A 72,089-nucleotide genomic window follows, 5' to 3' on the forward strand; every position below is an offset into this window, starting at 1 on the left:
GGCCTCCCAAAGTGCTGGGATTACAGGCTTGAGCCACCGCGCCCGGCCTGTTTGTCTTTTTTTGAGAAATATTTGTTCACATCTTTTGCTCATTTTTGATCAGCTTTTTTTTTTTTTTTTTCTCTGAGATGGAGTCTCACTCTGTCACACAGGCTGGAGTGCAATGGCAAGATCTCCACTCACTGCAACTTCCGCCTCCTGGTTTCAAGCAATTCTCCTGCCTCAGCTTCCTGAGTAGCTGGGATTACAGGTGCATGTCACCACACCCAGCTAATTTTTGTGTTTTTAGTAGAGATGGGGTTTCACCATGGTGGTCAGGCTGGTCTCGAACTCCTGACCTTGTGATCCACCTGCCCTGGCCTCCCAAAGTGCTGGGATTACAGGCATGAGCCACCATGCCCAGCCTATTATATTCTTTTCTACAGAGGTCTTTGAGCTTCTTATATATTCTGGTTATTAATCCCTTGTCAGATGGGTAGTTTGTAATATTCTCTGCCAATGTGTGGGTTGTCTCTTCACTTTGCTGATTGTTTCCTTTGCTGTGCAGAAGCTTTTTAACTTGATGTGATCCCATTTTTCTGTTTTTGCTTTGGTTGCCTGTGCTTGTGGGGTATTGCTCAAGAAATTTTTGCCCAGACCAATGTCTTGGAGATTTTCTCCAATGTTTTCTTGTAGTAGTTTCATAGTTTCAGGTCTTAGGTTTAAGTCTGTAATTCATTTTGATTTGATTTTGTATGTGGCAGGAGATATGGGTCTAGTTTCATTCTTCTGCCTATGGATATCCAGCTTTCCCAGCACCATTTACTGAAAAGAGTGTCTTTTCCCCATGTATGTTCTCGGCACCTTTGTCAAAAATGAGTTCATCATATGTGTGTGTGGATTTGTTTCGGGGTTCTCTATTCTATTTTATTGGTCTATGTGTCTGTTTTTATGTCATTACCATGTTGTTTTGGTTACTATAGCTCTGCAGTATAATATGAAGTCAGGTAATGTGATTCCTAACCCACTCACTCAGCCACCCACCCACCCACTCATTACACACCGACTCACCCACTCACCCACGTGTTCACTCACACACACCCACTCATCCACTTACACACTCATCTCCTCACTCACCCACTCACCTCGTCACTCACTCACCCACTCACCCACCCACCCACTCATTACACACCGACTCACCCACTCACCCATGTGTTCACTCACACACACCCACTCATCCACTTACACACTCATCTCCTCACTCACCCACTCACCTCCTCACTCACTCACCCACTCACCCACCCACCTCCTCACTCACTCACCCACTCACTCACCCACTCACTCACACACTCACTCAGCCACTTACCCATTCACCCACTTACCTCCTCATTCACTCACACACTCATGTACTTGCCCCCTCACTAGCCCACCCATTCACACATTCACTCACTCTCTCACTCACCCACCCACTCACCCTCTCAGTCACCCACTCATTCACTCATTTACCCACTCACCCACTCACTCACCCACTCATCTTACACCTACTCACCCACTCACTCACACACTCACTCACCTCCTCACTCACCCACCCACTCACTCACCTCCTCACCCACTCACTCACTTACCTACCCACTCACTCGTTCAGTCACTCACTCACTTACCCATTCACCCACTTACCTACTCATTCACTCACTCACACACTCACCTACTCATCCCCTCACTCGCCCACCCATTCACACATTCACTCATTCACCCACCCACCCACTTACTCTCTCAGTCGCCCACTCATTCACTCATTCACCCACTCACCCACTTATTCACTGACTCACCCACTCATTGGCTCATGTGCTCCACTCTAGCCACATTGTTCTCCTTGTTGTTCCTACAACTTTCCAGCAAACTCCTGCCTTAGGGCCTTTGCTCTGGCTGTGCTTTCTGCCTGGAATATTCTCTTTTACTTACTAAGTCTTTGCTCCAATGTCATCATCTCAATTAAGTCTTCCTTGCTTGTACTACTTAATTCTGCAAACCACCTCCACTTCCAGGCCCACATGCACTAACTTTGACTTACTTCTTCTTCCCTTCATAACAATTACCTCTTCTAATATTAAGTGGTTTATGATATTTTTAGTTTGTTGTTTCTGCCCACTGGAATTTAAATACAAAAAAGACAGGAATGTTCTTCTTTTAATTCCCTGATATTTTTCTGGTAGCTGTGCTCTTGGCACACAATAGACACTATAAATATTAGTTAAATAAATGAATGAATGAGTGATTGAATGTGTTCCTATTTTTTCCCTTGACTGATTTATGACCCTGAGCAAGAAATCTCTCTTCTTTGGGCCTATTTCTCCCCTATTAAAGGACGAGGCTGGTTCTTTCTAGTCTGTTCAGGGTTGCACAGCATCCTGCAACATCTTCCAGGATTATGGACAAAGCAAACCCAATCCAAGCTTTCAGCCATTCAAATTGCATTTAGGGGACAAAAATCATGGAAAATGAATTTCTTGCTATAGGAAATCATTGACCCGGTCATTTACTACACTTTTCCCTAATGTCCATCTTTGCACAGCTTTGGAACTAGATATCTAAGTAAAGGAGCCTGGAGCCTCATTAAGAAGCCCCTCTGAAATGGATATGTAGAGTATGATGCTCTGTGAAAAAAAATGTTGAGACAGTCTCACTCTGTTGCCCAGGCTGGAGTACAGTGGTGCAATCATGGTTCACTGCAGCCACAACCTCCTGGGCTCAAGCAATCCTCCTTCCTCAGCCTCTCAAGTAGCTGGGACTACAGGCATGTGTCACTACACCCAGCCCATTTTTGTATTTTTTGTAGAAACGGCGTTTAACCATACTGCCCATACTCCTTTGTGAAAACTAAAACACAGAAAGCCATACTATATACTTCTGTTGGCTTCTCATCTGTATAGACAAGTATAATATCCTTGGCAGTCAATCACCAATTCCATTAATGTGATTTCCCCTGAGGATAATGGTGCAGGCAGGAATACCTAAGATTGTGGGCTATAGCTATATCAGTGCTTTATTTATGAGAGAAAGATAAACTTCTGAAGCAAATATTTCAAAATGTTAATGTTTGTTAAATCCAAGGGACAACTTCAGTATTTTTTCCTAGTTCTCTATTTGACATAGTTTATAATGGAAAGAAAATGGTTTTCAAGCAACTTCAATCGAAAAGGGAGCCTACACTGGGCACAGTGGTATGTGCCTGTAGTCCCAGCTACTCAGGAGGCTGAGGCTGGAGGATCGCTTGAGCCCACGAGTTCTGGGCTGTAGTGTGTGTTATACTGATCGGGTGTCTGCCCTATGTTCAGCATCAATATGGTGACCTGGGGGGATCGGGGGACCACCAGGTTGCCTAAGGAGGGGTGAACCAGTCCAAGTTGGAAATGGAGCAGGTCAAAACTCCTGTGCTGATCAGTAGTGGGATTGTGCCTGTGAATAGCCACTGCACTCCAGCCTGGGCAATGTGGAGGTTGCCCTGGGACATCACTCCTTGGCCAGTGACTTTTACTTATCTGGTTAGAAAATAGTGAAGGTGTTTAGTGGAGATTTGTTTATCTTTACCTTTGAGCACTGATTCTAATCTGACTGATAACAACAAATGGTCATATAAAGGTATGAGGGTATTTCTGTTCCTTCTTTATTTTGAAATCCTGGCTCTGCGCTGCTGACCAATAGCCTCAGATAGATTCCCACAGATAGATGCTCTCCTTTCACAGGATCCAAATCCTATCCCAGGCCTCAACCCTTCACATCCTGATAGTCACAGGAGTACCCATGACTCTTTCACTATGTAAGACCTTTAATGTATATTTGAAGATACAGTTAAGAAAACAAATCTGAGTGCAAAATAAGGCGTGTCTTTGGGGAACAACAAAATGGGCCTATATAATCAACCTCTCAGTTTAAAAATAAATGTTGTCTCCTACATGCCAGTCACTGCTCCATATACGGGTGTGAACAAAATGGACAAGTCCCAACTCTCATGGAAGTTATATGTGTGGGTGCTGGAGTAGCATGAACAATGAGAACAGAAATGACATGTCCATTCCTAAGTGGGCAGAGTTCTAGAAACTACGAAAAATTGAGATGACCTACCTATGTGCTGGCTTCTCCCTCCTTCCAGAAGTAAGCTTTGATGAAAAAATAACACAAACTAAAAATTATGAATGTCCAACACACCCATTCCTTCCTTTGAAGGCTAAGATGAATTGGCTCAAATCTTGAGAAAAGTCATTGTAACTTCCACCTCCTTGGGAACAGCTCAGTCCCCTGAAGCCCCTCTTGTCTTCAGACCTTGTCTTACCCAAAGCCTCTCCCAAAGAGTATCTGAGTTACAAAGAAAAATGACCAAGGCAGGTGGACTAAAAAGTCAGGAGATCGAGACCATCCTGGCTAACATGGTGAAACCCTGTCTCTACTAAAAATACAAAAAATTAGCCAGGTGTGGTGGTATGCACCTGTAGTCCCAGCTACTCGAGAGGCTGAGGCAGTAGAATCACTCGAACCCAAGTGGTGGAGATTGCAGTGAGCTGAGAACGTGCCATTGTACTCCAGCCTGGGTGACAGAGTGAGACTCTGTCTCAAAAAAAGAAAAAGAAAGAAAAGAGAAAGGAAAAACGAGTTTTGCTTCAGCCCCTGCCATGGCCTAGCAATATATTCTACTACTTTTTGTCTCTCTAGATTTGCCTATTCTGGTCTCTTTGTATAAATGGAATCCTATGATATGTGGCCTTTTGTGTCTGACTTCTTTTACTTAGTATAATGTTTTCAAGGTTTATTCCTGTTGTAGCATATTCAGTACTTCATTTTTATTGCCAAATAATATTTCATTGTATAGATATACCACATTTTGTTTATCCATTCATTCATTGACGGACACTTAGGTTGTTCTACCTTTTGATTATTATGAACAGTGCTGCTATAAATATGCATGTGCAAATTTTTCTGTGGACATATGTTTTTAATTATCTAGGAGTAAAGTTGCTGGATCATATAGCAGCTCAATATTTAATTTCCGAGACAGTGCCAATCTGTTTTCCAAATGGTTGCCCCATTTTACTATCTGATCAGTAATGTATAAGGGTTCCCATTTCTTCACATCATCACCAGCATTTGTTATGAGCATCTGCTCTTTTTTCCCCCAAGTCATCTTTTTTTTTCTCAGATCCCTCACTTTTTGCTCTGGCTCATAAAATACCTCTAAATGTTGTTGAAATGTCAAGATTAATTTGAATCAAAGCTCGGGTACTCCCATGGGGTAAGAGAACCCCACAAGGTTCCTGCTTTTGTATTTGCTCTTCTGACTCACACCCACCAAAAAACTCATTGCTCACTTTCCATATCAGGTGTTCTTCATCAGATTCAAGCACTGTTAGAGACTGTTTCTGAGAGAGACCCACTATCTGTCTTTTTGAAGTCAAGCTTATATTTTCTGAACAAAAGAAAATCCAGCTTTAAGCTTCTCTAGCTCTGGTTAGCTTCATTCAGGACTCTCTCTCCTCTGACTGTTTTACAAAAGACCTTGTCAAATACTGGGCTACTTCCAATCTCTTTCTCCTAGCATCTTCTTCTCTCTCTTTTCCTGTGTTTTTAATCTGCGGATTTTCTAGTTGCATTTGGTTAATTCTTCAAGCTTCGTGATTGCATCTTTACACCTAGTCACTTCCTAGGAGACTTTATTTTCTACCCTGGTACTTCCAAATAAGGTCTTTATGGCTCTAACTTATCTTCATACTGCTATTATTAGAACTTCTTTATTTAAAAATATCTCAAAACTGTTCCTCAGTGACTGGATACCATTTTATCTTGAAGACAAGAGGCTTCCCCAGAAGAAAATAACACCCTGCATTGCAGGTTTTCTGATCATTTTAAGAAAAACAATCCTAAGATCTTCAGACAGGGTGTTCAGGATGATGGAGACTGTACCCACGCCCAGTATAAAGGATGAAGGGAAAGGAATATTAACCAAAGAAGCCTTGACACCAGGACCCAGTCTGTTAAGAAGAACATTTTTTGAAAGTCCCCCAATTCACATGGGAGCCACACTCAACATGCTTTATAGGTGTTGAAACAATCTCAGAGGGGCTGACTGACAGGGTCTGACTCTAAAGGTCTTTCTGTTGCATCCTGTTGCTTCCCCAAGTGAGATAATGGGAAGCTGAGCTCTAAGCTGTGGGTTTTCCTCAATCATCCTGAAATACCAACTGAATATATGCATGTATGCATATAAAATGGTGTAGGATATATATTGCATGATGAAAAGATGACTTAAAAAAAAAGCTAAAGTCCCTGAATAAATCTTACAGCTCCCGGCAGCATCTGGACAGAGAATTCCAGAGTCTTCAACAGCCAGCAGGAGTGATACCGGCTGAGAGAGTACATCCCTTGGTCCCCAGGATTTCCCATCCAGTGGGAAGGTGGAGAATCCCCAGCAGAGCTAGAGCCAAGCTGTCTAACCTCTGGGGCTCTTGCTGGAGGTGACTGGCACATTCTCTCTTTCCCTGCCTGTCTAGCTTACCTGAAGGGTTTCTCTGCCTTGCCCCATCCCACCCCATATTTAACTTTCACTCTCCATTCCTCTGAGTCCTGGCTCCTTACCCCATTTCTTGCATATCTACAGGGGGGCTCCATCTCTCCTCCCCACCCCCAGCATGTCCTTAGTAATAATAACAAAATAGCTCACCTGCTGTGAGACGAAGACTTGTGAGTGCTTTACACAGATGAACTCACTTAACCTCTGAAATAACCCCATCCTATATGCATTCGTATCATCCTTGTGAAGCAGAATTGAGGTCCCCAGAAATTAGGCATTGGCCAAGGGTCACACAATTATCAGACCTGGGGCATGAACCCACATACACTGTCTGGCTCCAGGGTCTGGTCCCTTAATCATTGTCTGCTGGGCTTCTTTTACCACCTTTGGTTTTAATTGAAGCAGCTGGATCTTCATATGGATTAGGAGAGTCTTTTTTTTTGACGGGGTTTCACCAAGTTGACCAGGATGGTCTCGATCTCTTGACCTCGTGATCCACCCGCCTCGGCCTCCCAAAGTGCTGGGATTACAGGCGTGAGCCACCGCGCCCGGCCCTAAGAATCTTAAAGCAAGCTTCACGTTTTCTCTGGATCCCATAATTTCTGCATCTTCACCGCCATGCTTATAACCATGTTGCTTTTAGTTTACATTTCATCTTCAGTGAAGAAATTAGTGTTTGTAAAGTGCTCAACACAGAGCTTGGCCCGCAGTAAGTGCTCAATAAAAGCAGCTGCTATACACTGTTATTAATAACTATTATTAATCCTCCTCCTCATCACTGTGAAAACAAGGCTCACGAACAAACTGCACGTATAAGAACAGGTGTCAAAACCCGAATCCTGGACTATTAGCTACATATTCTACTATCTTTCAACTAAACTGTACGGTTCTTACTGGGTAAATGTAGCCAAGTAAAACATGGTCTTCTACTAGCGTGGGTAATACGTTCATTTCAAGATGCCCTCAAATCCATGATCTGTCTGACCCGGTGCAGAGAACAAGCCCTCTCCGCGTTGCATCTGGGAAGAAGCCTCCCCTTCTGCCGGGCTCGCTGGATCTTGTTCTCCTCTCGGGGTTGGAGGACCCCAATCCGGAGTAGCCGCAGGACGAAACCCGGTCCAGGGATCCCGCGAGGTCCCTGCGAGGCGCCTCAAAATCCAGCCTGGAGCTCCGCAGTGGGGCGGGGAAGAATTCTGGGCCCGGACTTGGGTCTTGGTCCTCCCGGCATCACCTAATATCGCCACCCCTCTCCTCAAGTCCCCCCCGAAGGCATCAAGCCAGGCCCCTAGTCGCCGCTTCCCCCGCGCCCTCCTGTCCCTACTCCTTTCCTCGCCTTCGCGCGGGACGAAGTGGCCAACGATGTCCCGAAAGCGGGGCGTCGGTGCCTCCCCCTCGGCGCCCCTACTCCGCTCACGGGGACCCTGCAGCCCAGGGCCGCAGCCAGGGGCTCCCCACACCGCGCCTCCAAAGAGCCCGGCGTCGAAAGCCGCTCCTCCGGGTCAGTGCGGCCACGCGGGCCGGAAGACGGGTCCCAGCGCCTCCCTAGGCCGGGGGCGGCGGCCGCTCCCATACCTGCACCCGCGGACACCTGGGCGGAACCCAAGCCCGTAGCGAGGGGACTTTGGAAGTCAGATTACCTGGATACTGGTTTTCTTCGCATTAATACCCTTCGTTTCCCGAGTTCCACCAAGGAGAATTGAGACGCAGCGCTTTCAGCGGCGCAACTGGGTTAACTGGGGAGCTCCAGGGACCCGGGCGCGACTGGGACCTTGCCCCGGGAGGAGCAGGGCCCTGCGGTCAGCGCGGAGCGGTGACCAGGCAGGACCTCAAAGGGAGGGAAAGACCGTCCTCCTCCGACCGGGAGACCCCTCCCCTCCACAGGGACCCCCCCCCCAGCCCCGCCCCGCTCACGCTAGTTCCCAGCTCCAGGCGGCTCTATGGTGGCCTCCAAAGCTCACCGACTGACACATTAAAGTTCTGCCCACACCACACCCTAAGGGTGGGCTCTTCTGCGGGTCTGTCTGCCCTCGGGAGGATGTGACCGGAAGATTTGATTGAAGCAGCAGAATATTCATAAGGACTACAGGAGTCTTAAACTGCACCGGGCCGGGCACAGTGGCTCACGCCTGTAATCCCAGCACTTTGGGAGGCCGAGGCGGGTGGATCACGAGGTCAAGAGACCGAGACCATCCTGGTCAACATGGTGAAACCCCGTCTCTACTAAAAACACAAAAAATTAGCTGGGCACGGTGGCGCGTGCCTGTAATCCCAGCTACTCAGGAGGCTGAGCCAGGAGAATTGCCTGAACCCAGGAGGCGGAGGTTGCGGTGAGCCGAGATCGCGCCATTGCACTCCAGCCTGGGTAACAAGAGAGAAACTCCGTCTCAAAAATAAAATAAAATAAAATAAAATAAAATAAAATAAAATAAAATAAAATAAAATAAAATAAAATAAAATAAAATAAAATAAAATAAACTGCACCTTTTCTCTGGATTCTATGATCGCTGCATCTTCGTGGCCATGTTTATAACCCATGCTGCTTTTAGTTTCCATTTCATCTCAGCATTTGCTGAGGCCCTATTGGAACTTTCTAGTCTTGAGGCAGACTCTTAGCAGGAGTTAAGAGAATAGCAAGTGTAAGCAGTGCTACCAATTAATGTGGCCAAAACGGTGGTAGGAAAACCAACGGAAAACACGAAGGCAAATCGCCGGATTTGAGGTTTGGCCTCGCTTTTACAAGTTTCTCCTGCACCTTCCGCCCGGGAAAGTCTGGCTTTGATTTTGTTTTGGACGTGTCAATTTATACTCGCTTCTTATCTGTATTCTCTCACTTCATGTTGGAGCCCCAGCTGTGCTCAGATTTCAGTCTGTCCTAGCCATAGAATACCAGTTCCCTCAGGTAGAGAGGTGGAGTCAAAGACCAACAGGACATCAGAGTTCAGGGCTTTCTGATGAATTCAAGGAGATTCTTATTTAATCCATTCTCCATAGGAAACATGGACTCCTGGGAGAGGTTGGTATGGGCTGTCTGGGAAAGGAAGTTTGGCAGTGTATGTTGGCTGGTGGTGTTCTGCTCTGGCTATCTTAACATCAAGGGGTAGGGAGGTTCTGTCCTCAGACCCAGCTGAGTTTCCATCATGCCCCCATCATGTCACCCATCAGTGAGTACAACCTGTAGAAATGACTGGGCATGGTGGCTCACACCTGTAATCCCAACACTTTGGGAGGCCGAGGTGGGCAGATCACGATATCAAGAAATCAAGACCATCCTGGCCAACATGGTGAAACCCCGTCTCTACTAAAAACACAAAAATTAGCTGGGCATGGTGGTGCTGCCTGTAGTCTCAGCTACTCGGGAGGCTGAGGCAGGAGAATTGCTTGAACCCAGGAGGCAGAGGTTGCGGTGAACCCAGACCTCTCTCTCCATTGCACTTCAGCTTGAGCAACATGAGGGGAACTCAGTCCCCCCCCCAAAAAAAAAAGAAAAAAAAGAAAGAAAGAAATGCCCTGGAGGCTGAAGTCCCCCTAAGTTCTGGGCTTTCAGCTTCTATTCCCAGAACATCAGATTGATTTAGCTTTGGAATAACTTGGGATTGCAGAGACTGAGCATAATGCTTCTGGTGATACTGCCGGGTAGCCTGGAATGGGCTGCTCTCCGGGAGGGTTATTGAGCAGAGTAAGGGTCAGGATGGAAATCTGCCAGTTTACAAGAGCCTAATTTATTTTTATTTATTTGTTTAGAGACAGAGTCTCACTCTGTCACCCAGGCTGTAGTGCAGTGGCTTGAACTCAGCTCACTGCAACCTCCACCCACCAGGCTCAAGTGTCCTACATATACATACACATATACTATGTGTATGTATATGTAGGTATTAGGTTGGTACAAAAGTAATTGTGGTTTTTGCATTGTTGGAAGTTGCCATTTGATATTTGAATAAAAGATAAAGGAAGAAAAGATAAAGTTAAGAACATAATTTTTAAATTATTTGCATTTAAGAATGTAAATAAATGTGGTTATGCTATACACCATTTGAATGGGCACTTTATATTTTTTTGCTAATGACTTACTATTTATTTTATGTTTATTTTAGATTATTAAAATGATGTTAGACAAAAAGCAAATGCAAGTGATTTTCTTATTCTAGTTCAAAATGGGTTGTAAAGTGGGGGAGACAACTCACAACATCAGCAACGCATTTGGCCCAGGAACTGCTAACAAACATTAAGTGCAGTGGGAAGTTTTGCAAAGGAAACGAGAGCCTTGAAGATGAGGAGTGTAGTGGCCGACCATCGGAAGTTGCCAATGACCAGCTGAGAGCAATCACTGAGGCCGATCCTCTTACAGCTACACAAGAAGCTGCCGAAAAAGTCAGCACTGTCCATTCTACTGTCATTCGGCATTCAAAGCAAACTGGAAAGATGAAAAAGCTCAGGCAGTGGGTGCCTCATGAGCTGAGCGAAAAGTTTCTAAAAAATCATTGTTTTGAAGTGTCATCTTCTCTGATTCTATGAAACAGCAACGAACCATTTCTCAATTGGATTGTGATGTGTGATGAAAAGTGGATTTTATATGACAACCGGCAATCACCAGCTCAGCGATTGGACCAAGAAGAAGCTCCAAAGCACTTCCCAAAGCCAAACTTGTACCAAAAAAAAAAAGGGTCCTGGCCACTGTGTGGTGGGCTGCTGCTGGTCTGATCCACTACAGCTTTCTGAATACCAGTGAAACCTCTGAGAAGTATGCTCTGCACATCGATGAGATGCATGGAAAACTGCAACACCTGCAGCCGGCATTGGTCAACAGAAGGAGCCCAGTTCCTGTCCACAACAACACCCAACCACACATCCCACAACCAACACTTCAGAAGTTGAAGGAATTGGGCTACAACGTTTTGCCTTATCCGCCATATTCACCTGACCTCTCACCAATCAACTGCCACTTCTCCAAGCATCTCAGCAACTTTTTGCAGGGAAAACGCTTCCACAACCAGCAATATGCAAAAAAGTGCTTCCCAAGAGTTCAAATGTTGAAGTGTGTGTTTTTACACTACAGGAATAAACAAACTTATTTCTCATTGGCAAAAATGTGTTGATTGTAATGGTTCCTATTTTGACAAATGAAGATGTGTTTGAGCCTAGCTATAATGATTTAAAATTCATGGTCTGAAACTGCAATTGCCTTTGCACCAACCATAGATACATAGATAGATAGATAGATAGATAGATAGATAGATAGATAGATAGATAGATAGAATTTCTAATACAACATTTCTCCTGCTCTTTCTCCAGTGCCTAGAAGAGTTCCTGGCACATAGTAGGAACACTGTGCTCAGTAAACCTTGCTGAACTAATGAGTGGGCTCTATGAATGTTTTCAGCCTTCTCAAAGCTAGCATTTTATAGATAAGTAAACTGAAATATCAAAAACTTAACTTCCCTAAGTCCTACAGCTAATTTCTTTATCTATAAAATAGGCATATGAATATTGCCTTCTCATTATTACAGGGAGCAAATCAATTACCATATAACACCTTAGGGAGTGTGTCTGGCTCAGTGCTCATGCTCACAATTAACTAACTGTCCATGGCCGGGTGCAGTGGCTCATGTCTATAATCCCAGTACTTTGGGAGGCAGAAGCAGGTGGATCACCTGAGGTCTGGAGTTCAAGACCAGCCTGGGCAACATGGTGAAACCATGTTTCTACTAAAAAAAATACACAAATTAGCCGAGTGTGGTGGGTGCCTGTAATCCCAGCTACTCGGGAGGTTGAGGCAGGAGAATCACTCGAACCCGGGAGGCAGAGGTTGCAGTGAGCCAAGATTGTGCCATTGCACTCCAGCTTGGGAGACAAAAGTGCTGGGATTACAGGTGTAAGCCACCGTGCCTGGCCCTAAAAATTCCTTTCCATTGATGCTTCCATTTAAGCTATGATCCAATTTCTCTCCTTTTACCATCTTTTAAAACTCCTTTTCAAAAAAGTCGATCTGAAAACTAATCTATGCTGTTAGAAGTAAATAAATCAGTTATTCATCAAGGTATGTGTACTTTGAAATGTACACATATACATATTACTTTAGTGAAAAGTTAAGGGAATGGCTTAACTAACCTCCTCCTTTCCAGTTTTCCTTCCCTTTTCTCCCATTCAATCATTATTCTCCCTTGGAAATTGGCTTCCATGCCCAGTGTCAAACTGTGACCCCTGCCACATCTCAGCTTCCTCACTATACACTGTCACCATGCTGTCCTGACCTTGTCCTGTCTCCAGTGTGCACTTGATGCTTCGAGTTCTTCACCCACTTTATGGGTCTTACTTTTCAGAGGGCTATCTACACCTGGGCGGCCTTTCCTTGCTATCTCTGCCTATTAATGTTTTGTCCCCTTATCAAGATCTCACTCAGTTCTGCCCCTTGTCAAGATCTAACACCTCCTCCTGGAAGTCTTCTCTGGTTTCCCCAATTCTACATCATCATTGCTCACTTAGCACTTCAGGGTAGTGCCTCTTGTGGTCCAGGTACTGTCTGAGGTACTGGAGTACATTCAGCCCTGCATTAGTTATTGGTAATATTAAGTTTTGCTATTTGCATCATGAGAAATATAGACTCATTTAAGATTTACTTCAAATACTTGAGGTCATATAAAGGTAACGTCTTACCACGTTTCCATCTGACAATTTACCTTCTGGAAATAGAAAATAGTAATGGATTTTTGACCGTTGTTTCTAGCAAAGCATGCTAGAACTCATGTCACCCTTTTCTAGTAAGAACTGAGTTTGCACTGAAGAATTATAATCAAAATGCATAAAGCTTCCTCCCGTACCCCCCCACTAAAGTTCTTTTGTCTAGCGGCCCTGCTGGCTCATCTGAAAGCTCCCTAATTTAGGGACAGATTTTTTTTCCCTTAAAAGGTTTGCCTGGGTTTAACTCCTCCCCTTCTCCCACTTTCTGCAAAGTCAATGGATTTAGCCTTGAGAAGATTCTAAGTATAGCTCTGCCCTCTGTCCTAGGGCAAGTGATAAAAGTCTCCAGCTCCGGGTCTACTCACTAGAGTAAACAGCCTTCTGCAGAAGTTGGGTTGCAGACTGTGCCTCCTCCCCTGTTTTTCTACCAACAGTACGAATGAGCAACACCAGACTGGACCTCAAGAATATTTTTCCAGTTGGAATTTCTCTCCTTTGACAGAGAATCGAAAGCAACTACAGTAAAACCTAGGCGTGATTATCTCCGTTGGGCATGAGTGCCCTTCATTCAACACGGTGCCGTTCACATCACAGACACTTTATTATTCTGATCATTTTTATATGTTTATTTTTATTTTGTTTATTGGAAAGATTGACAGTGTGTATATTTCTTACAACTTCCCGGCAGATGGCAGTAAAGTGTCTTGTTTAAAGACGTTTACTATATTTTGTTCGGTGTCCATTTACGAAGGAAAAATGGGTCGATATTCAAAATCGACTAACATCATCTGAAAATAACTTCTACTTATAAATAAGAAATTACTTTCTCTAATTGGTAGATGAGTATTTAACATTTTTTTAAAAATCCCTATTGTTATTAGAGCTCCAGCTACTTAGTATTTGACACTGCATTTCACATCAGCTGCTGTGTTTGCTGCACCCAAAAGCTACTGCTGTTTCCTGACTTTCGAATAATCGCCATTCTGACTGGCATGAGATGGTATCTCATTGTGGTTTTGATTTGCATTTCTCTGATGATCACCAATGTTGAGCTTTTTTCATTTATTGGCTGTGTAAACGTCTTTTTCTTTTTTTTGAGAAGTGTCTGTTCATATCGTTTGCCTTCTTTTCGATGGGGTTGCTTTTTTTATTGGAAATATAATATAACTACTCTTTTTGCATCAACCAAATGTTGGAATATATTGTAAAGGCATTTCTGAAACATAAAATTTTTTAATCGTTGTTGAATATAGGATGGGAAACTTAAGTAGATGCCATCTTACTACTGAAACTTAGAGAGAGTATGCAATGCATGTTGATGATATGAATAAAAATGTAGATTGTAAAATGTAAGTCAGAAGTATACTGAAAATATCTTCTTTAAAATGCATTGTTCAGCACAGATTAGCAGTGAAGATAAAATTAATGTTATATGCAAAATTAAAAACCCAAAGTCAATGTATATCATTCCCTTGGAAGCATATTATGGGTTTAGAAAATCTTTCATGAAAAATTAACTTATGATATTCACACAAAAGTATTATTGCTGCTAAACAAATTGCAGACTTTCTCAACATTGATCCCAATTTCTCCAATATAAAAATACCAGAAAGAAGTGGAAGATTAATTTCTTTCTTTTCCTTTTTTTTTTTTTTTTTTTTGAGAAGAAGTCTCACTCTGTCTCCTAGCTGCAGGGTAGTGGCACGATCTCAGCCCACTGCAATTTTTGCCTCCAGATTCAAGCGATTCTCCCGCCTCTGCCTCTCAAGTAGCTGGGATTAAAGGAGTGAACCACTGCACCCGACCAGGAAGATTAATTTTAAATGTCATTTCTACAATCAATCCACCTACAATCCCAAATTTATTTCTATTTTTCTCTATATTGGTTACAGTCATATTTTCTTTAAAGGAAAGATTTATATTGAGGAGGGAATGGTATGGTCTTTTCTGTGTCTTAGATTAGTACTTCTCAAATGCTCCTGTTCATGCAGAACACAGGGGATCTTATTAAAATGCAAATTCGGATTCAGTAACTCTAGGTTGGGATCTGAAATTCTGCATTCCTAACAAGCCCCTGGTGATGCTCTGATCCTGGATACGTGGAGTAGCGGGGTTCTAGATCTCACATGTGATTTGAAGAATTACTGTGAATATGAAGTACCAAGGCTGGGCAAAAAATGTAAAATTGAAATTGACTGACAAGCACATTACAGACTTTTATAGATCATTCATCAACGTATGAAGCCCTAAAAACCTGAAGTTGTCTTTTAAAATCTGATGTTATATGGCTGGGTGTGGTGGCTCAAGCCTGTAATCCCAGCACACTGAGGAGGGTGGATCATGAGGTCAGGAGATTGAGACCATCCTGGCTAAGATGGTGAAACCTCATCTCTACTGAAAATACAAAAATCAGCGAGGCATGGTGGCAGGTGCCTGTAGTCCCAGCTACTTAGAGGTTGAGGCAGGAGAACTGCTTGAACCTGGGAGGCCGAGGTTGCAGTGAGCCAAAATTCCACCACTGCACTCCAGCGTGGGCAACACTGCAAGACTCCACCTCAAAAAAAAAAAAAACAAAACCAAACAAAAACTAACGTTCTTTCACTAAAATATTTCAAAGTCTTTGTTACAATAACTTACTAGATCCATTTCCGAATAACTTTGTGCCTTTCAAGATACAACTAGTTTTTCCAATAGCAATATCAATGGAGAATGTGGCTTATCAAAATTAAATACATTAAGCTGGGTACGGTGGCATGTTCCTATAGTACCAATTACTGGGGAGGCTGAGGTGGGAGAATCACTTGAGACCAGAAGTGCATATCCAGTCAGGCAACATAGAGAGATGCCATCTCTACATACAAATAAACAAACAATTGCAATATGTTAAAACCAACGTAGGCCAGGTGCCGTGGGCTTATGCCTATAATCCCAGCAGTTTGGGAGACTGAGACGAACATATTGCTTGAGCCCAAGAGTTCAAGACCAGCTTGAGCAAACGTGTCACTACAAAAACCCTGTCTCTAAAAAAATAAAGAAAAAGCTTGTCATGATGGTGCACACCTGTAGTCCCAGCTACCTGGGATGCTGAGGTGGCTGAGGTGGGAGGATCTTTTGAGCCTGGAAGGCTAAGCCTGTAGTAAGCCATGATTGTGCCACCGCACTCCAGCCTGGGGACAGAGCAAGACCCTGTCACAAAAACAAAACAAAACAACCAGTATAAGGCCTACAATCAATAAGAAAAGTTCACCAATCTGCTGATCATTTCTATAAAATATGAGCCATAAAACAAGTAAGCATTAAAACTGTCAGAAAGAATTCTACTTCCACAAAGACGTCTTTTTTATAACAAATTATTAGGTCCAAGTGACTTTGAGTTCTTAATATTATCATTAATCGTTTAACTTTTTCAATATTTTATAATGAATTATTTGCTTGCACAATTTACATGGAATTACCACCATTAGTCATTGTTATTAATGAGACATAAATAATATAAACAAACAAATAAATAATATGTTTTTGTTGTTCTTGTTGTTGTTTTGAGACAGAGTCTTGCTCTGTTGCCCAGGCTGAAGTGCAATGGTGCGATTTCGGCTCACTGCAATCTCCGTCTTCCCAGTTCAAGCGATTCTCCTGTCTCAGCCTCTGGAGTAGTTAGGATTACAGGTGCATGCCTCCATGCCCAGCTAACTTTTGTTTTTTTTTTAGTAGAGACAGGGTTTCACCGTATTGGCCAGGCTGGTCTCGAACTCCTGACCTCAGGTGATTCACCTGCCTCAGCCTCCCAAAGTGCTGGGATTATAAGCGTGAGCCACTGCACCCAGCCATAAAATAACTTTTTTAACTTGAGGAAGGGATAGATTTTTCAAATTTGTACAAAATGCCATATGGGCTGATGGTAGCCCCGTTTTGGGTAGTGTACTAAATAGACAAGAAAATTACCCATGGAACCCATCTGCCTGGTCTCAAGCTCTTGATATCCTGAAATTGCTCATGTGGTTCAAGTAATCCAAATATAGTCTGACCAGGAGAGGATTTTAATGGGCCACCCACCAGATAGTTTGTTATAAGGATATCTGTGATACCAAGAAAAGCAGGATTCTTGGCCATGGATCTGTCTGCTGGGTACCTAGGAAGACCGATTACCAAGTCTTCATAGAAAAAATAGGAATATGGTAGCCCGGTGCAGCATAGAATCCTGGAATTGGAAGCTTGTCCAGGGCCTAAGGCAGCTCCAGCTATTATGTTAACATCAAGTTTCTTTATCCCCTCCCCAATAGTCTGCACTCCAGCCATTCAAATAACCCATCCTCTTTCTCTTCCCTCCCCTTTCCCTTCTTTTTCTGCCTCTGCTACTGATCTCTGTGTAGCTCAATTAGTGAGAGAATCTGACTGGACTAATAAGGTCCCTCTTGTTCCTGCCGGACTAAACTCTCTTAACCCCAGACTTGGGTTTAGAGGACCGCTTGAGAAAACTCTTCTAACCAGGGGACAGTGGATGGGGACCCCTCACTTACAGGATTGGGGTTAGGAACTTACTGTGTAGCAAAACTTTCAAAAATAGTTCTTTGTTTAAAAACACTCTTGACATAAATTATCTTTATAAACAGCATTCCTTTTCCTGACTATAAGTACCCGCTTGTTTTAGAAAATATAGAAAAAGGTAAAGAAGAAAAATAAAATAATCACTGTCCATTTTTGTTGTATTTTCTTCTAGTTAAATATGTTTGTGGCTCAGTGCGTGGTGGCTCATGCCTGCAATTCCAACACATTGGGAGGCCAAGGCAGGCAGATTGCTTGAGTCCCAGAGTTCGAGACCAGCCCAGACAACATGGTGAAACCCTATCTCTACAAAAAATACAAAAATTAGCTGGGTGGGGTGGTGCATGCCTGTAGTCTCAGATACTTGGGAGGCTGAACTGGGAGGGTCGCTTGAGCCTGGGGAGCAACCCAGGCTGTAGTGAGCCACGATTGTGTCACTGTACTTCAGCCTGGGCGACCAGAGCAAGACTCTGTCTCAAAAAATATCTGTATCTATATCTCTCCAAATATAATGTACATACATATATATGTTTGTGTGTATACCTGCGTGCATATTTAAAACATATATAACATTGGAGATTATGCTACACATATTCTTTTTTCGTTTATTTTGTGAGTTTTTTTCTAAGTAATAAAAAAATTTTCACAAACACCTTTGCTAATTAGATCTTCCTCTTCCGACAAGGGATGTGCTATTATCAGCAACTTCAGTATTGTAGAACAGATGTGCATTTTTACCAGAATTCATCTGTATGAAAATATTGGAGGGGTAGATGTGGGAACGACTCACTGTATTGTGCCTGGGGTTTTTCATCTCCAGACCAGACAGAAAAAAAATAGCTGGTTTCTGTTTCCAGGTCAGCTCTGGCAGCCAGGAATCCATCCACTGAACACAGGCACCAAGAGGGGAAAGACCTGGCACAGGGATGTGACTCACTGCTTCCGGGAAGGAGCTGGTGGTGAAGGGTTACAGGATTAGAGAGCTGAGCTGGAGGGCTGCACCTGGAGGCAGTCCTGCACGCTGGATTTACAACAGAAGCCTGGGAGTCGTATAAATGAGTAATGCTTCATGATGCTCTTTTCCGAGCGAGCTGCAAAAATTGGCAGGGGCCCTTCAGTGTGCTGTCGATGTGTCTGGAATTCAAATAATTTGATTCTGAGATACAGTGACAATGGGAAGCAAGGCATTACCTTGCGAGAATGATGGCAGAGACAGCTGCTGCACCAGCATCCGTGGAAGAGGTTACTCGAACAACTCTTCTCCCCTTGCCGTCCCCCTGAAATCTCTATTACGCCTTGCTGCTACTGCCCTTACTCAAGGGCATTATTAAAAAGTAATGTAGCTGGTGATTCTTCCTTTCTTTTGCCCTAGTCCAGGCAGTGAAGAATGGGGAAAGTGAAATAAAAACCTTGACGGAAACTGATATGTCCCTTTAAAAAAATGATGCTGACATTAGACGCAGCTCAGGAGAGCACAATTTGAATATCGGGTGGCATCGCAACGCACAGCATCACTTGCTTTCTTTGCTTTTACATTTGTCTCTGTTGGCTGAACACGTTAATATTTTTCCGAGGTGTAATAGCTGGGAGGGTTCCATCAGGAATAACAGGAGATCTGGCGAGCACTGTTATCTTCCCAATCGCAAGGCATTTTGCTTGCACTGGTTGTCATTTCCATTAGAGGAACTGAGAAGCAGATTCCGACTTCATTTGCCCAAATACAGACCTCTTGTTGGTAGAGCGTTTCGCTTTTATGAAGCATACTATTATTATTATTATTATTTTGAGATGGAGTCTCACTCTGTTGCCCAGGCTGGAGTGCAATGTCACGATCTTGGCTCATGGCAATCTCCGCCTCCCAGTTCAAGCGATTCTCCTACCTCCGTCTCCTGAGTAACTGGGACTACAGGCACCCACCACCACTCCTGGCTAATTTTTGCATTTTTAGTAGAGACAGTAGTTTGCCATGTTGGAACCAGGCTGGTCTTGAACCCCTGACCTCAGGTGATGTGCCCACCCCGGCCTCCTAAGTACTGGGATTACAGATGTGAGCCACCGTGCCTGGCCAGCACTTTATTTTTTTAAGCATTTTCTTTCCCCCAGGCCATAGCATCCTGGGGAACAGCTCCTGACAAGGACTGCGAGCTCTCAGTTGTGATTTCAGACCTGCTGTTGTGGCTTTGCTGTCTCTGGATCTCCTTTTTTCCATCTAGAAAAGGAAAATGTTGGGCTGTCCCCTCCAGTTCCCTGATTCTGTTATCTGATTTCATAATTTATTACTAATGGTAGCATTGGCAAAATTCCCAGGAATTTTGACTCCACCTTTCCTACAAAAATTACAGTCCTTTAAAATAAATTTGGCAGACAACATTTTGACTTTTTCTTAACCTCATACTTAGTTCTCAAAATGTGAACATGTAAATGATAATTGCAACCAATTATGTAGCATTTACTGTGTACAGGTGTGGTTCTAATGCTTTGTTTATTCTCACAAAAACCCTGTGAGATATGTAAATAGATAAAAATTATTATTCTAGCTTTACAATTGCTAAGAAATAATGTATCATACGTCCTGCTTCTGCTGCGGGAAGTACCTTGGACAGACAGTCAAAAAGGGGTAATGAATGGATGAAAGAATCCTCCAGATTTTCTTCATGAAATCGGGGTAAAACCTCGGACAAAAAGTCAATGTCCGAGGAGCACAGATAAATTCAGCCGAGGTGTCTGTTCACTTTCATGAAGACTGTCCAGGGATGTGGTGACAGGTTCACACTGACACGTTTGGATGAACTTGAAGGTGTCTTTCTTATTACAGAGTTAGGATTGCAAATGGCCTGCACATAGTACATGATTCTTTCCTAATTAGCAATTGCTTCTTTTGCAGCTGTTGCTCCTGGAGCCAGAGCAGCCCACTGGTGCACAGGGGAATCCTGATGTGCCTGGAAAGGGTTACAGTGAGCCTAAATCATTGACACCCTTGGCAAGGCTGTTGGGCCCCAGCAGCTTCCCTGCCGTACTGCTGCACTCCATTCTGTATGTGCCAAGTTACAGGAACGAGTGGGGAACACTAGTAGTGAATGTGTATTCTCTCTTTTCTTTTTTCTTTCTTTCTTTTTTTTTTTTTTTGAGATGAACTCTCCCTCTGTCACCCAGGCTGGAATGCAATGGCACAATCTCAGCTAACTGCAACCTCTGCCTGTCAGGTTCAAGCGATTCTCCTGCCTCAGCCTCCTGAGTAGCTGGGATTACAGGTGCTCACCAACATGCCTGGCTGTATTCTCTCTTTTATATTTGCTCTTACTGAGAATGAGAATTCAACCAAAATGTCCATTTCACTTCAAGGTCAGGAATTCCTCATAGAACAAAAAAGAGAAAATCATGTATAAAACAGCATAGTCACTCAAAAGAATCATAGTGATGCCTATTCCAATGCTGAAGAGTTTCTTCAAGAAAATAAAATCATCCCATCCTTATCTCTAGCTCTTGACAATCACTGATTTGTTTCTTGTCACTGTAGATTTCCCTTTTCTGGAATTTCATGTGAATGGAATCATGCAGTGTGTAGAGTGCCTGGCTGGCTGCTCTCACTTAGTGCAATGCTTTTGAGACCCATTCATGTTGCATTTGTCAGTAAAATTCATGTTGTATTTTGCCATAAAAAGGAAAAAAACAGGTATAGTCTTCCATTTGCATATCTTATTTTAGTAAAGCATCTATTCAAATCACTTTCCCAGTTTAATTGATTTGTTTTCTATTATGGAGATGTAATAATTCTTTACATATTCGGCATACAAGTACAAGTCTTTTATGAGACACATGTTTTGCAAGTATTTTCTTCCAGTCTATACCTTGCCATTTCTTTTCCTGAATGGTATCTTTGCAAGATTTTGGTAAAGTTCATAATTGTGTTTGCTTCTTCCTATTGAGACAGAGGAAATCACTGGCTTAATGTAAATTTTTATAAATAATTTATTGGATTGGGCATGGTGATTCCCAGGCTATGCATTTATTGTACCTTCAGAACCTGTGTAAGTGGTATCTTGAGGTTTTGCATTCTCAGGGAAAAGCTATGTTTTCTCTCATCCAGAATCTAGACAGATTGCAAACTTCCTTGACATCTCTCTGTGCCTGTGGGTAGATTTATTCCCCAGTCCACCCTTTCACTGTGGATGTAGCTCTTTGCTAGCTCTGCCTGATGTAGGATTCCCACTTCCAACCACCCGTTCATGGCAATCCTCGATGTATTCTCCCTGCATGGAGCCAGATGGTAGTGGCCAGTAACTGCCCAGGGCATCTCAGGGCCAGCTTTATGCAATGTTTCTCACCTCAATTTATTTCTGGACCCGATGTTTTCTATACTTGTTTTTCCTGCAGCTCAGTTTTGCATTTAGATATCTTTGGATATGCTTTATGCATCATTAATAGGTTTGTGGTTATCTTAGGCCTCCATCTTGCCCAAACTAAACATTCTCCAGTGGAGGTTTTACTTCATCTTTGTGCACAGCTGGATCTGACTTGTTTCACCTTCCCCTGTTGGGTGATGCTGGGTTTGTGCCTTCCTGTTCACCTGGGTTTCATTATAAGCCACGGTAAGTAGAATCAGATGATTCACATTAGTTCTAATGATCCCAGTTGCCCAGCAGTTAAGACCAACTATCTTTTCTCTCTCTCTTTTTTTGAGGCAGAGTCTTGCTCTGTCACCCTAGGCTGGGTGCAATGGCATGATCTGAGCTCCCTGCCACCTCCATCTCCCAGGTTAAAATGAAGCTTCTGCCTCAGCCTCCCGAGTAGCTAGGATTACAGGCACCTACCACCTCGCTCGGCTAGTTTTTGTATTTTAAATAAAGATGCGGTTTCACTATGTTGGCCAGGCTGGTCTTGAACTCCTGACCTTGAGTGATCTGCTCACCTCCACCTCCCAAACTGCTGGGATTAAAGGCATGAGCCACCGTGCCCGGCCTTGTTTTCTCTTTAATCACTGGGTAATACAGGAAAGATTTTGTCTATATTAAAACGAAATTTGTATTTTCTCAGTAAACCATTTCCACTGATTACACTAAGTAAAACCTTAAAGAACACAGCAAATTGTGTTGCAATCAACAACTAAGACAATATTGCTTCAACAAAAATCACACTCAAGATGGTTAAAAAAGTCCCTATTATTAGTAGCAATAATAAAAACTTTTTTTTTTAGTGCCAACAAAGTCATTTTAGCTATCTTTGAAATATATCTGGAACCAGTTGATGTAGTTTGGATCTGTTTCCTCACCCAAACCTCTTGTTCAATCATAAACCCCACTGTTGGAGGTCAGGCCTGGTGGGAGGTAATTGGATCATCGGGGTGCTTGCTTCAGGAATGGTTTAGCACCACCCCTTTGGTGCTGATCTTGTGATAGAATTCTCATGAGATCTGGTTGTTTAAAGCACCTCCCCTCCACCTTCCTCCTGTGCTGACCATGTGAAATGCCTTGCTGCCCTTTTACCCCCCACCATGAGTAAAAGCTCCCTGAGGCCTCCCTAGAAGCAGATGCCACCATGCTTCCTGTATAGCCTGCATTACTGTGAGCTAATTAGGACTCTTTTCTTTATAAATTACTCAGTCTCAAGTATTTCCTTATAGCAATGCAAGAATGGCTGAATACACTTGCCTACTTTTCTCTATCCCCATTTTAACATCCTAATCTAAGCCACCATCATCTCTCATCTGGATTATGCAATAGCCTCCCAGCGCGCCTCTCTAGGGTCCTCCATGCACACAACAGTTAATCTTTCAATACTCTAATTGGAGTATGTATGTCACTCTCCTGCTTAAAAGATTCCAAAGTCTTGCCACTATAGTTAGAATAAAATCTGAGCTCAGCCTTATAAGATTCTATATGATGTGGCCTCATGCATCACCTTTCCTCCAGCTGCTTTGGACTTCTTGATGTCCTTTGAGCTCATCAAGTGGGTTCTTGGCTTAAGACTTTCACTTGCCTGTTCCCTCTGTTTCTGAATGCCTATGTGACTGAATCATTCCTGACATTCAGTCCTAGCTCAAGCCACTGCCTCACAAAGGCTTTCCCTGACCACTCTCTCCCTCCTCCAAAATGATGACATCTCTCTGCATCTCCTGACATTCTACCACAGTGCTCTATTTTATCTTCATTCATTGATCACTATCTGAAATAAACTTGTTCATTTATTTGTGTACGCATTTTGTTTCCTCCTACTACAATGTATGTGCTCTGGTAACAGGGACCTTGCTGTCTTGCTCACCACTGTATCTCTATCATCAAGAACAGTGCCTGGCCTCTAGGAGATGCTCAATACATATTTATTGAATGAAAGCATGCATGCCAGCAACTGTTCTCATTGCTTTATGTAGATTACCCATAAATTTTACAATGACATGCTAATGTAAGTATATTATCCCCATTTACAGATGAGAAGACTGGCTAGAACCATGTCCATTTATCTCCAAAGATGACTCTTCTACATTTACACTCCCTTCCATTTTGTCAGGCAACATTAAATAAAATGAAAACATGCATTGTTGGCAAATGCTTTGAACATTTTGCTTACATTGGCTATATTAATAAATTTTTTTGACACAGGGTCTTGCTATGTTGTCCAGGCTGGAATGCCGTGTCACAATCTCTGCTCACTGCAGCCCTGACCTCCCAGGCTTAAATGATCTTCCCACCTCAGCCTCCCCTCCCTGCAGTCCCTCAAGTAGCTGGGACCACAGGTGTGTGCCACCAGGCCTGGGTAATTTTATTATTTCACTTTTCATAGAGACAGGGATCTCACTATGTTTCCCAGGCTCATCTTGAACCCTTGGGCTCAAGTGATCACATCTTGAATCCTTGGGCTCAAGTGATCCTCCTGTCTCAGCCTCCCAAAGTGCTGGGATTACAGGCAAGAGCCATTGCACCTTGCCTAGGATTTGAATTCTGTCTCTTTTTCCTTAAAATAAGTGGGAAAGTAATTTCTAATATTCTGAAAAAAAATGTTATTTGGTTATGTAAAATTAAGTTTTTGGAGATAAACAAATTAATGAAGCTAGAGGCAATACAGTCTAGAATGAGATAACCTAGATTAATTAAAGTCTCAGCTTTATTCCAAGCCTCAGTTTCCTCTTCTGTAAAATTAAGATAGAAATATTTGCTATGTAGGGTTGTTATAAAGACCATAAAATACTTAGGATAGGGCATCTGCCTGGAAAATGCTCAATGAAAGTCATGTTTAATAACATTGATGGTGATAATGCTGCCAAGAATCAGAATTTTATTGCTAGAAAACTCTAAGAGACAAGCTATTCACCGAGTGAGAGGTTGGGCTGGGTAATTTCAGAAACTTTTTCAGTTTTCAACTAAGATTGTACTATTCTGATCAATGCTTTTCAAACTCTATGGAGTTTTTAACTTTTCAGTCCACCATGGATTGACACTTTCATGCAGTTTAATAAAAAGTGGATGACTGGGAAAATAAAAATTTAAAAATGCATCAAAATAAAAGCCCCAGTTTTTAAATCTAGGTTCAACAGATGTAAAATTCCTCCTTCGAATTGCTGTAAAAGTTTCTAAATGTTTTCCAATATACCATATCTCCTGAAAAAAAAAAAGTTGCTAACTGTCTTTTAATTATAGCTTGTTGCATAACAAATTGTCCCAAAACTCAATGGCTGAAAACAACAATTATTTATCTTGCATCACTTCTGCAGGTCAGAAATTAAGGAGCAGCTTGGTCGACTAATTCCAGCTTGGGGGTTTCTCAAGAGGTTATATTCAACATATAAGCTGGGACTGCAGTCGTCTGAGGCTTTGACTGGGCCAGAGGCTCTGCTTTCAAGGTGGCTCATTTACAAGATGGGCAAATGAGCGCTGGCTGGTGGCAGGAGGCCTCAGTTTCCATTCACCACATGGAGCTCCCAGTAGAGCTGACTGAACAGCTTCAAGTCATGATAGCTTTTTTTGTTTGTTTTTCTCTCCAGAACAAGTGATCCAAGAGACAGCAAGGTGGAAGCAACAAGGTCTTTTAGGATCTAGCCTCGGAAGTCACATTCTATCATTTCTGCAATATCCTGTTGGTTAGACAAGTTAGCCCTATTCCATGTGAATGGAGACAACACAGGAGGTGAAGCCAGGGAGGAAGAATCGTTGGGGTCACCTTAGGGAGTGGCTACCACAAATGCTTCCTCCCAAATTCCATACTTACCTGTCTGGAAACCAAAGTCTGAGTATCAAATTCCTAGAGATCATCCACTGTGAGCTCCTCAGTTTGCAGATGAGGAAACTGAGATCCACCTAAAGACACGCCACTAATTATTGGCAGAATCAGGTTTCTTGATTTCACTGTTTTCTCTGGCACATCACATAGGCCATTTTACCTGCTATGTATCTATTTTGCCTGGGATGTAATTAAAGGGGGGTGTTTGCCTTGAGCTGCTCATTAAGTAATTAGAATGAAGCGGGTGGGGTGGGGATGCTGACATGGAGATGCTGCTGTGGGTTTGCTGAGGCTCCTGACAAAGCCATCTTTAAAGTGATCATCAAATAGGATAATTCAGTGAGCCCAGTTCAAAAGCATCACAATGCCACAATGGGAATTGACTTGATTTAGCTTCAAAGATTCTATTAACTCGGAGAAATGATGATTTTCCGGGAGAATTAATACATGGCCACTGGTAGAGAATGGAAGTGGCTTCAGTGCTTTGAAACCTCTTTTAACTCAATTCTTAGATGTACATACAAAACATTATAGCTTAGATTCCTGCCCCCTATAATACACACATTTTGGGGGCAGATGATTACATCTTGATCCTAATTACAGAGGAAATGCAGAATTTTTAGTCATCTCATTTTATAAGGCTGAGAAATAACCTGCTTCAGAAATAAGGAATCCTTCTAAACACATTCCTCACATCATGGGGGTGGCTGTGGAGACGGGAATTACTTGCTTGAGGTACATTCTTTACTTCTAAGGTCAGAAGTACATTAAAGTTGTGACAAATGAGCGGTAGTACATTACTGAATTCTAGACTATGTTTTTCTTCTCTTTATTGCCCTCATTCTTCTACTAATTAAACCAGTAGCTCCAAACAAGAAAAAGCCAAGATTGTGAGTTTTAAAAAATACTTTTTTATTTGGAAATAGTTTCAAACTTACAGAATAGTTGCAAGAATAAAAACAGTGTACCAGTACATCCTTTACCTAGATTCTCCCGTTGTTAATACGTTAATCTCATTTGCTTTATGACTTCTCTCTCCTCTCTCCCTCTCTTCACACCTTCACACACACACACACACACACACACACACACTTTTTTACACAACTATTTAAATTATATATATAAAATAGCTCTTTGATGCAGGAGTTTTTCTCTACCCCTTCTTCAGACTTGGGATAGGCATGCCCTCTTCACTTGGCCTGCTGTGCTCAAGCTCTTCTGGGAGGGAGTGCGTGGGTGAATGAGTGCAGGATCCGACTGGCCTTTGCTTTGAGCACCAGCAGGAGCAGCTTCCCTGCAGGCCCTGCTGTGGTGCCCACGTTGGGGTGTGTTACAATGCTCTCTTAGCTCTGCCGTCTGTGGACAGTGGTGTGTTATCAGCTCAGTGGGCCCCTTGCCTCATGGCATGAGGCAGCTGCCCTCCACCAGTGAGGGCCAAGGGCCATTGTAACAGCCTTTTTTGGGTACCCATACTCAGTGGATCCCAAGCTCTTGTTCAGCATCCAAGAAGAATGAGGTCACACGGACACTTAAAGGCTGGTGAAAGTGAAGAATTTAATTTATTGATGGAGATGGCACTCAGTGGAGAGGGGAGCTGGAGAGGGGATGGGATGGGCAGATAACCTTCCCTGAAATCTGGCCTTCTCCAGCTAGCTCCTCTCTGAAGTTAAGCCATCTCTCCTCTCAAGTCCAGCCATCCCTCTGAAGTCAAGTCACCTCTCTCCAGTCAAGCTGCTTCTCTCCTCTACCCACTGAGTCTGGGGTCTATATAGGCACAGGATGGTGAGGGTAGGGTGGGCCATGGGTAGTTTTTAAAAAGGCAACATTGGATTGGTAAAAAGACATTATTCAGAAAGAACCAATTGGGAGAGAGTGGAAAAACAGGGAGAGAAGTTCTACTTTGGGCTAAGGGTTTCAGTGCTTTTGGCTAGAAGATGGGTTTTTGCCAGGGACCCACCCCTGTCTGCCAAGAATTTCTCTGCCTCCTACCTCTATCACTTCACTCCTAAATATTTCAGTATGCATTTTCTAATACTGGGGCATTCTCCTACATAAACACAGCACAATTAGCAACTTCAGTAACATTTACATCTGCACCTAATACTTTTTAACTAATCTATCCATTCATATTCTGACTTTATCACTTGACCCAATGATGTCCTTTGTAGAAGCTTTCCCCCCAGCAGTGGATTGAGTACAGGGCTAAGTTTTGGATTTGGTTGCAGGTCTTCTTGGCCTTCTTTAACCTGAAACATTCTCACAGCCTTCTTCATTATTCATATATGAACATTTTCAAAGACGAGAGTCCATACTGCGCCCCTGCCCCCAACTTTTAAAACTAGAATGTTCATCATTTTGGGTTTGTCGAATGATTTGTCCCATAATTATGCATGTTATATATTTTCAGCAGAACTACTAAAAAGAGTAATCCTCAGTCCTTTTCAGAGTATCACATCCGGAGGCCTGCGATGCTCCTCTGCCCCACGTAGATCACCTGGTCAAGGAGCTATCCAATTTTCCTGCTGCGTCATTACCGTTTTTCCTTCTTGTAACTAGTGAGCAATATGTGGGAAGGTACTTGAAGACCGTCCAAAAATCCATATCCTGCTCTTTGTCTCTCTATGGAATTTAGCATCTATTGATAACGCTTGCTTGACTCTAAACTGACACAGTTGCCAAAAGATTATTTTTCCAGCTTCCATGCTGTCTTCCCATTTACCAGTTGGCATTCAAGATTCTGCTGTAAACACGAATCCTTCCTTCTCCCTCATTTATGTATCACTGGTATGAACTCATGAATTCTACCCCTGCCATGCTGAAAACTCATTACTATGCTTTCATTGCTGTGATCCTTAATTGTTTTGATAATCAAATTGTCTTAGAGCTGGCTATTGAGAGCCCCTTTAAGCTGGCTCCTTTGTCCTTATGACATGTTTAGATCATTTTTTTCCATTTTAAAAATTTATTTATTGCTATTTCCTTACTTTCTGGCATAACAAGATGTTTCAGGCTTATCTTATATCTTCCTTGCCCCTTCCCTGCCAATTCCTGGGTTTTACTCCCTACTTTGATTTTGATTTACCATTTAGTCTTAAAATTATAGAAAACTTCATCTCCCCTATTTATTTACTTACTAGCCCTTCCTCTTAGCTTCTCATGCCATAAATATTTGTTCCTTCTTTTCCACACACTATTATGTGTGTGGAAAAGAAGGAACATCGCCACGGTCTAAATGCTGTGGGCGATGATAAAGAACTTATAGCTAGTTTGAGAAAAGGCCTTCTTCTCAAATCAATGTTTAAAGCAGAGAACAGGCTGGGAGTGGTAGCTCATGCCTATAATCCCAGCACTTTGGGAGGCCGAGGCAGGCGGATCACCTGAGGTCAGGAGTTCAAGACCAGCCTGGTGAAACGCCATCTTTACAAAAAATATAAAATTAGCTGAGCGTGGTGGTGTGCACCTGTTATCCCACCTACTCAGGAGGCTGAGCCAGAAGAATCACTTGAACCCAGGAAGTAGAGGTTGCAGTGAGCCAACATCATGCCACTGCACTCCAGGCTGGGCCACAGAGCGAGACTCCACCGAGAGAGAGAGATAGAGAGATAGATAGATAGAGAGAGAGAGAGAGAGAGAGAGAGGAAGAAGAAGAAGAGGAAGAAGAAGAAGAAGAAGAAGAAGAAGAAGAAGAAGAAGAAGAAGAAGAAGAGAAAGAAAGAGAGAGAAAGAAAGAAAGAAAAAGAAAAAAGGGAGGAAGGAAGGAAAGAAAAGGAAAGGAAAGGAAAAAGAAAAGTAGAGAATGAAGTTTAAAATAAAACAAAATATAACAATCAGGCTGAGGGTGATGGCTCCCGTTTGCAATCCCAACACTTTGGGAGGCAGGAAGATTGCTTGAGCCCAGGAGTTTGAGAACAGCTTGGGCAACATAGCAAGACCCTGTCTCTTAAAAAAAAAAAAGAGAGAGAAAGAAAGAGAGATGGAAGAAGGAAGGAAGGGAGGGTGGGAGGGAGGGAAGAAGGGAGAAGGGGAAGGAAAGGAGGGGAAGGAAGGAAGAAATTATATTGAGCACGATGTGTTAGGCAGGTGCTGCAGTCTGGAAACACAAGGGTAAACCTGAGACAGTGTCCGTGATTTTGTGGAACTCGGGGTTCAGGGGTTAGCAGCAATGTGTTATTGAAGTTGGGGGACAACAGAGGAAGAGGAGTTGCTGATGAATGTGTAGATTCCTGGGTCCTATCCAAGAGATCCTGATTCTGTAGATTTGCGGTTTGGTCCAGGAGCCAGCATATTAATAGTTTCTCCTCTTGATTCAGAGACTTCTAAGCACTGAAGTTTGAGAATTATTGGATGAGTGGCTATAAATTAAAGAGGTTAAGGGGGCTACCTGGAAGAGGAGGGGCTTGAGCTGAGGGTCCAAAGTCATGTCCACAGGGCCCAGATCTTGTGGAAACTGGGAATTAAGGGCACCCCACCAGAAAATGACAACATCAAAATTTAAACCCTTCACTGGCTCACCCCAGCCCCTCTCCAGCCAATGCCTGTACACAAGCTAGGCTCACTGAAGTACTAACGCTGCAAGGTCAAGGTCCCCAAGTCTTTGCTCTTCCAGGTCCAAGGCCATTTCAAATGTCACTTCCTTTTTACTCCAGACACATAGGCTTGGGCCGATTTAATTGTTCCCTTATCTGCATTTCCAGAGCACTTTTTACATTTCTTTTTTGCGGTGCTAATCCTGTGTCAAATAACCTAAACTCAGATAACCCCAAATACTCTGGGATGGAAGGTGTTCATTCTCCCTCTTTTGCAGATGGAGAAACCTGCTGTTCAGTGAGGTAAGCCTTCGAGAGAGCAGCAGGGCACAGGGTGAAGCGCCTTGGTTAAAGCGACTTCTGCCAAGGTGGGTGAATCACCTCAGGTCGGGAGTTCAAGACCAGCCTAACCAACACGGTGAAACCCCATCTTTAAAAAATAAATAAATAAATAAAGTGACTTCTGTCACTTCTCAGCTGCAGGACCTTAGGAAGTTACTTATCCATGTGCATTTCATTTTCCTTGGCAGCACAATACAGGTGATAAGAAACAGAAACTGCCACCGAGCCAGGTTACGTGTCCTAGAAGAGTACCTGGCAAACGTAAGTGCTATGTAAATGGGTATTAAGCAATTAAAGTCATGTCATTGCAGTTCAAATCCAAGTCTTCAGATCATAAAGCTCCTAGATGCTTGTTCTATTTTAACTTTGTAGAACTTCAAGATTTCCTGAAAAGTAGTGGTTCTATCAGAAGCAGCAATGAAAGGAAGCTGGTTTGGGGCAAAAGACATTCAAGAGATGAGAGGAAGCGGCTGGGCACGGTGGCTTACACCTGTGTTCCCAGCACTTTGGGAGGCCCAGGTGGGCAGATCACCCGAGGTTGAGAGTTTGAGACCAGTCTGACCAACATGGAGAAACCCTGTCTCTACTAAAATACAAAATTAGCCGGGCATGGTGGTGCATGCCTGTAATCTCAGCTACTCGGGAGGCTGAGGCAGGAGAATCGCTTGCACCCTGGAGGCAGAGGTTGTGGTGAGCCCAGATCATGCCATTGCACTCCAGCCTTGGCAACAAGAGCAAAACTCCGTCTCAAAAACAGACAAACAAACAACAACAAAAAAGAGATGAGAGGAAGGAAAATGTTCCAGCAAACTGCTTTAATGAAGGTATAGACCAGGAAAGAGAGCAGGTGTCAGTTCTGACCCTGGGTCTAGAACACACACTGGTAACACATTCATGCAAGAACCACCAGGGTAGACCTTGGGAACTTAGCCCCTCTGGGCCCCTTTACATGTCTTTCCTCTTACGTCAGTTGTGGGTTAGATATTTGGGCCACTGGGATGATGCAGTACAAAGACTGCCTGCAATCCACAATTCTGCAAGATGGTGCCATTGACAAATGGAAAAGGTCAATTACTGCGCTTTGTTGAGCATGACAAAAATATTGGCTGATTTCTCGAATCTTAACGTATATTGTGCTACAATGGGAATTAAGTACAAAGTTTACATTTCCAAAGCAATGATCATTTGTAGTTTTACTTAATACTGCTTATAGGATAACTGCATAGATAAATCTGTTACCATTATTATTACTGTAAATATGGCTTAAAATGGTGAATTAAATTGTGATTGATTTGGGAGATGATGTGCAAAACAAATGAGTGATGAATATATGTGAAAGTTTTCAGTTTAGGGACCAAGGGTAGACGGTATCTACATGTGGATGAGTTTCAGTGGTTAACCTTTGTATCAAATATTAATAACCTGGAATGCTTGATCTTCCTAATTGGGAGATGTTTTAGAATAGCCATTCTCAAACTTAAGCATGAGTCAGAATCGTCTTTCAGCCTTATTAAAACACAGGTGAGGCACGATGGCTCACACCTGTAATCCAATACTTTGGGAGGCCTAGACAGGTGAATCATTTGAGTCCAGGAGTTCAAGACCAGCCTGAGCAACATGGGGAAACCCAGTTTCTACCAAAAATACAAAAGTTAGCCAGGCATGGTAGTGTGAGCATGTAGTCCTCAGCTACTACAGAGGCTGAGGTGGGAGAGTTGCTTGAGGGCAAGAAGTCAAGGCCACAGTGAGTCATGATCATGACACTGCACTCCAGCCTGGGTGACAGAGAAAGATCTTGTCGCAGAACAAACATATACCCCACAAATTGTTGAACCCCATCATCCCCAGATTTTCTGATTTAGGGTGTCTGGAGGGGGAGCCCTTGAATCTGTTTCTTCATAATAATAAGTTCCCAGGTGGTGCTGATTCTGCTGGTCCCCAGAAAGTTTGAGAACAATTGAGTTAGAACAAATATCCCCTTGCTGGTAGCGCCTTTCCACCCCCTGAGCTGGAATGCAACGTAACTGGATTTGTTTTAAATAAGCCACCTTAAGCAGTCAAATTTCCCAACCACTTTTTAGCATTTTACAGACCAAGAGAGCCATCACTTCATTATTTCTCCTCTAGAAGAAAAAAAAATCATTTGTCTCTCTGTCCTGGGATTTAAAAAAATTAAAAATAAAAATGATCACAAACCTTAGGAAGATTTTTTTTTTTTGAGATGGAGTTTCGCTCTTGTTACCCAGGCTGGAGTGCAATGGCGCGATCTTGGCTCACCACAACCTCCGCCTCCTGGGCTCAGGCAATTCTCCTGCGTCAGTCTCCTGAGTAGCTGGGATTACAGGCACGTGCCACCATGCCCAGCTAATTTTTTGTATTTTTAGTAGAGACGGGGTTTCACCATGTTGACCAGGATGGTCTCGATCTCTTGACCTCGTGATCCACCCGCCTCGGCCTCCCAAAGTGCTGGGATTACAGGCTTGAGCCACCGCGCCCGGCCAGGAAGATCTTAAAGGAATCTTATAGTTAACTGTAGCCTTGACTGCATGTTTCTTATGTTTTAATAACTAAACGCATTTAGACTCCTTGCATCTAGCAGTACTCTAAGGAAATAATTGAAAAACATCTTCCTTTAAGTTTGTCCTTCATTGGGACCCTCCTGGGCTAGAACACTTTGAGGTGATGGCCAGCAGGTGGCGCTCTGCGTCAGTTCATGGGGCAGCCTGACTCGGGTCAAGGCAATACACAAACCAAGGTGCTTGCTCTAAATCCTCAAAGTAAAGGTCCTCTTAACCACTTGTCATAAAACACCCTGAGACACCCGTCTTGGAAAATCGAAGTGTCAAGCTCAGCATCTCTGCCACATTTCAAACTAGGTAATTACCTTCTCTCCCAAAGGGAATCTGCTTTATGTATTTGTGTCCTTTCTAGGTTACAAGTTTCCCAAAGGCAATGATCTTGCCTTCCAGTCCCTCCACACAATGCTGAAGTGAAATGCATATTTTACACTAACAGTTTAATTATTCTACATCCCTCTGAGCTACATGATGACCTGTTATATAATTGCCAGTAATATAGAAATGTGCCTGCCTCACACAAACCCTTGCAACACATAGAAGTTTTTATTTGACCTAAGAGTAAATTGCATATTTGCTTCTCTTTTACAACAGAAAACACAGACCATTTCTCCGCCATCCCAAATTATAAGTCGAAAGCAAATAAACAACACTGCATTTCAGTCTGTCATTTTTATTAAGTCTGCAGAGCTGGTTTTTTTTTTCCTACACACGACAAATACTTTGATATAATCTAGGATAATAAAATAGTTGAACAACTTTTTTTTTAAGATTTATATCTGTATAGAAACAATCTGTGGAACTCCCCACCTCAAAATGAAGGTGTCTAAAAACAGTGATTCATCCGCATTGCTTTAAATCATTGTTTGGTTAAAAGTTGTGGTTTCCATTCTCAACCAAAATGTGTCTCCATGTGTTTTTCCTCAGGTCCAAAGCTTAAGGCCTTGGGAAGGTGGCCCAGAAAAAAAAGAATGGCCACTCTCCTCTCTGTCCTTCCCTCGTGTGGAGGATGGTGATTAAAACAGGGGTGTTACACAAGCCAGGAAGGAAAGAAATCAATTGCACGTCTCTAGTCTGCAAGCATCAAAGTCACAAGTCTTTACACAACAACTCCCTATCTGTAGATATGAAACCATCATGATAGCACAGTGCCTGCTTGTCCCTAAATGCTCCTTTCTTCTGCCAATCATGTCAGTTACTATGGCTGGGCTGTGGCCATAAGTTCTCCCTAAGGGCTGGTCCTTCTGTCACCTTGAAGTGTCAGCCCTTGCATTATGCCACTTGGATGCTATGTCTTGGTACCCAGTAAGGGTCTACCATCCCCTAAGAAATCCCTCACCCCACCCTCAAACCCCCAAAGTGCCTATGAGTAAAGACGCCATGGAGACGGTGTCTCCAGTGAACACCTCCCCAAAGATGCCTGGGGGGACTTGCGCCTATATCATCCCATTGATCTTAGTCCACTCGTAGATGTCCTGTTCGCACACTATGTCGGAGTTGATGAGGAGGTATCTGTCGCCTACACAGAAGTGCTTCTGACAGGCAGCACATTTGAAACATTCCAGGTGATATACTTTGTCTTTCACCCGCATCGTCATCTCATAGGCACGAATCCGCTTGTCACAGGATGCACAGAGACCATCTTGCCCAAAAAGCCTGGGGCAAAAGAAAGAAAAGCTAAGAAGGAGTGAAAGGGACAATCCTGGAAGGCAGGGCTCGGAGATGAGCCCCAGAAAGGAGGCTGGACTTTCAGGATGTCAGGTAGCCTGGAAAGGTCGGATCCAGAAGGAAGGCCGGCTAGTGCAGTCTTTCCCAGGAGGCAGAGCAAACCCAGATGAAACTGGCATTTGAATCTGGCAAAAAAAAGCCCCTATCCGCAGCAACCGTTCCACATTCCGCTAGGCTGCCCCTTGGCTCCTCCTCTGTGGGGGAGATTCTCAGCTGATGTGATCTACGATAAGGAGTTAGGCAAGTATTACCTGTCCCCTCCCAGGGGAACCCTCATTTCAGAAGAGCAGCTGGAGTGAGACCCACGGGGCCCCTCTGAGAGGATACTGACCAGGACTGCAATAAAATGGGCATTCTTCTGAGGCTCCCAAACTCTATCATGTCAACAGCTGCTGATGCTACCCATGGGGAGAGCTGGCCTTGAATATCTCCATAAGCTGCAAAGCACATCTCCACCTAATTATTCACTGGGGCCCCAGCTGCTGGGAGATGGGGAGTTCCACAGAAAACATGTGCTGCAGCTCATCGTGCCTCTGAGATATGGAGGACAAACAGGAGCTCTCCACCATGAATGGAAGATCTTAATTCATGGTCCTTGCTGCCCCACTGGCATGAGTCAAAAGGGAAACTTCTTTTCTGACATTTAAATCAAGACTCTCCCAAGCCTGTTCATCAGTCACTTATTTCAGGCAGTATTCAGTGTCAAGGGGGAGACAGAACATGGCAGGGCTCAGTACATGGTTCTCAAAGCTTTGGTCCTGGGACCAGCAGCACCCACACTGCCTGTGAACAGGTTAGAAATACAAATTCTCAGGCTGGGCCCAGTGGCTCACGCCTGTAATCCCAGCCCTTTGGGAGGCTGAGGCAAGTGATCACTTGAGCTCACTAGTTTGAGATCAGTCTGGGCAACATGGCAAAACTCTGTCTCTACAAAAAAATCAAAAAATTAGCCAGGTGTGGTGGTACATGCCTGTAGTCACAGCTATTCATACTTGGGAAGCAGAGGTGGGAGGTGGAGGTTGCAGTGAGCTCTACCCCACTCAGCTGTTAGAACGACCAAATGAAGCATATCAGGGCACCCGTGGTCAAGGGTTACACCAACGTGGGTGCATTCCCAGCGGCGCCAGTCTTGCTGCCGGAAGCAATTTTCACTCGTGGCTGAAAACATAGCATATTAGCAGGTGGTTTCTACATAAAACCTTTAGGACAGTTTCAGGTGAATGTTCTTATTGGAAGTTCTGATTGATTTCAGGATATCAGAGAATCAATTGCTACATTCTGAGAGGTTGTAGGGGATGTAGGGCAGTTGACACATTTTGTAATATTTGGGCAAAATTAATGGAATTGAGAAGAGGTGGTCTGTGAGTAGAGAGCTCATTGTTTGGTCCAGGGCCAGCTAATCTTCCTCTGAATCCTGCTTCCCATTTGAAGATCTCCGAGTGTTTTCAAAGCACCGCCTGGGAGCAAACTCATTACTTGGGTAGAACATTTTATCCCAACGTAGCAGATGGTGGAGCTGCAGGTGACCGCCACATTGGAGGTCACAGAGTGGAAAGACAGTTCTGGTTTCTGTTCAGTAAGTTAAGTTTGGGCCTGAGCAAGGATGAATGACTGGGAAACAGTGTGCATGGAATGAATCCAACTGCCTGGGGTGTGTGATCCTTACGGAAGAAGGGAGCTTATTAAAGGGAAGTCAGGGGGTAAATTACAATCCACATAGGGCAGCTAATGAAGGGAAGGACAAAGGATGAGTATGTGGGAGACAAGTTCAGGTCTGAGCATCACCTCTAACTGGCCAGGTGACCTGAGCAAATGGCATCCCCTGGACAGGCTTCTGTGACTTAAGCTGTAAAGCAAGGGAACTGAAAGAGTAGCCCCCTGCAGCCCCTTCCAGCTCTGGGAGGCTGAGATTCTAATATGAGTAAAAAATCAACCAGGACTCAACGCCTAACTTGAGCATTAACTTCCGGCACCAAGAATTGGTATCTTAGGCTGGATATCCCAGAAGCAGCCCCCAAGGCAAGGATTTATGTGCAAGTGCTTTATGAATGATGCATTCTCAGGAAAAACCTAGAAGGCAGCAGGGGAGGCTGGAGGAAAGGGAATGAAGCCAGGCCAAGTTGCAACTTCAGGCAAAGTCCCTCGGAGGGGAGGGACCCTGGAATATAAGTTATGCCTGGCTTCAGGCAAGGCTGCAGGGCTTGGTACTCCCACCACGTTTGTCATTGGTTAAGGTCTGCTGGGGGTCTAGTCGGGGCAGGCACACTTCTAGCTCTAACAGATGCAGGTGCTGGCTGTTAGAAGTAAAACCACTGCCATCACCACCAGCCCACCTCTCCCAGCATACAAACTGGTGAAAAGGGATCCAAGGAGATCTGGCTCAGCACAGACATGAACAGCTGCTCTGCGGTTCCCAACAATAGAATACGGTGGCAGAGTTGAGGTTCTGCACAGGGGCCTCATGAATATTTGAAGTTGATGTCTGAAAAGAACTGTAACATGCAACTCAGCCACTGGAAATCCTCAAGGGGACAAATTATCCTGGGGTGAAGAACTCAACCCCAGAAGAGGGTCTGTTCAGCCACTCTTCCAACTTGCCTTGTTAAAAGCTCCTGCCGGATCACCTGAGGTCGGGAGTTCGAGACCAGTCTGATCAACATGGAGAAATCCCATCTCTACTAAAAATACAAAAAGATTAGCTGGATGTGGTGGCAGGTGCCTGTAATCCCAGCTACTAGGAAGACTGTGGTAGGAGAATCACTTAAACCCGGGAGGCAGAGGTTGCGGTGAGCCGAGATTACGCCATTGCACTCCAGCCTGGGCAACAAGAGCGAAACTCCGTCTCAAAAGAAAATAAAATAAATTAGCTCCTGCCAGATATACTAAGAATCCAAGTAAACAAGACCATGGCTAAAGGACCATCTCTGAAGCAAAAGACAATTTTTCTCCTCGGTCAAGAGGTGTCCCATTTTAAGCTCTCTGCTGCCCATTTTAATAACAATAATATAAATATTAAAGGATGGCTGGAAATGCCCGCACTAACACAGAGTTAATTAACATGTTGTCTAGGAATATGGCAGGAGAAGAATTATTTCATGTCACCAAGACAAAAGTTAATTAACATTGGGTTCTTCCAGGCTGTTTTTTTTTTTCCTCTCCTTTTTGAAAATAGAAAGGATTAACAAGCCCAGGCAGCACTGGTTTTATTCTTGAGTGTTATATAAAACGGTAGAGATAGGGAGAAGCCGGGCTCCTCTGACCTTACTCTATCTGCACTTCATTTAATAAGATTCAAATGATTTGACAGGGATGGAGTCAAGGGTCCGATGGGAATCATTTATCCGCCTCGTCTGCCTCCTCACTGACTTGGCAAACTGGGAGTGAGCAAAACCAGGTTTCTATTTATCCCAGTTCTATTCTTTGTGACTTAAAAACAAAGGAAACTGACCACAATTATAAATATGATCATTGAAAAACCCTACTTATTTTCTTGGAACCACCATATCTACAAGGACTTTATCTGGGAATTCGAGAAGGGGAAAAGCTTATTCCATCAGTCTTCAGGTAAATGAATAAGCTTCCTTCACTGTGAAACTACCTGCAGTTTTTTGGTTTGGTTTGGTTTCTGTTTCTGTGACGTAAAATGCTCCGAGGGCAGGTTTGGGAGGAAAAGCTGGCCCAGTAGCCAAGGGCGCTAAGATCTCAACAAGCTTCCATGGGTTGGATGGTCCTGATGTGTCAGGGAAGCATGCTTCACACAGCCTCTGCTCCAGGAAGACGGAGACATACTGACAGCTACACAGCTGAGCAGATCTGACAGTAGCGGGCACAGAGAGTTACCTTCACTGCAGCTCATAGGAAACTAGAAATGCTAATACATTCTAGGCAAAGGCATTCACAGAGTGCTGGACAATTCGGATGGCCAATAGGATGGCCCAGAGCATGGGAGATGTCCTCAGCTCCTGTCTTTTTTTTTTTGAGACAGAGTCTTGCTCTGTGGCCCATGCTGGAGTGCAGTAGTGCAATCTCGGCTCACCGCAACCTCCGCCTCCCAGGTTCAAGTGATTCTCCTGCTTTAGCCTCCTGAGTAGCTGGGATTACAGGTGCGTGCCACCACACCTGGCTAACTTTTTGTATTTTTAGTAGAGATGGGGTTTCACCATGTTAGCCATGATGGACTCAATCTCCTGACCTCATGATCCACCCACCTTGGCCTCCCAAAGTGCTGAGATTACAGGCATGAGCCACTGCCCCTGGCCCTCAGCTCCTGTCTTACTTGACATTGTCAAATTCCTATTTTACCCTTCCATTCTTCCATCCCTTTGCTCATTAGATTTGAAAATAATGATTATGTCACAAGGATAAGTTATAAGAGCAGCTAACACCTATTTGATCCATACCAAGCCAAGCCGTTTATCTGCACTATTTCATCAAATCCTCCCTATGTCTGCAGAGCTAGGTGGTCCTATCATCCCCAGCTTACAGATGAGGAAATTGAGGCTTAGGGAGGTTAAGTCACTTGCCCAAGGCCACCAAGCTGGGAAGCAACGGTGTTGGGGCTCGAACTTCCAACTGACTGCAGGGCCTTTGCCCTTATGCCCTTTGAAGACTGCCTTCCTGCTATGAGTCAATGCTTGGGGCTCCATATGCTTCTATTTTTAAATTTCTCATCATGTAATACTGCAGTCATACAAAAGAATATTTGTCGCGTGTGTGTGTGTGTGTTCTGAAGCATTCAAATGAGCCCCTCAGAGCCCAACTCCAACCTTAGAAACACCCCCAGTGCCTAGGATCCTCTGTGCATACTCCTCCTCAGCCCTATCCCCTGGCCTCTTCCACTCCCTGAGGGAACCACACTTCCAAATTTTGTGTGTACAATTCTCTTGCCTTTAAAGATATTAGTATTTTACCACATAGGAACATAACCCTGAGAACATGATTCTCAAACAGGAAGAAATGCTCACTGCTTCTCAGCACGGGAGCTAAGACAGCCTCTGCAGCCTGACCTCACTGTATAGGTGGTGTCTGAGCCTGGAGCAGGGTCAGGGCAACATGCACAGACTGCAGATGTCCATGACCACCCAGCCTCCCCCCCAAGGGCTGCAGAGGGGTGCCAGGGAGGGTACCTGAGATAGTCTCTCCGGCAGAGCTTCCGGCCCAGTTTGTAGTAGAGGCGCCGCCCCACCTCGCCCAGCCGGCAGCCACAGAGGTCGCAGCTCAGGCAGTCCTCATGCCAGTACTGGTCGATGGCTTTCAGGAAGTAGCGGTCCCCAATGTTCTGCTGGCAGCCGCCGCATGTCAGCAGGGACGGGGGGATCTGCAGCACCTCATCCACTGGTTCCCTGGAGAGAAGGCCAAGCATCAGGGACAACCTCACCAGAGGGAGACCAGCACCGAGGGGCCGAGATTAGTTTGGGCCAGACAGGGCACCTCATCTGACTGCCTGTTGGTGACCTAAGGGAGAAGGGACGGTACAATATATCCATTGGCCAGACTGACTGCAGAGACCCAGCCCACCCGGGGTAAGACAGGAGAGAGCTAGACCTTATGCCCTAGATCTCTAAGAAGTAACCACAGGGCACCAAGAGGCATGAAAGGCAACTGCAGGTGGCACTGTGCCCCAGCCCATGCCCAGCACCACCTGGGCACCTCTGGTCTCCTTCTGCTCTTTCTCACTCTCCCCGCTGACCTTCCCTCTCTATCTTCACAGAGCTCCCTTGGTTTTCTCCTCCTATATCCTGGACCCAAGGGCACTGCCTAACCTCAGAGGAGGCACTCTGGACTCAAAGAGTCACTCACCACCAGGGCAGCCGATGACCCAGAGTGCTAAGAATCTGCAAACCCCATTTAATACATTTCCATGCCCCTCCAGCCCTTCCAACCGCTCAAAAGCAGAGGTGAGGAAGAAGAATGAGACCAAAAATTATTTTAGGTTGCTTTCTCTTGCCAAATTAAAAATTCCTTCAGAATATAATAGGAATTCTCCTAATTTTATTTTATTTTTTACAGATATTCCATTTTCGATTCTTTCTACTGAAGGAATTCTTGGAGGAAAACCCCAGACTGTAAGGCCGTTGTTATATTTATGAAGAACATCAAATAGGCCTGTCCTTCCTCACCTGAACATTTTTATATTAGTAAAACTGATTTGGATGAAGTTGATTTAAGGAAGAAAATGAAGAGGGGGCAATGATTATTTCAGAGAATAGAACGCATTTAAACAGACAGTGACATCTCAAACCAGCAGTCGTTAGTAGGCTGTGGCGTGTGTTTTTCGTTAACATGCCATGCATAGTATCTCCTGCCTACTTGGCTTCACTGGAATCTCAATACTCTTTTACATTTAAAAGTCAATAACTTTGCCAAAAGAAAATGAAGGAATGGAAGGAATGATTCTAGTGTCCCCCAAATGGGACATGGGAAACACTTAATACTTACTTATTTGTAATAATTAGCAAATGTTCTCTGGAACCTTACTTAAACACAAATCTGTTTCTTAAAAATCTATTATGTTTCAAAAAAATGGACTTTCTTCCAACTGTAAAGGACTTTCTTCCTGGATACACTGCAGGTATAAATCTGTGTCTCCCTCCCTTTCTCCCTTCCTCCCTTCCTTCCTTCCTTCCTTTCTCTCTCTCTTTCTTTTTTTCTTTCTTTCTTTGAGTTTCGCTCTTGTTGCTCAGGCTGGAGTGCAGTGGCAGGATCTCAGCTTACTGCAGCCTCCACTCCTGGGGTTCAAGAGATTCTCCTGCCTCAACCTCCTGAGTAGCTGAAATTACAGGTGCCTGCCACCACAGCCAGCTAATTTTTGTATTTTTAGTAGAGATGAGGTTTCGCTATGTTGTCCAGACTGGTGTCAAACTCTTGACCTTGTGATCCAACCGCCTTGGCCTCCCAAAATGCTGAGATTACAGGTGTGAGCCACAGGGCCCGGCCTGTGTCTCCTATTTCTAACTGGCACTAACTTACCAGGTGACCTTGTGTCCTAATTAGTCTGTATCCAAAAAGCCCAGCAGCCATTATATTTGGAGACAGGAGACTCAGGTGGCTCAATGTCTATAATACTCTGACAACTTGAGGTGATTCTGTCATGCAAAGTATGAAGTACTCCCTATGAATATTTAGGAGTACCAAAGCCATGTCCACACTTTGTAGATACAGTGTAACTGGACTTCATGAGATTATCATCTTTAGAACAAGTAAATGTAAAGTTCAAGCTAGTTTATCTGGGGGGAAAAAAATGGCCAGGCACAGAGGCTCACACTTGTAATCCCAGCACTTTGGGAGGCCAAGGCAGGAGGATCACTTGAGCCCAGCAGTTTGAGGCCAGCCTGGGCAACATGGCAAAACCCTGACTCTACAAAAAACATAAAGAATTGCCCAAGCTTGGTGGCATGAGCCTGTAATCCCAGCCTCCCAGGAGGCTGAGGTGGGAGGATCACCTGAACCCAGAAGGATGAGGCTACAGTGAGCACTGCATTCTAGGCAAGACAATACAGTGAGACCTTAGCTCAAAAAAAAATCAGGACTGCATTTATTTATTTACTTATTTATTTATTTATTTTTGAGACAGAGTTTCGCTCTTGTTACCCAGGCTGGAGTGCAATGGCATGATCTCAGCTCACTGCAACCTCCGCCTCCTGGGCTCAGGCAATTCTCCTGTCTCAGCCTCCTAAGTAGCTGGGATTACAGGCATGCGCCACCATGCCCAGTTAATTTTTTTGTATTTTTAGTAGAGACGGGGTTTCACCATGTTGACCAGGATGGTCTTGATCTCTTGACCTCGTGATCCACCCGCCTCGGCCTCCCAAAGTGCTGGGATTACAGGCGTGAGCCACCGCGCCTGGTGACTGTAGTTTTAAGAATTCACTGAAGGCTTGCTTTCTTTCCCTTGTTTCTACAGATTGTATATAAGGACTACCATTCTCCCTTCTAATAACTAATACCCTGGCTTTTTCACGTGTATCAACTGGGAATTGCATCTCTTCTCTTTCCACAGCCCATGGTCTTACTCTGGGCTTTCCAAACCACTCATGGAACCTTGACTACATTGGATGCTGCCAAAGGACTGTGAAAGAGGAGAATTTGCCCTTAGCTGGTGCAAAACTGCCTGGAATTCAAATGAACTGCTCTTGGTACTCACGGGAGGCAGCGGGGGCCAGCAATGGCATAGCAAGGGAATCTCTGTGTTCATGAATTCTGGCTGGCTTTCTGTCCAAATGTTTCATTTGCATATAGCTAGGCAAGTCTCCATCTGTAATTTGGAGATGCTGACTGTAATAACCCAAGTTGGCTTTGAGGAAGTACACAATGAAGAATCTAGTAGGATACTGGACCACAGGAGGAACGTAAAGTAAATGAGTTATGGTGACGGCCTGAGATGAGATGGAGAAGTAAAGTGTAAGATATTGGCTCTGTCTTTCTATAATTAATTAATGATAATATCACATTATACTTAGTGGACAATCCAAGACAATGACTGAATGAGATTGATTCACCCTCAAATTAATATTTTATATTCTCCCAGAGCCTATCTTGAATATTATACCTGAATATCACTTCAGCCCGGATTTCTGGGATAATTTCATAACAATTTCTAAGGGGGTGGGGAGAATGCACTGCAGCAATTTCTCAACCAGCTTGTGCCTTTTTGATTAGAACCTGTCTTCATTGGGCAAATAGTGAAGTGAAGGAAAGAGCTGGTGAGCCTCCAGCAGTCGATACCTGCCTGTTAGGAAGTTAGGATGTTTCAGTTTTATATCCTCAGTGAGAAAGCACAAACTTTGAAAGAAGCAAACTTCCTTCAGGGAACTGAAACCTTCAGATTTATCTTCTATTGAAAGGATTAGTGACAAAATTCTACTGATCAAAAAGGCATTAGGCACCAATTCATCCAAGTCACTTCCTTATTGTGTGATCTTGCCCAGTCTCTGAAACTCAGAGCTCGGTTGTAATTGTTAAGTTTATTTAAAAACGTGATCAAACCACCCTTTAAACCCATTGTTTGCATAAACATACTTTTAAAAAGGAATGTTATTTTTCTTCTGAGAATTTGTTGAAGGAAGTGGGGGTTTTTGCTACAACAAACCTAGCTCATTATAGAACTGGTGTATTAACCTTCAAGACTGAATAGTGATGTTTATATTCTCATTGGATGGTGGTACTTCCTGCGTTTTATGAGAACATGCTGAGCTTTTATGCTGGTAACGGAGGGTAAAACCCAGGTAAATAAACACCATAGCCGAAATTGAAGGGGGTGTATGTGTGTGCGTGCGTGTGTATGTGTGTGTGCGTGCGGTATTTCAAGCAGGAAAGCACAATTCTTTTAAAGCAGGAAAAGACAAAACAAAACAAATGTCTCTTAAAAGCACAAATGGACAAGTCATTAACCAGCTCCTTTGGTCTTGTGTAACAAATCCCTTCAAAGGATTAGATGGGGACTTCAAAGGAATAAAAATTCTCAAAACCAGACAGCTAATGACTCTTAAAATGGCATTTGCGTTGACAGGAAAATGATATCTTAAACACCCCCTGCTCCCCATGTTAACACTAAAGAATGGGTTAGGGATAGAGAAATACTCCAAACTGGTACGAGGCTCAGAAAACAGATGCGGCCAATGCTCATTAGAGCCCTGGTTACCTGACCCCAAACCCTTTTGAGACTATGCTAAAAACTGAGACTCTGCTCCCCAGAAGAATTAACCTACACGCAAAATGGTGCACTAACTTTCGAGGTTCACAGGCCCCATCGGTGGACCCCGAGGAGGGGTACGCGTACTCAGATTTACTCCGGATTTCGCTGCTCTAGAAATCCCTGGAGGCCCAGAGCCAGCTCCGAGAAGGGCGGTCAGACCCCTCACCCGCCCGGTACCCGCGCTGCTGGCAGCGGCTCCACCTGCGGACCGGGAAGTCGGCCGTTGGGGACCCCGGAGGCCTCCACTTGGAATGTTCCCCTTTCCAAGACCAAATGGACAAAGAGAAAGGGCCGAGACTGAGCGAGAGGGGAGAAGGGAGCAGTGAAGCCCGAACGCTCTTCCGACTGCACCTGCGCGCCTCCGGGCTTCCCTGGCGCCTGCTCCCGTGCAAACTTTCTGGCCCGCGGTGGCTTTAGGGAGCGTCCCGGTAGCCTGGAGGGGCCCACAGAGGCGCCGGGCCGACCCCTCGCCCTCCCGCCCGCCTCCCAGTCCCTCTCCCAGGGCCCCCGGAGTTACCCACGAGGAAGGGGGGAGTCCCGCGTTCGGCACAGGGGACCAAGGGCACGCCGGGGCGCGCACCTGGAGCCCCCTCGCGGGCCGCCTGGGTCCCCCCCGCCGCCCCGGGGCGGGAGGCCATGGACACCGGGGGTGGCAGGGGCAGGGGCGCTGCACTTACTCTGAAGGGTCCAGGCTCTTCCTTTCGATGGCCGAGGACATTGGGGAGGGAGGCGGCGTGCCGGGCGGTGGGGGCGCTCCCTTTGTCGCGCGGGGCTGGCCGGCTGCCGGGGCTCGGACCCCCTCGGGTGCTCGGGCGCCGCCGCTCCTGCGCCTCCGCTTGCTCTGGCGCTCCGGCGGCGAGCTCGCCCCTCCGCGCTCAAGGACAGTCACCGCGCTCCCTTCAAACGCCAAAGAGAGAGAGCGAATCACCGGGCTGCGGGCGCGCGGCGGCCGAGGCGGGGGCCGGGGCGCGCAGCCTGGCCCCGGAAGGCTGCAGCTGCTGCTGCTGCTCAGGACTTAACCTTCCATCCCGGTCCCGCCGCCGCCGCCGCCGCCGCCGCCGCCCGGTCCCTCTCGCGCACTGTCGCCGGCTTCGCGCCGCCCACGGGATGGTGCGCGCCCGCCCGGCCGCCCCGAGCCCCTCGCACCTTCGGCCCGGGTCTCCGCGCGCAGCTCGCCGCAGAGGGCAGAGAGGGGGCGGCGGCCTGGGGGCGGGGAGGGGATCGTGCGTCTCTCCCCGGGCTTCCTCCTCTCTCGGGAAGGTCTATTTTCGCTCAGCTTCCCTCTGTCTCTGGTTTCATTTCCTTTTTCCTGATCACGATTCAAATACAATAGAAGGAAATCACATTTAAAGAGACAGCTGCCCGGTCCCCCCACCTCCCCTTTTTTCTTCCTTTTTTTTTTTTTTTTTTTAACGGGGCTCCTGGGGATTAGCAATACAAACAGCAGCATCAGGACTGACTTGGTTTCTTAAAGGGGCCAGTGTCGGGAACGGGGAGAGCCGCTCGGAGAACACCTCTCCTTGGAGAGGAGGCTGGGCAGCCACTAAATCATTCTTCAGAGCTTCCCCTCTTCCGCCTTTCCCTTTTAGTTTAACTGAGGCAGAAAGTAACCCACGAACAGTTCGATCAACCAAGAAAAGACAAGAATGAGAAATAAGCACCTACAGAAATGCAAGCGTTCCGAGTGGCTTTTGCGTCCGTCCTGGGTTCGAGGTCCCAGATCCACGGACCCGGTGCACCGGGCTGTCCCGGACCGCGCAGCTCTGCGGGCGGTGGGCTCCAGGCTGCGGCCGCACTCTGCAGAGGCGATGGGGCTGTGCGGGCCGGGACTGCTGGGGACGCCTGAGCAGAGCCAGGGCAGCTAATCCCAGAGGGAGGGTGGCGGGGAGGGACTACGCGGGGCCAGGGATCCTCTCAGTCGACTCGTGGCGGAATCCCCTCCCTCAGCATCTTTCAGAATGCGGACTAATGCAGTTAAACTGCCCCCATGTGTAGTGCCAGTGCCTGGGTGACAGAGTGAGACCCCGACCAAAGAAAGTGCTTTTCCAATGTTCAGGAACAGTATTGGGAGATTATTTTGCCCTGGGTCAGGCATAAAGAAGGGGATTTGATTTGGGGGTTCAGGCTTCCCCCCCATCCAGCCTCCTTCTAGAAAGAGGCAGGAAGCAGAGGGGAAGGAGAGGAGGCTAGTAGTCTGCCCTTCCATGGAGAAAAACTTTGGCTCCCCTGGGCCTCAGAGTTCCTTGAAAATATCTGCATTCAGGCCTATTTCGGTGTGATGCCCGTCATTAAGGCTTGCAAGGAGGGAACTGCCAAGTACTTTCAGGATCCATGGTTTTATATGATCAGTCTGGATCATAGGCATACTTATTTTGTTCCCATTTTAAAGATGGCACCACGGGCCTGGCTGAGCTCACCCTGAAAGGTGGTAGTTGAAGTCAGAAGTGAATCCCTGCATGCTTCATTTTCCCTGTTCAGAGCCAAAGCTTTATGGACCTGTCCAAGTATAACCAGAGTTTACCACTGCCTGCATGCTCTTGTCATTTTTTGCCCCTGTGTCCCAAGGCTTGGGTCTCTAATGGCTATAATTAAAAGCTCTGTGTGTGTGTGTGTGTGTGTGTGTGTGTGTGTGAAAGGAAGTTTAAGAGCACATTTTTGTCCAAGCAAAGTCTTCAGTATACAAAAAGACTATTTTTTTTTTTTTTTTGGTTGTGCTCAGTGGCTCATGCCTGTAATCACAGCACTTTGGTAGGCCCAGGCTAGCCTGAGCAACACAGTGAGACCCCATTTCTATTAAAAATAAAAATAATTAGCTGGGCGTGGTGGTGCTTGCTTCCTCAGGAACCTGAGGTACTAGGATTGCTTGAGCCCAGGAGGTGGAGGTTGCAGTGAGCCATGATTGCACCACCACACTCCAGTCTGGGGGTCAGAGGAAGACCCTGTCTCAAAAAACAAAAACAAAAACAAAAACCACTTTTTCCCTGATAGACCCTTATTTTTAATTTAAAAAAGAAAATTCCTAGAAATTTTAGACAAGCCTAAACTATGTGATAAAAATACAACCTACCACACTACTTTCATGGTTGTGATGAGCAATTCACCTACTTGTCAACAGTCAGTGTGGTGGCTAAATGCTGGAATTTTGGGACCCGGCTGCCTGGGTTTGATTTAGCCTCTTACTTACCAGCCAGCATGGCCTCGGAAAACGACTTAATCTGAGGAGGCAATATGCGGTGGTGGCTCTGGAGTCAGACTACCTGGATTCTAACCCACCTTTGACCACCTGTGTGAATGAACCTGAACCTGGGCTCCCAGCAGGAATTTAAACTCCCAGTATCCTGTAACCCCAGCACTGTGAGAGGCCAAGGCGTGTGGATCACTTGAGGTCAGGAGTTAGTGACCAGCCTGGACAACGTGGTGAAACCTCATCTCTACTGAAAGTACAAAAATTAGCTGGCTGTGGTGGTATATGCCCTTAATCCCAGCTACTCCGGAGGCTGAGGCAGAGGAATTGCTTGAACCCAGGAGGTGGAGGTTGCAGTGAGCCGAGATTGTGCCACTTCACTTCAGCTTGGGTGACAGAGTAAGACTCCATCTCCAATCAGTCAATAAACTCCCAGTATCCTCATCTGTAAAATGGAGATGACAGAACCTATTGCATAAGCTGTTGTGGGGATGATATGAGTTAATGCACAAAAGGGTGGCACGTAGATTTGTAATGGCCTTAGGCTAATAACAGATATGAGGTTGCTTGCAGGAAAAGCAACTGGTATATAGTAAGCACTCATAAATGGCAGCTGCTATAGTTTTAGCAAAGGGCATCATTAAGATAATTTTAAAAGAGCTTGAAATTAAATTTAAAGGTGAAATGAGGGTTTAAGATAAGAATTGCCCACCCAAATTTATAAACTATTTCCTGTTTTTTAAAAGCAGGAAACAGGATCCCTTCCGCTCATCTCTTTCTTCTCAATAAAACATGTTAACATTTTCCATTTGAATCTTCATTATCGTGGTGAGTGAGTGATCTGTTTGCATCTGCTTGTTTTTATTCAATCTGATAAATTACTACTTTCCTTGTTACAGTTTTGCATGGGGCTCAAGTCAGTTGTTAAAATAAATATATTCTTGGGTTCCAAGAGGTAACCTCAGAACAGCCAACTTCAGGGCATAAAGTTTCTTTTTAATAATGTGCTTCTACTTTGACCTGAGTGTGTAAGAAAAAGAGATTACTGCCTATGACTTTGGGTCAGGGTCTTATCTTTCACAACTCTTTGGGGAGAACTTCCTTAGAGAAGGTGAATATTTGAAATGGTATCTTAAGATTTCAATTTCACACACAGTGGTTGTAAGAAATAACTGCCTACCGGTGGGATTTCATTCCTATTCAACAGGCAATTAAATCGCTCAAATTTAAGTTTAACATTTAGAATCAAGTCTCAAAATGTGTTTTTATTATGAATAATTTTAAGGCAATTATGACCTTATTGTATCCTCCCAAAACAACTTGTACATGCCTTATGCAGAAGAGAGACTCAGAACTATGAGGTGATTGGAATATGTAAAATAGTTCTTTCAGAGTAGAGGAAATCTCTGTTTGATCCCTGCCAGTGGGACTGACATTTAATTCCGTTTCCCTTTTCCCCAGCTCCTTGGAAATCTTAAATATCCTAAAGTCTAGAAAATTTTCAAATTTTCCTTCCTGAAAAAGAATGCTAGAAGAAGAATAAATCAATCTACATGATGACTCTGACCCCAGATGAATCCCCACCCCCCAACCGTGGGCATTTTCTGTTCTTTTTGTTTATTACATTTACAATTGTTTTCTAGGGTAGAGCAGTTTCAGGTGACTAAGGCTACATTCCTTTGCTAAAATGGACTTCTGATAGAAATGAAAATGCAAATATAATTGAGAAAATCCCAACATTACGGTAATATACCTCTCTCTTTTTTTTTAACCATTAGAAGCAAAGTTGCAACATATGCTTTGTCACTTGTGACATTCATATACAAAAACATGACATTTTGTTTCTGAATGTGGCATTCAGGAACAAAAATGAAGATCTGTCTTAATAGCGTTTCAGCTCCCATGCAGAATTTTTTCAACTATTCAGTTGTCACAGGCATCTCACACTCAGACTCATTTCAGAACATTTAAGGACCAGCTGATAGATAAGTTTTCACAGAATGTTAGACCTATTAGTAACCTTAGTGTTAGATAAATGAGGTTTTCTATATAGTAAAGAGCCTAAAATACATCTTTTTACAAATCCCTATCAACTGAACCTTAGAATGAGCATGGAAGCTCAGCTGTTGCCTAGCTGTGTGATCTGGGGGAATTTACTTCACCTCTCTGAACCTGTTTCTGTACCTGTCAAATGGAGGATGGAGGCAATCGTAAAGTCAGCAGCGCCAGAACTAGGATGAGGTTGCTGGAGTGCCTGCTTGCCTCACCGGAGTTTTGAGAGGATTCAATAGGATATGTATAAAAATCCTTTGCACAGTGATGGTGTAGAGTAAATGGTCAGAAATGATAGCTGTTGGTATTACCCCATCTTTCAGAAGTAATCACCACTGTATTAGGAAGTAACAATCTCCCAACCAATCAGGACATCTGCCAAAGAGTGCTGAGACTGGGGTGCTGTAGAAAGAGCTGAAGTTCATCTAAGACCTCGGCAGGCCTCAGGCCAGAAATGCAGGACTGTGCCCATTTTGGGGCCTGGGTAAGCTGCTGACAGCTCCATTGCTTCTCTGCTACACTGACTGCTTCAGCCACATCCCTGGGTTCTTCATCAGATTTTCCCCCTTCCAACACCTTCCAAACCACCATTTACAGTTAATAAAAGAGGCAAAACAAAGCTCTGAAGGAGCTGCCCCCAAATGTCCCCATTCTTCATGAGGTCTTAGCAGAGTTAAGCTCATAATGTGTCCTAGCGGAAGGGGCCTGAGAAATGGGATTTCCTAGCTTGCTCATTGGAGCAATAGGAGTTTGAAAGCGCCTTCCTAGTGGGCTTCACCCACCCCGGTTCCCACTGTAGCAGTTCTGAGTTCATTGACCTTGAGCATGTCACCCAACTTCGCTGCATTTTAGCTTTCACATCTGTAAAGTGAGAATATTCAGAGTACCTGTCTCCTGGAGCTGTTCTAAGGATTCTGTGAAATAAAGCAGATCAGGTGATCAGAAAGTAAAGTGGCACATATTCAATAGGACATGTATAAATATCCTTTGCTTCTATGGAAGAGTTTGCTTATAGAAAGAGATTCTAACTTTAAAATGTTTGAGCTCCTGGCACCGTGGCTCACACCTGTAATCCCAACACTTTGGAAGGCCAAGGCAGGTGGATTGCCTAAGGTCAGGAGTTCGAGACCAACCTGGCCAACATGGTGAAACCCCATATGTACTAAAAATACAAAAAATAGCCAGGCAAGGCGACCAGTGCCTGTAATCCCAGCTACTTGGGAGGCTGAGGCAGGAAAATCGCTAGAACCTGAGAGGTGGAGGTTGCAGTGAGCTGAGATCACGCCATTCCACTCCAGCTTGGGTGACAAGAGTGAAACTCCATCTCAAAAAAAAAAAAGTTTAAGCACCCACTGATAATTCAAACCCTTTGATGGACAAGGCAATTGAGACATAGAGAGTCAATAACTCCTTCTTCTGCCCCAGGCCATCATCAAACCTTTCCCCACTTTCTCTCTCGGGTACCAAACCCTGGACTTTCTTTGCCACTTCAAGTTCAAGGTAGGAGTCAGAGCCAGGTGAACTGAGTTATGGAGCTGTCTTTGTGTTCTTTATTTATGCAGTCTCTCCCCTCTCTGTAGCTTCGCAGAGGTACCACACCTGAGTGACACACCACAGTGCCTGGGAGCCTGGCAAAGCATATTTGAGATCCAAACTCACTGTGGCCTGGAAGGCCCTGTTATCTGGCCTCTATGGCCCCCGTCCTTTTCTCCAGCATGCCCCTCACTCTGTCTGCTTGAACCACACTGGTCTTCTTTCTAGTCCTTAAAACAAACCAAGGTGACTCCTATTGGATGACTTTTGCACTTGCCCTTTTCTCTGCTTGCGACGCCTTTCCTCCGGGTCACTGCATGGCTCCCATGAACTTCATTCAGGTCTCTGTTAGAATATTTCATCTTCAGAAGGGCTTTATAAACTCCTGCTTCTCCTCACTCTCCATCCCCATTATCCTGCTCTGTTTTTCTCCCCAGCATCATTGCTACTTGCTCTTTACTACAGACGCATGTGCAGGGTTCTGGTGTGTGTTTTGGTTTGGCCTTTCCTCCCAGCTAGAATGTAAGCACTGTGAGGATAGGAACTCTCTGACTTGTTCCCAGTTGTGTCTTCAGCACCTAGAATGTGCCTAATGTGTGGCTGGCCCTCAATAAATATTCGTGGAAAGAATGACTGTACAAATGACAGCACCACTCCCCTTGGCCAAAGCATGCCTGCATCATGCCCTCTCTAGGTGAAAGTGAAGAAGGAACTTGAAGCTCCTTTGTTTTTCTTGAGCATCATTACTGGGATAAGAACAAGGATCCGGACACCATTTATATTTGGACCCAAGAGTTTGGTTTGGGAAAGAGATCAGGCTCCCGGCTCCCAGGAACAGAGATACAGGTGGTGTCTGGAATCAACAAGGCCTGACTCTCAATTCTTTGAAGGCTGACTCTCCACTGCAGAACCTCTACCATCTACAAGGACTAAAGTGTAGAATGCAGTCAGTCATGTGAGTAAAAGCAAAGGCTTTGGAGAGAGAAAAGCTTGTGTTTGAGTCTTGGCTCCTTTAACTACATGGTTTTAGGCAAATTATTCAACAATCCTGAGCCTCAATTTCATCATGTGCAAAACAGGGATAAGAATATCTTCATTACAGGGCTGTAGGAATAAAATGAGATCACGCATGCCAAATGCCAAATGCTGAGCCCAGTGATCAACATGGAATAAGTGCTCGACGGATGGCAGCTATTATTAGAATTAATTAAGCAAAGAGAACCTCAGAGGACAATAGTCAATCAGGGCAGGGTTTTCTTGGCTGGACATAGATGGATAACTGGAGTTGTGCCCTACAAGGGCTTAGTTCAAGCAAGGTAGGCTCAACATCCTTGCCTGGGCGAAGGAGTGCCTTGGAAGCTGTGTCTTCTGGCATTTATGCCATCAGAGGGCACTGAGCCTGGCAGGGGAAGGTGATTCTGACCTTTCTGATGGCACTTGCCCCTACAACCTGTCTCCAGATTCTTTTTTGTTTGTTTGAGATGGTGTCTTGCTCTGTTACCCAGGCTGGAGTGCAGTGGTGCCATCTCGGCTCACTGCAACCTCCGCCTCCCGGGTTCCAGTGATCCTCCTGTCTCAGCCTCCTGAGTAGCTGGGATTACAGGCACACACCACCATGCCTGGATAATTTTTGTATTTTTAGTAGTGACAGGGTTTCACCATATTGGTCAGGCTGGTCTCGAACTCCTGAACTCAGGTGATCCGCCCTCCTCAGCCTCCCAAAGTGCTGGGATTACAGGCATCAGCCACTGCATCCAACCTGTCTCCAGATTCTTAAGCAACAAACCTCAGCAAGAAGGAATAGAGCTGAAATCTCATCTATGATGCTCCCTAGATATGCCCATTGTTGAGGGAGGTTTCCTTTGGCAAAACAAACAAACAAACAAAAAAACAGAGAAAGAGCTGCTTGGTTTTTTTCCTTGCCAGTTTCACGGCTTCCCTTCAGTCGCCCCTCATGTGTTTTACTGCCCGACTAACTGATCTAGAATACTGTTTTCTTCCCTGTCAACACCATGCTCAAAAATTTGCAATGTTCTCTATCGTCTATGACCATCCACACGTTGCTTAACCTCTTGAGACCTCAATTTTCTCATTTTATAGAGAAAAGCGGCAGACTGGAAGGTTAGAGCTGAAGTTCTGTGTGTGATTCTGTCATTCTAGCAGGCCAAGACCAAATTTCCCATGCTTCCACTAAAGGCACCCTGTAATCCTGCTCACTCCATTGATCCAGCTTTACATCCCACAGTCCTGGACCCAGAACCTTCCCATCCAGCCTGCTCTCTTCTCTGTTCTTAAATACCCTTCTTGTACCCATTTCGGTGCACTGTCTTATTCTTTTCTTTCTTTTGGGGATGTCTGCTTTCCCTGTGTTTGAAAGCTTTGGTACTAGAATAGTACAGTGATTAAGAGTAAGGGCTTTGAGATAAATAAACACGGCTTCCAGTTTCTGCTTTACAACTTACTATCTGGGTCATCTCAGGAAAATCTCTGAGCTTCAGTGCTTGCAATGATAAAATAGAGACAATGACAAATAAAGGGTTGGGGTAGTCATTGAGAAAATGTATGCAGTGGGTAGAGCACAGCGCTTGGAACATAGTAGGCTCAGTAAATGGCAATGATTATTGCAGTTAGTACAAAATCCTCTCTGGTCTTCTCTGCTTCTCCAAATCTTGCCCAGTGTGGACCCAGATCAAGCTATCTTTACCCTGAAGGTTTCTCTGTCCCCTGAAGCTCATGGTGGTGATCCCTTTCTGAGTTCTTATAGCTCTTGGTCCTAGTGCCTAGCTAGGTGCCTCATTAGATTCCGCCTTGCAATGCAATAACTTCACGTGTGTGCCTGCAGCACCTTGCCTTAAGTCCTCAGAGACGAGAGACCATGGTTTTCATCTTCACTAGCTCCCAGGATACTGATATAAATTTGGAGATACTTAATAAGTCCTTTTGAATTGAAGCTTTCAAATATCATATCCATGTTATCAATTACCCAATTCCTAGATTCACACTAATATTTACAAAGCCCTGAGTGTCATTGCATTGGTGAGGAAGCTCCCCAGAATCATTATTGAAGGTGGTCCATGCATTGTCACAGACCTTTTAAAAACCTGGGAACTAAAACTATAACATTCTTAGAAGACAGCATATGAGAAAAGCTTCATGACATTGGATTTAGCAAGATTTCTTGGATATGACCCTAAAGATACAGGCAACAAAATTAGAAATAGATAAATTGGACTACATCAAAGTTTAAAACTTTGGTGCATCAAAAGACACCATCAACTGAGTGAAAGGGCAACTCACAGAATGAAAGGATATATTTACAAATCATATACCTTATAAGAGATTAAGATTAGAACACACAGGTTGGGCACTGTGGCTCATGCCTGCAATCCCAGCACTTTGGGAGACCAAGGTGGGTGGATCGCCTGAGGTCAGGAGTTCAAGACCAGCCTGGCCAACAGGGTGAAACCCCCGTCTCTACTAAAAAAAAAAAAAAAAAAAAAATTAGCTGTGCATGAGAGTGTGTGTCTTTAATTGCAGATACTCAGGAGGCTGAGGCAGGAGAATCACTTGAGCCCAGGAGGGGAGACAGAGGTTGCAGAGAGCTGAGATCACGCCACTGCCTGGGAAACAGAGCCAAGATTACGCCTCCAGCCTGGGTGACAGAGTGAGACAGCCTCTGTCTGGATTTAAACAATCCAGTTTCAAAATGGGCAAAGAATTTGAATATCCATTTCTCCAAAGAAGGCATACAAATGGCCAATAAGGAAATTCTGACACAATCTACCATGAATGAAACTTGAAGACATTAAGTGATATAAGCCAGTCCCAAGAGGACAAAGACTATATGATTCTACTTTTGTGAAGTACTTAAGAGTAAACAAATTCATAGGGACAGAAAGTCGAATAGTGGTTTCCAGGAGCTAGAGGGACGGATCATTATTGTTTAATGGGTACAACATTTCATTTGGAAAAGATTAAAAACTTCTAGAGCTAGATAGTTGTGATGGTCACACAACAATATGTGCTTAATGTCACTGCACTGTATCCCTGGGAGTGATTAAATGTTACATTTCATGTCTATTTAACCCCCATCTCCCCAAAAGCATCTCACAAATGTTAAAGGCCATTCCCTAGGTACATATCTGCTTCTACTTGCAGAATTTTAGCTCTTGTTCCAAGGAGCTCATAATCATCTCGGGTTCATATGTGGACCCATTTGACAATCACAGTGTTATGGTGAAGCCAGTCTCATGGCTCCAAGACATCCTTCAGTTCACTCAATGGCAATGCCTGCCCACTTAGGCCTTTTTGAACAGTGCTCATCCCTGACTTCTGGATAAACTTCTTTGCAGAAGCCCACTTGGCTCCAAAAACAGAAAACAAGAGTGCAATGTGTTATTATGCAAAGCCACAGCATTCAGGGACACAACTTTCTTCTAGACATCTACCCTTCTCTCTGAGAATCCAATAGTTAGAGTGTAGCAGGTCCCAGCTCTATTTGGGGTGGCGGTGGAGGAAGCGGGGCGGGTCTAAGATAAGGAGAGCGTCTTGAATACCTGTTCAGGCCAGAGCCCCTTTCCAAAGGCTCTGGGGCTGCTGCGGGCCTGCTGACTCCTCTCATGCTTTCAGGCTACAGTGCTTCCCATCATGTTGCAGCAGGCCGCCTTGGGTCATATCTTGCAAAGGAAGAGCTATTAACAAATATTCCATTTGTATTTCCTGCGTGGCTCTCCATCTGGAAATACCTTTTATCTGGTAACTTTTGCAAAATGAACTGAATCTTGAAGGAGGTCTTGGCAGGTTTATGCTAGCCTCTCTATCACTCCAATAAGTCATTTCCATCCTCACCTTCACAAGGGTCAAGCAACTGTGACTTGGGATGGCATGGAATGGCAGTGAGTCTTCTGGGCTCCGAGGCCTCTTTTTAACCCTGAAAACCCCCTACTTGGAGGGCAAGAGTCAAGTCTAAAAAATTATTATACACACTCTCTCTTAGCTCAGATATGCATGCTTTCACTCCAAGTTCAGATCACAATTTATAGGTCTACATTTTGTCATTGTTAAGTGCAGTCTGGCTTTCCCAAAGACTGCAAGCTCATTCTGCCCAGGATTAAATCCAAGAGCCTTCTTAGCCCAGTTTCTGGCATGCAGTAAGCATACAATAATTATTTATGGAAGGAAGGAAGGAAGGAAGGAATGAACAAATGAATTAATTAAACTCACCTTACCCGCCTCTCCACGAGTTACTTCAAGTCCAGGTTGAAAAATATCTTCTTTTCAGAGTGGTTGTTACTGAAAGAAAATGAGAGGAACCCTCTGATTTAGACAGCTAGAAGGAGAAAGGAGAAAAGAGAGAGAATAAAAAAAAGAATTCTTATCTTCAGTTAGAGAAATGTTTCCACAGGTCCTTGATAAACTAGGGAAAAGGACCCCCAGGGCTTTCTGATAGCAGGCGGGTGTCCTTGATAGCGCGGCGGGTGGGGCAGGCGGAACTTTGGCATCAGGGCGCAGGGATGGATTCTAACGGTTTCTTTGCTGGTTGAAGAGGCTGCTTCCTGCCGACTTTTTTCTTCCTCTTCTTCTTCTTCTTCACGTACCAGCCCAGCTTGTAAATGTGAATGAGTTAGCCCTCTTCCAAACGAACAGGGCTGGTGCATCAGCTGGCCTTGAAGTCGGATGCTCCTGCCGGTCTGCGAAAGCGGCTCTTCTGTCTGTGTCTGTGTGTGTCTCATGCTTTGCAAATCTCCTGTCCCTCCGAGTCTCGGAAATCCTCCCTGAGTGTAAAAGGGCAGGTAGCCTGATTCCCATTTGATAGGAGAGGAAATTAGGCCAAATCTTAAACAAGCCTAAACCACAGAGCCACACGACCCTTATTCCTTACACTCAGGCGTTCTTCCTCACAGGAAGGTCTTTTGAGAATTTATTTTTCAAGAAGAAGGGCTTCATGAAGCAAAAGCCAACACACAGACACTGTATTACCTGATGACATTTACCAGTAAATGTCACTTTGTCTCTTGAGTGACCCAAACAAAAGATTACTGTTATAAATAGATGGACCTAACTGTTACAAATAATATCTACCTTTTATTGAGCACTTATTATGTGCCAGGCATTGTATATACTTGATCTTATTCAGTCCTGATAACAACCTCCTGTGATCAGTAATAGTATTCCAATTTTACAGAGAAGGAAACTGAGAGAGAAGTTTCACTAGCTTTCCCAGGGTCATGGAGCTGCATATATGTAGGAGAATTTATGCAATTTAGAATGTACGGAATTTAGACCTACGTCTACTGACTCCGCCCTCACCTCATTCACTATGCCAGTGTTTCCCAAATTTCCTACATTTGCATGTTAGCAATACATATTCTTAGGCCCATATCCAATTTCCCAGATCAAGGGAGAACCTCAGAAGGGCTTTCTCTGGATACCCGATCTGAAAATAGCCTCCTCCCCAGGCACTAACACACTGCTATTTAATTTTCTTCATTCTATTTGTCACTACTTGATATTTTCTTATTCATGTATTTGCATATTGTCTGTATTCTCCACTAAGGGATGAGTTCCATAAGGGCAGATACAAGATGTCCACAGTTTTAACTTCTAGAAACTGACCAAGGGGGATGGTACCTAGGAAGTACTCAATACATATTTATTAGATAAGTTGGTAGATACTGTCCAAAGTATGATGTTAAGAAAAATTGTGAGTGTGGACCCAGGTTCTGGAGAGAAGAGGAGAACACTGCTGTGTGCCCTAAGGTTTCAGAATGGGAAAATGTTGGCACATATGCCATGTATTTGCCATCCCAGGGAAATAAACTCAGTCCCCCCAGAGCTAAGAGGAAGGTGACACAGCAAGTCAGTAGGAAAGTCAGGTAAGATGCAATCACTTCTTTCCAAGACATTTTTCTTACTGGGAAGTCAAAATGAACACATTTGTAATGGAGAACAAATACACAGTCAATGGTGAGGTGCTGACCGAAACTGCAATCAGATTGGATTAGGGAGAGATCAGCGTGGACATCAGCATGGAAGGCTTTCTGGAGGAAGCAGAAATTGAGTTGCCCCTTGGTGAGCAATTACCTGGAAAGTTCCTTGTTGTCAGGCTTGTACTATGAGCTTTACATAGAGTGTTTTTGTAGGTCCTTGCAATACCCTAATGAGGTACGTATTGCAATCATAATTTTATGGGTGATAAAACTGAGGCACAGAAAAGCTATAGAACTTCTTCCAGCTCACAGAGTTACTAAGGCCTGAGTAGGAATTAATAGCCAGTGATTTCAATGATGGTTTTCTTAAGCAGAGCAGATATGTCTGTTAGGAAATAGCCCAAGTAAGGGTCTGGGTGTGGGGTCAGTTGGAGGAGTTGGAGGTGCTGTTGGTAGGTAGTAATGAAGTCAATTGGTTGCAGAATTGGGCCGTCACAATATTCCAGTGAAAGGAACCAGGTCTGCTGGTCTCTCCCGTTTAAAGGTATTAGAGATCAAAATCACCACACCTGACCTGGTGATCACAGACAATTCAAAGGTTTATTACTTATGCAGGTATAGGCACTGAGTGGAGTCCCTGGGTGAGGGCCCTACTGAGAATAGGGCTCCCTGACCTCTGGGGAAGAGAGAGAGCCTGGCGCTGGGGACCTAGGTAGATATAGGACAGAAGCCCACCTGTTAAATAATGCTGAGAGGAGGTAGAGAGGGGAGGATTAATTTTGAGTGATCCGTTCCGGCGGAGGTCAGGCTGGGGGCGGTCAATCAAAGAGCAAGGGTGAGTTTTCTGGCATATGACTTACTAGGTGTTGCAGAGGTGAGCGGGGCTGAGTGGGTGGTGAGGGGCGGGGGTGCCCTGATGGTTTCTGTCCCAGTGGGGAATTGTTTGACCAAATGACATTTTGCTGGGAGCAACTTTTTGCACCCAACTCAATTTCTTCAAAATTCACTCCCTAACATTTGGTTCACCATCCTTAGAGCTAATATACTTGTATGAAGGCTGTGCCAATTGTATATAGCCAGTGCAGTATGTAAGTCCACTTGCGGGCAGGAGGGCCTCCTAAAACAAGGTCCCCCCAGGCTATAGGGGACATCCAAATTCTAGGGAGGTCAGGGGACCACATGTAGAACTTGATTTTGGTTTGGTGGTACATCTGTTGGGCAATTTGGATTACTTTGCCTGCAATATTTATCCACATCCTGTAGGATACACTGTGTTACCTGAGAGTGTATACTCCTTCTGGGAAGCTAACATATCATCTGGAGCTAGTCTCTTATCTGCCACCCTGGCAGTTAGGGGTTTTTCCTTTCAGTGAAAGCTTCCAGTGCTGCTGTTTTTTGTGTTACGTGGGCTGATAGAACCTAGGACCTTTCTCTGAAGCATCTGCTAGTTTTCCTGGTGTGAGCATGTTGTAATCATATTGTTGTCTCACTCCTCTGGCACCAGATGTCATGCTTACACCCAGGACAATGGGTAGGAAGATGGCCCATTGCCTCTGACTGGGGACTGCGACCAGCAGGGTTAAATTGCAGAGCAGTCAGAAAAATGTTAAGGAGGTTGTCAGCGTTAACAGTGTGCAGGTGAGTTTAGGTAGTTGGGACGTCAGGAGGGAGTGATCTAGGAGTGGAACAGGTGAAGCAGGTTCTCTCTGGGGCTTCCAGTCTCTCGTGTTCCTTTAACATCTGGGGTGGGCTGTGGCACTGGTTGTGCTATGTGAGCCTAGAAAGACACAAATATCGACATGTATTTATACATTTGGATAGATGCATGATCTGGACTCATAAGCCAGGGACCAGACCTGATAACATCAATGTCCTGATGGTCTGACCCAGCACAGGACAGGGCAAGACCTAGGAGCCTAGACCAGAAGTGTTTGGTGTTGGTGGTTTTGCGGTGCAAATAAGGGAGTGGCCTGCTCATGGGGGCCGATAGGAGGCCCATCACTGCATGAGGTCCAGCCACTGGGATGTGGCTTTATCTATGTGTACATGCAAGTTAGCCCAGAGATAGCTTTAAGCAGTAGAATTGCTTTGGGAGGCCCAGGAAGGGAAGTTCCAGCCACAATGACAATGAGGTTTATTGTACTCAGTGGGAAGCAAGTGGGAGGAGAGAGTTATAATTTTGGTGGCCTGTCTGGTAACCACCCTTTTCAGGTATGTGACAAATGCTGAATGAGGGATTCCCCCAAGGGAAGCTGTTTGTGCTCCAGCAATGGGGTCCCTTGGTAGATGATGTGGGTAACTGGTGGGCAGTCTCCCAGATGCAGTGGTTGGCTGAGCTGTGTTCATCACCTGCAATGTGGCCATTGTCTCCCTGGGCTGATACAACTCATTTTTTTGAGATGGAGTTTCGCTCTTGTCATCTAGGCTGGAGTGCAATGGTATGGTCTTGGCTCACTGCAGCCTCCCCCTCCCAGGTTCAAGCAATTCTCCTGCCTCAGCCTTCCAAGTATCTGGGATCGCAGGTGCATGCCAACACGCCTGGCTAATGTTTTTGTATTTTAGTAGAGATAGGGTTTCGCCATGTTGGCTAGGCTGGTCTTAAACCTCCTGACCTCAGGTGATCTACTCGCCTCAGCCTCCCAAAGTGCTGGGATTACAGGTGTGAGCCACCGCTCCAGACCGCAACTCTTAAGTCAGATTTGGGTCATGGAGGTAGAGGCTGACATTTGGAAGGGTATCACAAAGATGCAGAAAGCAGAAGGGGTGGTCGAGGACACATTTAGAAGGGGCACTTGAGGGCACCACATGCACTGGGCTGCCTACTGGGCATCATGACTATGGAAAAGGTAGTTTGTGGGGGAGGTGGGACTAAACAGACAAGACCACGTTTCTATTCGTTTGTCCTGGTGGCTGCTCAGGATAATGTGATATTCCTGGCCCATGGTGTAGAAGAATCACATTTCCAAACAGATCAGAATGACACTGTGGGTGCAGTATTGACCTGGTGTCCCAGCACTGAGTAGGGAAACTGCATCCTAGGCCACCAGCCATACCAGGCATAGCCAGCTATTAGAAACCTAAAGGTTCCACAATAACATTTTCAGTTTTTAGACCCCACAATGGCATTTAGGGCTGCCCTTTATGATGACAGGGGCATCTGTATCCTACAGCTATGAGCGGCTTGCTGTGCTTTGGCATCCATGGTAGGGAATACACAGCCTGTGGCATGCTGGTTTAGAATACTGATGTTGGGGACCAGAGTCTCTTGTATCTTGCTCCAAGATCCACATGGTCGTGTCAGTCAGGTGCCAATACTTCTATCCCCAGTGGAGCAACCTCAACGTTAGCCAGCCTTTAAATCCATCACAACTGGTAGATGTGTTCGGGGATGGGAGAGCCTCATTTCCAGGCTGGTAGAAACATGTCAGGGACTTCACTGTTCCATCCATAGCCAGCAGGTCCCACTTATTATTTGGTCCTTGGTCTCACACCAATCCTTTGTGAATTGTGCATAGATTGAGAAAGGATAGAGAAATGAAGGATTGGAGGAGCTTGGGGCAGGAAATCAGATACGGGAATCCATGACTGGAACCTGTATCTCTTGTTAGAACTAGTAAGTGTAAAATGAGGGCATTTTATTATGGATGAGGGGCCCACAGGGGCAAGTATCAAGGGAGATAAGAGCAGTCAAAGAAAACTGATTTGGAAACCACAAGCCATTCTGTAGCTCTAAGAGATACTCATCATTGTGGCGTTCACAGCATCCTGGTGGGAGAAGTGAGCCGAGGACAGGCAGGAATACATGTTCACCATGGTTAGGGCATATTGGGGGGTTGGGGAATCTGAGGGAAAGACCCATTACCATCAATGCTCCGTCATGAGGGTGGTCAGTTTCCTCAGTGATTCTGCTGGGCATGACGTATTGCACCCAACCATATTTCTCCACAGGTATTCAATATATTTGGGATAGCAGTTGAATATGGGTGGGAAACGTAAATGCAGCTTATTATGGAAGGCCTTAGTTGCTTGACTCCAAGAAAGTGGATTTTTTTTTAAGGCAAGGTCTTGCTCTAATTGCCCAGGCTGAAGTGCAGTGGTGCTGCTGTGATTCACTGCAGCCTTGACCTTCTGGGTTCAGGATATCCTCCCACCTCAACCTTCCAAGTAGCCATGTAAGCCACTATGCCTGGCTAATTTTTTTTTTTTTTTTTTTATAGAGATGGGGTTTTGCCAAATTGCCCAGGCTGATCTCAAACTCCTGGGCTCAAGCCATCTGCCTGCCTCGGACTCCCAAAGTGATGGGATTACATGTGTGTGCCACCACGCCCGGCCGAGAATGTGGATTTAATGAGCCATTAGTCATGGAAGACTCTTGAACAGGGGAAGGATGTGAGTGGGGTTGGGTTGGGGTGGGTGGGGTGGGTAGAGGATGGATGTGAGGCTACTGTGCTAGGAACTTCACCATCAGTGAAGGATTGAAGAAATGAGGTGGGGGCAGTGGGAATGACTTAAGTGGGCAGTGACAGAGGGACTCATGTGACTGGCTAAGTCTTGTCTGCAGGAGACAAGGGAGCTCTAGCTAGGTAGCTGCAGGGCCATCTATAGCAGCTGCTGTGCCTGAGCACTTGCTCTATGCCAGATTCATGCAAGAGCATTCATATATGATCTTACTCATCCCTCACGCCGAGGTCATTTGTGGGTTGCGAATGACCAGCCTCATGCTTCTGACACATCCACATAGGCCAGGGGCCATACTCTGTCTCCCTGCCAAGGGATCCTTTCATAACCTGCATCAGATCATCTCACTCCTCTGCTGGAAGCTCCTAAAGTTTCCTTCTTGCCCAGAGTAAAAGCCAAAGCCCTATAAGGCCCTGCATATCTGGACCCAGCCATCTCTGCCTCCCCTTCTCTTACATTCCCTTCCTCCTTCCAGCCCTCTGCTTCAGCCACACAGGCCCCCTTGTCATTCTTCAAACTCTTGCTTTAGGGCCTTCACTCTTCTCCTCCTCCTGGGAACACTCTTCCCCAGATGTGAGTTCTTCTTACTAGAAAGGTTTTCCTTCATCACCTGAGTAAGACACTAATAACCTGGGCCAGCCCATTCCATCTTCCCTCACTCTGTATTATTTTTCTCCCTAGCACGTATCGCCATCTAGCATACTATATGTGTGTTTGCTTATTTCATTAGTGTCTGTCCCCCCGCTCTCAAGTTTGTAAGCTCCTTTCAAGCAAGAGCAATGTTTGTTTTGTTGACATCTATGTATCCCCAGTGCCTAGAACAGTCCCTGCTGTGTCTGAGGTGCCCAGTGAAAGCTTGCTGAATGGATGAATGATGTATGTATTATCATCCAGATTCGAAGAAAGGGAAAACTGAGGCTCAGGAAGAGTAAGCAACTTCTTCAGGCAGGACAGCTAGTAGTTGCCACTGCCAGGGTTCAAGTCTGACTGCAAAGCCTATGCTGTTTCCATTAGGGTGGAATACCCTTGAGGAGTCTTGGATCTTTGTAACTGAGAAAATGGGTCTTTAATAAACAGAAATGGGGAAATTGAACAGGTTTGGGTAATAGGGGAAAGATGACAAGTTCATTTGAAACTCTGCTCTTCTGTGAGTGCAGTGGGACCTCAGAGGCTAAGGCTAGCCATTTGAGCATTTCCTGTGTGTCAGGCGCTCCGCTCAACACTAAGGATTTAAAAATAAACAAGAGGGCTGGGCACAGTGGCTCAAGCCTGTAATCCTAGCACTTTGGGAGGCTGAGGCGGGTAGATCACAAGGTCAGGAGCTCAAGACCATCCTGGCTAACATGGCGAAACCCCGTCTCTACTAAAAATACAAAATATCAGTCTGGTATGGTGGCATGCACCTGTAGTCCCAGCTACTGGGGGGCTGAGGCAGGAGAATCACTTGAACTTGGAAGGTGGAGTTTGCAGTGAGCTGAGATTGCACCACTGCACTAAAGCCTGGGCAACAGAGCCAAATGCCATCTCATAAATAAATAAATAAAAAGCAAGACACCCTCCCCACCCTTGAGGAGCTCACCAACTAGGAGTTTTCTGGTACAGCAGCTAACCATAGCCAGACTAAAGAACAGAGATGAGCTCGCAGCCAGACTCTCCAGGCCATACGTGGGCCGGGCAGCAGCCCATCTGACTGTCCTGTGCATCTGTTCAACAGAATCACTGAGCAGTTCTGTTGTGCCGGACAAAAGCAGTAACGCTAGAGATACAGAAGCAGGTCAGACAAGGGACCATTCTCAGAAGCTCACAGCAGTGGGCAGGAGGCATCCTTCATTCATGTATTCATTCATTCATCAGCTAGAAAACAAGTACCTGCCATGTGTCAAACACTCCTAGGCTCTTACTATAAAACAATGAAGAAAAGAGACATGATCCCTACACTCAAGGAACTTGCAACCTAGTGGTGATGTGGAGAAAAGGGAACTCTTATACACTGCTGGTGGGAATGTAAATTAGTACAGTCTCTAGGAAAAACAATATGGAGATTTGTCAAAGAACTAAAATTAGAACTACCATTTGGTCCAGCAATCCCATTACTAGGTATTTATTCAAAGGAAAAGAAATCATTATATCAAAAAGATACCTGCATTGCATGTTTATTGCAGCAGTATTTACAATAGTAAAGATGTGGAGCCAAACTAGGTGGCCATAAGTGGATGATTGGATTTAAAACTGTGGTGTATATATACACAATGGAATACTATTCAGCCATAAAAAGAATGGAATCATGTCTCTTGCAGCCACATGGGTGGAACTGGAAGCTGCTATCTTGAGTAAAACAAGTGAGACACAGAAAGACAAATATCACATTTTTCACTTATACCTGGAAGCTAAATAATGTGTACACATGGCCATAGGGTGTGGAATAATAGACATTGGAGACTCAGAAGGGTGGGGGGAGGATAATGAGAAATTAATTAATATGTACAATGTGTGTTATTAAGGTGATAGATACCTTACAAGCCCTGGCTTCACAACTATGCAATTTACATGTGTCACAAAATGATACTTATTCCCCACAAATTTATATAAGTTTTTTTCTTTTTGTTTTTTTTGAGATGGAGTTTCTCATTACTCAAGCTGGAGTGCAATGGTTCAATCTTGGCTCACTGCAACCTCCACCTCCCTGGTTCAAGCAATTCTCCTCTCTCTGCCTCCAGGGTAGCTGGACTACAGGCGCCCACCACCACACCCAGCTAATTTTTGTATTTTTGGTAGAGACAGGGTTTCACCATGTTGGCCAAGCTGGTCTTGAACTCCTGACCTCAGGCGATCCATCTGCCTCAGTCTCCCAAAGTTCTGGGATTACAGGTGTGAGCCACCATGCCCTATAAGTTTTTTTAAAAACCTAGAAGTGAGTAGTTATAATAGGTGACATTATTATTACTCTTATTAACAATGACAATGATGACTGATGATGTTCCATGATTTATTTCCATTATTTTTCACAATGGAATTATACCCCATGGGTACCCCTATATTACTGATGAGGAAACTGAGGCTGCCATCTTTCTAAGGGCTAAAGTGATTTTTAGGGAGCACAAATAAGTGCTTAACAAATTTTACCATATAAAGTCAGAAAAGGTTTCACAGAAGATTCACCTTTTCAGGGCAACCTAAAGAAGTATGGGTTCTCCCCAGGGGGCGGAGGTTGCGGTGAGCCGAGATTGCGCCATTGCACTCCAGCCTGGGTAACAAGAGCGAAACTCCGTCTCAAAAAAAAAAGAAGTATGGGTTCTCTTTAAGCAGCAACATTAGGGCAAGAACCTGAAATAATATCTGCTTCAGGCCGGGCGCGGTGGCTCACGCCTATAATCCAAGCACTTTGGGAGGCCGGGGCGGGTGAATCACGAGGTCAAGAGATCGAGACCATCCTGGTCAACATGGTGAAACCCCGTCTCTACTAAAAATACAAAAAAATTATCTGGGCACGGTGGCGTGTGCCTGTAATCCCAGCTACTCAGGTGGCTGAGGCAAGAGAATTGCCTGAACCCAGAAGGCGGAGGTTGCGGCGAGCCGAGATGGCGCCATTGCACTCCAGCCTGGGTAACAAGAGCAAAACTCCGTCTCAAAAAAAAAAAAAAAATCTGCTTCAAAGGGGAGTTATGCAAAGTCAACAAGATACGATGTGTAAAACCCAAGCACAGTTCCTGGCACAAAGTAGATACTCCCAAATGTTTGTTCCCCTTCATCGATCCTCTGTGGTGGTAGGAACTTGTAGCCACTTTCCCCATCTGCTCAATTTTTCAAAAACACTCCTTGAAGTTATAACCTCCTTGGGAGCCAAGGCTTCTCTGAAGCAGCCCATTATAATCTTTGCCCTCAACTCAGAACTGGAATGTGTTTGAAAATTGGAGAAACGGCAGGAGCCCCACCTCTTCCTCATTGCCTAAGTTTGTTAGGCAAACACACACACACATGCACACACACTCACACAGTTGCTGAGGAGATGATGGTAAACACAAGCCTCTCTTTTGGAATAGAATAATTGAGTGGTCTCCCTTTGTGGCCAGTGTACAGGAACAAATTAGATGGGTAAATTAGCAGTTCCCGAAGACATTAGCAACCAGCGGCTCACACAGCAAGCGCCTGACTCACCATGGGGCCTCTCCAAGTCACAGCCTATGAATAGACACTCTTCCTCCCTCAGAAAGAGAAGCCAGAGTGCCCAGAACACCATAGGGGAAGCTCGAAGGCTTGTACCCCTTTGGAGTCTTTTTATTTTAAAAGACCGATTTAATTACCACTTATTCTGGCTCTTTGAAGATGAAAAAACTTCCCTTGCAATGCTCCATTCATTGGAGAATTAATGAAGCCTACCCACCAGCAGATGATGTAATCCTGGTGGCTTCCCCCATCAGATCTAGGCTGCCTGCCCCATGGATGCCTTCTGGGCTAATTGGCTGCTTTGCACCTGTTCCTTCTCGGGAGGCCTTGATACCCTAGCACCTGGTGCCTGTGCCACCTCCTCTCTCTGCCAGGACACCCACAGGCCCTTGTGGATAGCAAAGCCTACTTCATGGCTGAGGGCGAGTGGGGGTATTTCCTTCTCAATTCTGCTCAAGGCCAGTTGCTATTCTTTGAGGGTGTTGCAAATCCAGAGTTTGGAGGGCTGGGCCTCTCTGTGGCCTGGTTGTCTATCTGATAGGGTGGAGCCTTCGCCCTTGCAGTGAGCTCTCTCACACCAGATGTGCTCTGTGTGGAATCCTAGGCCATCAGGGGATGTCCTCTGTGCTGTGCCAGACAGCAAGCCCTGCATGGCCCAAATCCTAACTCAGACCCTCATCTTCCTACTCAGAACGTGGACAAGACTTGTGATCCTCAGTTTGGATGAATTCCAAGACGCCTTCCAATCCCAAGAAGCCATCTTTGCTTTCTGTTCACACATAGCTCTCTCTCCCTCCTAGGCCTTCCCCCTTTGAACTTCTCCCCTACACCATCAGCCTATATTTACTTCTCCTTCTTGCTTAATGCATTACTGTATTATCCCAGTTAAGGGGGTCTGCAGGTTGTATCAGAAAGTTCAGAGGCTCACATGGCTTGGATTGGAACTTGACTCAGCCACTGACTAGCCAGACAAACTCAAGTAAAGTACACAGCCTCTCAGCACCTCAGCAGCCTCATTCATAAAAACAGAAACAATGGTACCCACTTTGCAGGGTTGTTGAGCGGATTAAATTAGATAACACGAGGAAAGAGCTTTCCCAAGTTCTAATGGTATGTTTCACACACACAGTATTGTCTTACCCAGCAATAATTTCAGTGCATGGATCTGATCATCTCTTAATTAAATACTGAATTCTCCTAACTTGGTTCTCTTTTTGAACCCCTCAGGACCTGAGCAGTTATAAATGTGCAGAAGTTGGGTCTTTATTAGCTGAATAAAAGCAGACTCCAGGTCTCTTCTCCTTTTTCCTTACCATAAAGCTCTTATCAGCGGCTTTCCTGGCCCTGCCTCCAACTCTGGGATTTGGGGCCACTACAGGCTCTTCTCACTTTGTCCCCATCTGAGTCCTGAAGTCCTGGTTTGCAGTCTGCCGTTGCCATTTTCTGGAATGGCTGCCTCCCCTTGTGCTCCTGCCTGTCAGCTGCCTCCCCAACATGCATGTCTGTCTGCTGGGCAAGGCCCTATCCCAAGATGACAGCTCACTGGGCCTCACTCACAAGTCTCTTCCAAGCATTAGCAGCCCACCCCAGTCCAAAGATATCTTTTATAGCTGATCTCTGGCGGCACCTCCTACCTTCCAATTAGGAGCCTGTCAAAACCCGGGCCATCACTCTTCCTGCAGCGGCTGACAACACACACGCCTGCTGCGGCTGCTCTGGGAGAGTCAAGCAAAATTATTTCCATGGTGGTGGTGGTGCTGCTGAGCGCAAGAGTTGGAATCTAAGTGAATCCAAACCTAGTTCTGCCTTCTCACTTTACAAGGAAGTGTCTTCTTTCTCTTTGAATCGCAGCACCAAGCATCACGCCTGGCACACAATAGGTACGTATACACGAACACATGTAAATCAAAAAGGCCAAGGCTACATGGCTAGCTAGCAGATTCCCTTTCTCAATGTCTAATGATATCTAGTTCATTTCTTTCTCTTACACATGCAAATCAGAAAGTTAGCTCATGACTAATCTGTCATGATTTTTTTTTCTTTCCTTTACTTCTGTGGTTGAAAATATGAAAATAAATTTACCCCAGAGAAGAGAGAGAGAAAAGATTCCTGATCCCGTGATCTTCCCTCTTCGATCCTCTTGAAATCCCCAGCTCATGGTAAGGCTCTCTGAAATTCAGAGGGTTTTCAGACACTGGAGCTGGTGAGGGAAGTATGACACAATTGAACATTTTTCTTATCTGGCAGTGTGGTCTGGTGGTTAGCATAGGGGCTCTGCCAGTCGGAAGTCTGCCTTTCTATTTCTGGGGCTTAGGGGAAACCATGAAGCAACAGTCTTTGCAGCCCACTCACTCTTGCTTTCTCTTTCTCTTGCTCCTGTAAAGAGCCCACATGGGACCTGCTTACCCACAGCAGTCAGCAGCTCAACCAGGAAAGGAAACTCCCTGCTAGCTCTGCTTCAGCCTTGGGCGAGGCTGTGAAGGCTGGTGGTAAACAGATGAAAGATAATCCAAAGAAATGAAAGTGAGGGTGATGAGCTGGAGAGTGGTTTGGGACAAAGGGTCTGAAGACGCTGTGATGACTGACTTAACCACATCAAACTAAACCGTGTCTCCTATTACAAATCATCAGCCTGAAATCGCGAGAGGCTCTCAGGGGCGGAGATTTCGCTGGCTAAGGGGCACCCTGTGTGCCTACAAGAAGAGGTGGGTGGGAAGTTAACCTTGCACTGTCCTTCAGGGCGCAAATCCATAAGTGGGAAAAGGGGGAAGTTCTTTGATCTGAAGTAGAAGGTCAGGGAGAGAAGGAGAGAGACCCAGAATGGCAACAAATTTGATGAAATCAGAGGGACAAAATGAAGAGAAGGGTATTAAGATCAGATCTTCTGAAGGGCAGAGAGCTGTACTGACACCCTTGCTTTATTGCTGGACCTAGGACAGTTTATACGGCAGCTTCAGAAAGGCCTCCTGAGGGGTTATCTGTGTCAGCTCAGCCCAGCATCGATAGAAACATGAATCTCTGAGGAATTCTCTTGAGCCTCAGACTTCAAAGTACATAGAGATTTGAACAGCCTTGAAATCGATAGGAAGCTTTCAGCATTTGATCAGTTGAATTATCCTACTATAACTCTGCAAGCTCTTGAGCCATATCTAGAGAGAACAAGGCAAGTTAGGGAAAAGTCATCATTTAACATGCTGTTTCCTTCCTCATTTCTACCCCACTGATCTTTAGGTCTCAGTTCCTGCTGCTGTAGTTGTCTTTGCAACCAGGAAGCTGTGAGACCTTCAGGTTATCTTTAGAGTAAGAGCCTCTAGAGGGTTTTAGGCCGAGCCTTGGCCATGGGCTATATTGCTTTGGAGTTGTGAGAATTTCCTCTCTGCAAAGGAGGTTAAAACACTATGTTTGCCCAGCTAATTGTATATGCATTATGCAGATTGTCAGACTATAGTCAGAATATGGTGTTTTACAGGGTCCCAATGTTAAAATCACAGCAAAGTCCAGTTGACATTATGTGATCTAGGGTGCTTTAAACAGTTTCTATGCAGGAGGCAACACTAAGAGAAGGATACTACTTTTTTTTTTCTTTTAACAGAATCTCACTCTGTCACCCAGGCTAGAGTACAGTGGTGCGATCTCGACTCATTGCAACCTCTGCCTCCTGGATTCAAGTGAATCTCCTGCCTCAGCCTCCCAAGTAGCTAGGATTACAGGTGCCCACCACCATGCCTGGCTAATTTTTGTATTTTTAGTAGAGACAGGGTTTATCCATGTTGGTCAGGCTGGCCTCGAACTTCTGACCTCAAGGGATTCTCCTGTCTCGGCCTCCCAAAGTGCTGGGATTACAGGTGTGAGCCACCATGCCCTGCCAGGATACTAGCTTTGAGAGACAGGATAGCTTTGTGATGAGAAAAATCTGGGTTTGAATTCTGTCTTGGCTCTTGCTCAGGCAAGCCATTTACTCTCTCCTCCTCTACTTTTTATCTGCAATGAGGATTACAAAACCCTCTTAAGGCTGTTGTGAGAATTTAATCAGATAAACAATTAGTATAATCTCTGGCACATAGCAAGTTGTAATTTATTGCCCCTCTGTCCCAAAATGCATGTAGAGACTTAATTTTTAAATATTAAGAAAGAAGTTTTCACTGGGTTTCCAGCCTGTTGATGTTTATGGAGAGAAAGCTTTCAACCGACAAAGGCTATCAAAGTGACAGAACTGATTTTAGGATAGCGAACAAGGCTAATGGCCTGCTCTTAAGTGGAGCTCAGTAAATGTTAAACAGGGGCCCCGCCTGCTCTACCAGACAGCAGCAAAGTACTGGTCTCATTTTCTTTCCAACATGTTACCTTCCTTGTGTAACAGACAAGGTAGCTTAAGCTGGGTCTAGACATGTCTGAACCAGCCTGGAAGACTAATAGTACAACCTCCCATCCCAGACCTAATTACTTGCAGGATCAAGGAACATCTCAGAGAACAACTTGTTTCATGGTGAAGCAAAGTTGAAGGGGCATTTGTTTTATTCAAGAACAACAGGAAATAGCAGAGGGAAAACTCATCTCGGACCCCCAGTAGAGTCCTGGAGCAAGAGAGCTATGATAAGAGAGAAAGTGAAAATTGAATCAAAGGCTTTTCACTGAGATATCTAGGGACCAGCAAGACACAAAGCTCTGGGGACAGCTGCTTGGCTGTGAATGAAGATGATGGCACTGGTGGCTTCAGAAGATGAGGCCCTAAGGGCCAGGTTCTGTCACTTTGGTTTGGGCAGCATCACTCAATATTGAGGTCATTCACACTTACACATTCACTCACTCATTCATTCATTCATTCATTCATTCATCTAACACATTCCAGGGCCTATTATGTGCCAGGTGGGGCATCAATACTTTTTGTGTAGAAATCAGTATCTTTGATACATGTAAATCCACAAAAACATTCCTGG

At 44.9% G+C, this 72,089-nt stretch overlaps 1 protein-coding gene across 3 annotated transcripts; it reads right to left on the minus strand.

The window, feature by feature from the left end:
• Positions 1-34,067: 34,067 nt before the first annotated feature.
• Positions 34,068-46,701, minus strand: LMO2 (LIM domain only 2). 3 transcript variants are annotated; one of them, XM_078339290.1, is made up of 4 exons: positions 46,498-46,701; positions 45,510-45,729; positions 40,265-40,480; positions 34,068-35,066 (listed from the first exon to the last, which is right to left on the minus strand). In XM_078339290.1, the coding sequence occupies exons 2-4, from the start codon at positions 45,548-45,550 to the stop codon at positions 34,847-34,849; spliced, it is 477 nt and encodes a 158-aa protein (XP_078195416.1). In that variant the 5' UTR covers positions 45,551-45,729; positions 46,498-46,701; the 3' UTR covers positions 34,068-34,846. The 3 variants fall into 3 exon arrangements, with proteins under 3 accessions (XP_078195416.1, XP_078195415.1, XP_078195414.1); XM_078339289.1 differs by lacking the exon at positions 46,498-46,701 and adding an exon at positions 45,979-46,123; XM_078339288.1 differs by lacking the exon at positions 46,498-46,701 and adding an exon at positions 45,853-46,123.
• Between the last annotated feature and the right edge of the window lie 25,388 nt (positions 46,702-72,089).

Source organism: Callithrix jacchus, chromosome 10, assembly GCF_049354715.1.
Source record: "Callithrix jacchus isolate 240 chromosome 10, calJac240_pri, whole genome shotgun sequence".
Taxonomy (NCBI): domain Eukaryota; kingdom Metazoa; phylum Chordata; class Mammalia; order Primates; family Cebidae; genus Callithrix; species Callithrix jacchus.

Bases quoted from the DNA above. Each gene is read 5' to 3' on its own strand.
- LMO2 (XM_078339288.1), bottom strand. The intron at 40,481-45,509 runs GTAAGTGCAGCG...CCTTCTCTCCAG, and splicing joins AAGAGCCTGGACCCTTCAGA to GGAACCAGTGGATGAGGTGC. The intron at 35,067-40,264 runs GTACCCTCCCTG...CTTTTGCCCCAG, and splicing joins TGCCGGAGAGACTATCTCAG to GCTTTTTGGGCAAGATGGTC.